The sequence below is a fragment of the Helianthus annuus genome, chromosome 4 (genome assembly GCF_002127325.2).
Source record: "Helianthus annuus cultivar XRQ/B chromosome 4, HanXRQr2.0-SUNRISE, whole genome shotgun sequence".
Taxonomy (NCBI): domain Eukaryota; kingdom Viridiplantae; phylum Streptophyta; class Magnoliopsida; order Asterales; family Asteraceae; genus Helianthus; species Helianthus annuus.
In genome coordinates this window covers 40,916,549-40,988,637 of record NC_035436.2, presented here as the reverse complement: position 1 = coordinate 40,988,637, position 72,089 = coordinate 40,916,549, and the positions used below count along the sequence as shown (strand labels likewise).

At 39.1% G+C, this 72,089-nt stretch overlaps 2 protein-coding genes, 2 long non-coding RNA genes and 1 pseudogene across 24 annotated transcripts; 1 reads left to right on the top strand and 4 right to left on the bottom strand.

The window, feature by feature from the left end:
- The first annotated feature begins 16,840 nt into the window (after window positions 1-16,840).
- Window positions 16,841-17,952, top strand: LOC110913132 (annotated as a pseudogene).
- Window positions 17,953-28,669: 10,717 nt separating this feature from the next.
- LOC110910036 lies at window positions 28,670-32,645 on the bottom strand. 14 transcript variants are annotated; one of them, XR_004891845.1, is made up of 8 exons: window positions 32,477-32,644; window positions 31,780-32,049; window positions 31,611-31,685; window positions 30,791-30,860; window positions 30,354-30,456; window positions 30,193-30,295; window positions 29,559-29,656; window positions 28,670-28,986 (listed from the first exon to the last, which is right to left on the bottom strand). XR_004891845.1 is itself a non-coding variant. In XM_035989637.1 (5 exons), exons 3-5 carry the CDS (start codon window positions 31,665-31,667, stop codon window positions 28,803-28,805), a joined length of 285 nt encoding a protein of 94 aa, XP_035845530.1. In that variant the 5' UTR covers window positions 31,668-31,685; window positions 31,780-32,049; window positions 32,477-32,645; the 3' UTR covers window positions 28,670-28,802. The 14 variants fall into 14 exon arrangements, 2 of the variants coding, with proteins under 2 accessions (XP_035845530.1, XP_022010441.1); XR_004891847.1 differs by lacking the exon at window positions 31,780-32,049 and having other exon boundaries at window positions 30,354-30,445; window positions 32,477-32,642; XR_004891848.1 differs by lacking the exon at window positions 31,780-32,049 and having other exon boundaries at window positions 30,193-30,281; window positions 30,354-30,445; window positions 30,791-30,834; window positions 32,477-32,642.
- A 1,342-nt stretch (window positions 32,646-33,987) lies between these two features.
- On the bottom strand, window positions 33,988-35,584 carry LOC110882699 (acyl-CoA-binding domain-containing protein 4-like). The gene is made up of 6 exons (XM_022130653.2): window positions 35,557-35,584; window positions 35,335-35,466; window positions 35,079-35,243; window positions 34,885-34,923; window positions 34,546-34,688; window positions 33,988-34,179 (listed from the first exon to the last, which is right to left on the bottom strand). Exons 1-6 carry the CDS (start codon window positions 35,582-35,584, stop codon window positions 33,988-33,990), a joined length of 699 nt encoding a protein of 232 aa, XP_021986345.2.
- Window positions 35,585-41,177: 5,593 nt separating this feature from the next.
- On the bottom strand, window positions 41,178-44,632 carry LOC110885791. 8 transcript variants are annotated; one of them, XR_004891838.1, is made up of 8 exons: window positions 44,603-44,632; window positions 44,204-44,355; window positions 44,000-44,024; window positions 43,036-43,838; window positions 42,458-42,902; window positions 42,237-42,369; window positions 41,416-41,502; window positions 41,178-41,306 (listed from the first exon to the last, which is right to left on the bottom strand). It is a non-coding gene; the product is annotated as an uncharacterized LOC110885791 (long non-coding RNA). The 8 variants fall into 8 exon arrangements; XR_004891842.1 differs by having other exon boundaries at window positions 41,178-41,502; window positions 42,458-42,529; window positions 42,740-42,902; XR_004891841.1 differs by having other exon boundaries at window positions 41,178-41,502; window positions 42,458-42,529; window positions 42,755-42,902.
- Window positions 44,633-61,565: 16,933 nt separating this feature from the next.
- On the bottom strand, window positions 61,566-62,866 carry LOC110885790. Its single transcript, XR_002562401.2, has 6 exons — window positions 62,399-62,866; window positions 62,181-62,252; window positions 62,022-62,093; window positions 61,822-61,934; window positions 61,670-61,734; window positions 61,566-61,582 (listed from the first exon to the last, which is right to left on the bottom strand). It is a non-coding gene; the product is annotated as an uncharacterized LOC110885790 (long non-coding RNA).
- Window positions 62,867-72,089: the final 9,223 nt, after the last annotated feature.

Sequence of the window (72,089 nt, the reverse complement as noted above, 5' to 3'; positions counted from 1 at the left end):
AAGGCAACGCATGGAACAAAAGGAAGACGGTGCTTACTATGTAACGGGGCGTATTTGGGTCCCACTCTATGGCGGATTACGTCAACTGGTAATGGATGAAGCTCACAAGTCTCGCTATTCGGTACATCCAGGGTCGGATAAAATGTACCACGACATCAGCACTACTTATTGGTGGCCTAGTATGAAGGCTCACATCGCTACGTACGTTGGAAAATGCTTAACCTGTGCGAGAGTCAAGGTTGAATATCAGAAACCAGCAGGCCTACTGCAGCAGCCCAAGATACCGCAGTGGAAATGGGAAGAAATTTCCATGGATTTCGTTACGGGCTTACCTAGATCCCAGCGTGGGAATGACACTATTTGGGTAATTGTTGATCGACTCACAAAGTCTGCTCACTTCTTGGCTATCAAAGAAACGGATAAGTTTTCTACCCTAGCAGACGTTTACCTTAAAGAAGTTGTTTCGAGGCACGGAGTGCCCACTTCTATTATTTCGGATCGCGATGCACGATTCACGTCAGAGCTTTGGCAAGCGATGCACAAATCCTTCGGCTCACGATTAGACATGAGCACAGCATATCATCCTCAGACGGATGGGCAGTCTGAGCGAACTATTCAAACTCTAGAAGACATGCTTCGAGCGTGTGTTATCGATTTCGGCAGCGGCTGGGAAAAGCACCTCCCTTTGGTGGAGTTCTCGTACAATAACAGTTACCATACCAGCATTCAAGCCGCTCCATTCGAGGCATTGTACGGACGTAAATGCCGGTCACCTCTCTGTTGGGCAGAGGTGGGGGATAGTCAGATTACGGGTCCAGATATTGTTGTGGACGCCACGGAAAAGATAGCACAGATACGACAACGCATGGCGGCAGCGCGTGACCGTCAGAAAGCCTACGCGGACAAGCGTAGAAAGCCATTGGAATTTGAGGTCGGGGACCGGGTTTTATTGAAAGTTTCACCTTGGAAGGGTGTGGTTCGATTTGGTAAACGAGGCAAACTGAATCCGCGGTACGTCGGACCATTCGAAATCTTAGAAAAGATTGGCAAGGTAGCCTACAGATTAAACCTACCTCCTGAACTCGGTGCAGTTCACAATGTATTTCACGTGTCGAATCTGAAGAAATGCCTATCAGATGAGACCCTTATAGTTCCTTTTAAGGAACTCACTATCGACGAGCGGTTACAGTTCGTCGAGGAACCAGTTGAAATCACGGACCGGGATGTTAAGGTCCTCAAACACAAGAGAATCCCTCTTGTTCGAGTTCGTTGGAACTCCCAGCGTGGTCCAGAGTATACCTGGGAACGCGAAGATCAGATGCAAGAAAAGTATCCCCAGTTATTCGAAACCAATGCATCCACTTCTGAGGCTGAAGCTACTACTACTGAATTTCGGGACGAAATTCCAAATCAACGGGGGGATGATGTGACACCCCAGGAAAACCAGTGAACGATACCTAGCTTCCTCAGTAAGTGCGTACTAAATTTCGGGACGAAATTTCTTTTAAGTTGGGGATAATGTGACAACTCGAGTGTTTGACTTTCACTTTCGCATTTATTGCGCGTTGACTTTGACTTTGACTGTTTAGTTGTTGGATTGTGGACTTGAATTATACGAGTTGTGTGTTAATAGAGTATATTGTCGTTTTGCCTATATGTTACTATTTGTGGTGATAGAAAATAATATTAGAATTGTTATTATTATAATATTAACCTTAACCTAGCCCTCGAAGGATAACATGTAGTTCGAAGGATTCGAAGGACCACGAAGGATAACCTTCGACCCCGAAACATATCCTTCGACATTATTCGAGCACGAAACATATTCTTCGACCTTGTTCGGCCCGAAGGATCACGAAACATATCTTTCGATATGTTTCGGCCCAGTCTTTCAATTTGGGCCTTGGCCCACTGCCGATTTAATATAAATTGATTAGAGACTTTACGTGATAACATTTTTGATCGGCAAACCCTAGAACATTTTCACTTGTGACGGCAACCACAAACTTACGGAAATTCTGCTGATCAATTCCTTGTTTGCTACCCGATCGGTTAGTGTTAATTGCTAATTGTGACCTATTGATTTAATGATGATATTGTTGCATGTTTTGGATTATAAGATCGTATGCTTTGAATAATTCTGTGAGTAGTTAATCGGAATTATTGCTTATGACATGTTGAATATGTGCGATTCCATGATTCGATTTACGTTATGATAATTAGGACGATTGATTATGATTGTTAGATGATTTTATGATAGTAGGGTTCATAGCATGTTAATCGGTCACCAAGTCCTACGTTCGGATTGTTTGTACGATAACCGGTTATGTAATGTTGTGTTTGGCTTGCTTGCATGATAAAGCGGATTGTTGTAACCGAATTGCTAACTTGGTTAACTGGGTTGCGAATGGCTTAGGTTGCCGATAGCCGGATTAGTGTTCATGTAATTAAATTAGGGTTCTTGAGTGAAACCTTGTGATTATGCTTGTTTGATCCTGTTGACAATAACTGATTGGTGAAATTGTGTTAATGGATAAAACGTAACTGCCATGACCGAAAGATACCAATGGCTCGAACCATGGTAGTTTGACCGAACCATAATCTGATCGAACCATAGTTGACCGAAGGATACTGGTTGACCGACAGATAGTTGGACCGAAGGATAGTTTGGACCGAAAGATGTCATGGTCCGAAACATGACATTCGGTCCGAAGGATCTTTGTGACACTTGTTTTCGAAAGATGATAGTATGAGTCGAAGGATACTAGGGTTTTGAATAATGTTTGAACAGTGGAACATATGTTGATTTAATTGACATGCCATGCTTAGTGATGAACGTGCAATACTACGTGCCGTGCTGATATGCAAACTGACTGCTATGTGAACAATTAATTGCATGCGTATCATTTCGAACATGAACTGATTTGTTATACGTGCATACACTAGGACGTGATTAATTACTTGTGAGTGCATAACTTAGCATACCGAGCAAACCAAGGTGAGTTCACACTCCTACTAAGGCATGGGATTCCCGGGTTGTGGGAATGGGTTAAAGGTTATTATTGAAAGGAACGTACATATGCTTTACTAGACTGTCACCTATCATGTCCTCGGATGTCAGGACGGTTACGTAGGTTGGGATAACACCTACGGGTTCACATGCCATTCTATCCTCGGTTACGAAGGATACGCACGTAAAACCTACGTGTACGCATTACTTACTTCTATCCTCAGGTTACGAAGGATACGTGCGTAAAACCTACGCACACTTTATACACACTTCTGTTCTCGGACGAAGAACAGGGATAATAATACGAACAGTCTAGTGGTCACTTAACATGGGAAGCCCCCACCAGCACAACTTACTATCGGCCCTGTAGAGCCATCTGTTACTTACTGTTACACATTTACTTACTGTGAACTCGCTCAACTAGTTTGTTGATCATACTGTTACATGCCTTGCAGATCGTTAGGTACTGGGAGCTTGCATTGGAGAAGCGGGTCGTTGTGGACGAGGATCGTGTTTCTTATGTTGAACCGTTACAACGCTTAAACTATTTACTACTGTTGGTTTCTTTACTATGCTTCCGCTACACTTTAAAACGTTGATATGTTTTGAACACCTTTTGTATTGAATGGATGGCTTTCTTTTATCTTACTTAATATTAAATGCATGTTCAATATGATTGGTGGCTTGATCCTGGTCAGTCACGCTCCCAAGCGGTGATACTCCGCAGGTGGATTTTGGGGGTGTGACACTCCTCTAGCAACTAAGGCATCCCACAATGCTTTCGTGGTCTTGCAATATGAGAACTGATGGTAGATGTCTTTGTTGAGTGCTTGAGTAAGTGTGGCAAAGGCCTTTTTCTCCAATTCATAAGCCTTCTTGTCATTTTCAAGCATATTGGCATATCCCTCTGAAGTTGACGCAGCAGTTTCAAGATTAGTATTGAACGCATTGATGAAACACGTCCAAAGATCAGTGCTTTGCCCTTGAACATATGTGTGAAAACGGTTTTTCCATGATGGAAAATCGTTCATATGGTTCAACTTAGGTGGACGATTGTTGCTGCCAGTTTCACTCTCACTAATCAGAAGGTTCTGAAGACTTTGACTTTGATTGGATACCAAAGCCCATTGACTTGGACTGATTGATGGCTGTGGAATCATACTCTTTGCCCAATCTGCAGCAGTGACTAATTCTTGATTGGTTCATGAGTCCAAACTCCAATCCCATGGACTTGTACAGCTCATTTTGATCTAATATTAATTGAGAATCTACACAAGCACAGACTGTTAAGTGTAAACAAATAAGAATTGAAAGGTACAATCTGTTCGAAAGATCACGACCTGTTCGAAGGATCAACAATGTTAGTAAGATCACTGTTGAGTTTCGAACAATCACTTCGAAAGATTGACTGTATGAAGGATCCTTATCTTTCGAAAGAAGATTTCGAAAGATTCTCCTTATCTTTCGAAGATTGAAAGATCCTTATCTTTCGAACAAAGGTCTCGAAAGATTCACAACGAAGGATCCTGATCTTTCGTACAAAGATCTCGACAGATTCACACTTGAAAGATACTGATCTTTCGAACACTAATACGAAAGATTCTCCTACACGAAGGATCCTTATCTTTCGAAATGAACAGTAACTCGAAGGATGATCTTTCGAAAAGATTCCTTGACTCGAAGGATAACACACTGACTTCGAAGGATGTTCGAAGGATGGCTATCTTTCGAATCTCCTTGATCGAAGGATGATCTATCGAGCTCGAAAGGTATCTTTCGAGGTCTGACACACTGACAAAAAGTACGACAGGTTGGTGAAAAGTTGATGTGGTTGGTGAGCCAACTTTCGGCAGAAAGGATGGTTCTGCCAACAACTTTTTCACCAGCTATTTGACTTTCAAAAACAATACCAAAAATGGCAACCTTATCAACAAGATCTGGTCACCGGAAACACACCGGAGATATGGCCGGAAAAATCAAAGTCACTTAAAAACAAGTTTTCAAGTTACCCAACCCAACCTTGAACACTCCCGAAGGTTTAGAAACCGTTTTTCAGTTTAAACAAGCAGGAAAACCACCAAAAACGGGTGCTAAACCAAGTGTTCAAACACACCAAGAACTCGAACAAACCGGTTTTAAACAAGGTAAAGAGCCAAGCTCTGATACCACTTGTAGGTCCCTTTTCGCGGAGGATAACGAACCTAAACCTTGTTATACAAACCTACTAGCGAGTGCGGAATCCAAGCTAGTAAGCAAACCGGGATGAAGCAAGTAGAGAAACAAACACACAAGAATTCACCGATTAACACCACTGTATTAATACGTATGAAGGTTCCAGTTACAAGCACAATGTTTACAATCAGTTTGCAAACTCTCAAAGTGTGTGTGTGAATGTTTCGGGCAGAATGCTCTCAACTCTTGTCTGTCTCTCTAAGTGTGCATCTGTCTTCTACACTACACTGCATGGGTATATATATACCCAGCCCATGATGTCTGGTCGAAGGATCCGATAGATGGTCCGAAGGATCATCTTTCGGATATGATGCTTTCGAAGGATCAGCAAGGACCTCGAAAGATCACCTTTCGAGGTCTATCGTTCGAAGCCTATCTTTCGATCACCTCGAAGGATCAACAGTATCCTTCGAGGCTATCCTTCGATGCAGACAAACATATTACAACTTATTGGCCAAGTCAAACTAGGAGGATAGTTGACTTGGTCAACTTACAGACTAACTTAGGACATCGTTTACATACAGACCGAATACAGACAAAGTACAGACACAAGTGCACCAACAGGAAGGGTATTCGCCTAGGAAACCAAATGAGGAACAAGTAAAAAAGGCAGTCAATATAAAGTTAGAGTCCGAGATAACCGATGAATTTCCAGACAATATTGATATTACATTAGTAGCGTCTGACACAGATCATAGTCTGAGTTAATAAAAAAGATGGTCGATCAGGTGTTGGATAAGGATGAGGAGTCAGAGTCACAATCTGAGTCCGGAAGTTCGAGTTCGTCAGTCAAGAGTTCAAAGAAATCAAGATAAAAGCTAATTCCGCTTGAGATGGTCTAATTCCGCTTGAAGGGTCATCGAGTAATTCCGCACGGAATTAGAGTGTAATTCCGTGTGAGGTGTTAATTCCGCTTTAGTGCTTAATTTTGTTTCTATGTAATTCCGTTTGAGCCTGTTCAAACAGAATTAGGTGAGTCTATAAATAGAGGTTGATCCGTTTCATTTGGAACGGAATTAGGAAGGGTGTTTCCGACGGCGAAGCTCTGTCGAAGTGTCTACAGACTTGTAATTGTTACCAGATCAATAGAAAGACAGTTTTGTGACACCTGTGTCACCACGAACACCAAACAAATGCCAAACCTATGAAACATTGTGTTTCATACCTGGGATTTGTATAAATATGTGTATCCTTTGCACATATCAATTCTTGTTCAATTCCGAGCTTTAAATCGCTTTCTGGAAAGTTATACGCGCACTGGTGCGTAAACGTAATCAGTTTAGCGCGACAAACACTCCGGAATAGTGAAATAGGCTTAACATACTTTAAATGACCTTTACATAACTTAGAAATAAGTTTTGGAAGGTTTGGTATGGCAAAAACAAGTTTATTCGATCGCAGGGACTATTTGCGTCAAACTGCGAAACTATACCGATTCGTAAGGTAACGAATAGTCCGGAACTTGATCATAAGCTAAACATACCATATATAACCTAAACATAGCTTAGAAATAAGCTTTGATAGGTTCGGTGTGCCAAAACATGCTTATATGATCTTACAGGGACTAAAAGTGTCAAAAATGGCATAAGTTTGCATTTTCGCGCATATCTTACGTTATGGACACATCTGGACATCCAAAATTTTTGTACACACTAAAATATTTTTATTTTAGTGATCGGCATGCAAAAATTCCATTCGTCGCTTAATTTGGATCGATTTTGCGTTCGTTACGACTTCCGTCGTAATTAACCGAACAACGCGATTGTACGATCAAACGAACCGACATCCGAGATATTTTTGAGCATGTTTTGAGTCCCCTATACTTTAACTTCATTTTAGAGCCTTGAAATGAGGTTAAAGGGGTTTAAACGCATCGAAAAAGGCTTTAAACACGTGCAGGGACCATTTCTGCCAAACTTTGAAAGTTCAGCCTACACCGTCGCGTAGCGCGACGACCATAAGGCTTTATGGTCGCGCTACGCGACCATCACATCTGGGCAGAAACATTGTTTTCAGCATCAGTTTGATAATTCAGGGACCTTTCTTGCAATTCCTTTGTGTGGTGACCAAGTTAGCACCTCTCCAAGCAAAGTATAGCTGTCAATTACACTTGTATGGTTGTGATTCATTGCTTAATGGCTAAACAAACCACTTGTCATGATCTTGTTGATCACCAACAAGTATAAATAGGCCACTCCATTCACTTGTTCATTGCTCATTCCTTCTTTCTCTCCTTCACATCTGCTTTGGAGCTCTCCTAAGCTGAATTGGGACTTTGTCTTCTTGTTGAAAAGATAGCAAGGACCCTTAGTGAGCTTCTTTCATTCTTTTATTGGCTTTTTCCTTAATTTGTGCAGAAAGTCAAACGTTTGGCCGACAGTTTGACTTTCGGTTTTGACCATCAATTGGTCAAGTCAAAGTTCAATTGAACTTTGAAACGTGATTGTAATCACGATAGTTATAATCCTTCGTGATTATAGCCGCTGATTACCACGTTAACTAGTTGTAGTGTCGAGTCAAAGTTTTGGTCAAAATGCGTTTTAACACGCATTTTGCAACGGAACTACTTTAGGGTATCAAAACGCTTTGTTTTGATACCAAATCAGTAGGTTAGACATGTTTTGACATGTTTAACTCGACACTATTAGTTTAGTGCTTGTTTAGGGTCGCAAGGTAAGCGGTCTAAACAACCGCTTAGCCTTTCGAACCCGACCCATTTGGTCGATCTTTAAGATCCGACCAAGCTTAGTTAGTGATCATAGTTGCATAGGGAATAACCACTGAGGTTATACCTTATGATCACATAGGATTGGTTAGTCGTATGCTAGTTAGCTTGTATGCCCATAGGAAATGACCAAAATGCCCTTTTGAAGCTAAAATCCATATTTTGATTATGTGAACATATTTTTGACATATAATCTGAATTAGTAACATGTTTACGGATAATTGGGCATGTAAGACTTGACATAGCACATAGTTAACCATCCGAACATAAGTTTTACGCAAACGACGCATTATAGTGGCTTATACTACCATAATGGGTCGAAACGGGTCAAAAGCACTTAGGTAAACTTCCAAATCAGAATGTTAGGTCTATTAAATCATGCCATATGAGTTGCAATACTCATTTGATTTATAGAACTTCATTCTATCCTATCTTCCGTTTTAGGATCCGATTGTTTAACATAGTGATCCATACTAGGTGCCACTTGATTCCTTGATTTCCCGAGCTTTGTTAGGACACTTAATCAAGGATACTTGCAATCTCAAGTGAGTACATAGTCCCCTCTTTTACTGTTTTCAATTGTTTTGGGGTGAAACATATATGCCTATCTGTTATTTTCCTGATTTTAAACTATATGATTAAACATGCTTAATACATATTCTTTTGACAAATTAAACAATTACCTATGGTTTAAACACTGATTTTCCAAAACTTAATAAACAAATTGTTGGATTATACCATTTTTATACATTCACCCAGCCGATTGGTAGTATGATATAGCGCTATAGGACTAGACACCCCATTCCTGTTGTATGGAATGTCAGAAACCCAATTTTAACCAAATAGAAATTGCCTTTGTGGTGTTTCTATAGTCTCCAAAGTGTAGTTTGATACACTAAGGCATGATTGAATACCAAATCACACTATGTTTGTATATGTTGATATACTACAAAAGTACAGTTTGATGTACTCTCAAATGTGATCTACCAAAGTATATTTTGATATACTAAGTACAAAATCCAACATGTGTTTTAATATACTACTTTTACCAAAGCATAGTTTGATATGCTACTGTTTTCCAAAGTATAGTTTGATATACTACCGACTTTATTATTTCATAAACCAAAGTATAATCTGATATACTACCAAAGCATAGTGGATATGCTATTTTTAAACCAAAGCATAATTGATATGCTATATTCAAACCAAAGTATAAATTGATATACTACCGATGCTTTTATCCTTAAACCAAAGTATATTTGAGATATACTACCAAAGCTATTATTTTATTTACTAAAGCATATTTTGATATACTATCCATTTAACTATTTAAAACTAAAGTATACTTTATTATACTATTTGTACATACTTTTCAAAACCAAAGTTTATTTTTGTCTATACTATAAACCCTTTTCCAAAACGACACGTTTTCAGAAACAAAACTTTTTGCATTGGATTCATGGCTATTTTGAAAAACATAAAACCTTTTCTCATATTATCTAAAGCCATGAATCTAATACACAAAATCCTATGTTACTCACAGGCATTTTTATGCTGACGTACCATATTTTCATATATGTTTCAGGTACTGTTATGTGATGATTGTTGATGCACGCTACATATAGGATGGACTTGTGCCTTAGCGACTTAAAACTGAGAAACAATTATTTGTTTTATTATAAATTGTACCAAAACATTGAATTCAATAATTCAATAAAACAAAACTATTTAATCCATGGTTGTGAAACAATGATTCTGTTACAACACTCCCCGACGTTTCCGCCACGTTTTGTTGTTTTACGTGGTCGGGGTGTGACAGAAAAGTTGGTATCAGAGCCAATGGTTATAGGGAATTAGGTTATTAGTAATGCTTTGACCTAGACTATAACCTTCCTAGGACCCTAACACAAGTATCTTGTGTTTAGTCTTAAAACAATACACTTCACCTATCCTTAGGTGATTAACAAAAAGAAAACACAATTCGTTCTCTCGAGTCAAAATTTTTCAAAACATCACAAGAAGTCATCTATCCTTAGATGATTTGTTTTTAGGCTTTTAAGCCTTTGGTGTTTTTTAAAATCTCGTCAAAGTTTGGGTCTAAATAATGTGAACACGTGCAAACTGGAAGGGTGAATGCCTGTACCCTGAGTTTTCTGTCTAAGGCTAGAGTGTTCGTACAAATCCGCAGTATCGGACCAGTCACTCTTACCTGGGAACTCTTGGGGTGAGTATTCACTTATAGGAGAGCATGTCTTCAGTGATACATTATATTGATCCATTTACTTTGATTTGTCACGGTGTCGTTTGTTTGTTTTAAGTAACGAACAAATGGTCACAATCCTTATGCTTTGTCGATATTCTTAACATCTAGTTTTGAATATCCAATGACATCTCACTCATTTTTCACTCATGTTTCTTTGCCCTTTTATATGCCTCCTCGACGTGATCAAGCTCAGGATGCCGCCTTGGCAGCCTTAATCGCTCAGCAATTCGCTGTTGTACTCCCGAACCTTATCACCCAGATAAATCAGGCAAACAATAACAATGTTCAGTGCACCTTTAAGACATTCAACTCAGCTAAGCCACTCACATTTACTGGGTCTGAAGGGGCCACGAGACTCCTACAGTGGTTTGAGAGTCTTGAAAGCACATTTCGTCATGTGCAATGCCCAAACGAGCGAAAAGTTGAGTTTGCGTCGAGTGTATTCCAAAAAAGAGCACTCACATGGTGGAATGGCATGATGAGGGATCGAGGTGCCGATGTAGCAATGGCACAAACCTGGGAAGAGCTTCGGGCTCTAATGATGAAGGAATTCTATCCTCGTCGTGAGCTTAGGGCTTTGGAACGGGAATTTGATGATCTCAAACAAGACACCGGTGAACATCGAGCATACACTGATCGTTACGAGGAATTGAGTCTGTTATGTCCTACCATGGTTACGCCTTTGGATAAGGCAATTGAAAGATACATCGATGGCCTTCCTGATCCAGTTCAGGATATTGTTACTGGTAGCAACCCTACTACCGTCAGACAAGCCATTGAACTATCTGCCACCCTGACTGAATCTCTAATCAGGAAGGGTAAGCTTTTCCGAATAGGCGATCCGAGACCATCTGACAAGACAGCACAAGATAAACCAAAGGATAAACAGACCGAGTCCTCTAAGAAGTCGAAGAAGCGTAAGGCTTTACAAAACTTCGCAGTGATCGCTCAGAATGATCAGGTTGCACTAAATCAGCCAGCACAGCCTCGTGCTAGGAAGAACTATATTGGTACTGCACCCTTGTGCAACAAATGCAACCGTCATCATGTGAATCAAACACCGTGTCTCAAGTGTACCCACTGTGGGCGATTGGGACATTTGGTCGAAACCTGCCGTCATGTTATCCAAAACCAAAATACTGCAAATCCTGCTGTTGTTCGAGCACAGTTTCCACCTGGATCGTGCTATAACTGTGGTGATCTTACTCACTACCGTAACAATTGCCCAAGACTTGCTAATGCAAATCCAGCACGTGGACAAGTATTTAACATAAACGAGGCAAACGTGAACGACAATGCAGCAGTGAACAATTAGTCTTCTGTATTTCCTTTGTTTGTTATCTTTTGACATTTGAGACAATTCAGTTATTATAAATAAAATGGTTGTTCCAATTTTATTTCCAAAACTGATACGATTGTGTGTATGTGTCGACATACCCCTACAATATCGACACCAAAGAACCATGTTCTTTTCAGAACAAACTTCTCGTGTGATTCCTTTATTCTATGATCATTTGTGATCTCCCCAAAAATCCTAAGTACTAGTTTCTTTTAAGAAACAAAGTACAGGTGCAATTCTTAATCAGATACTTGAAGTACCATTTCAAATCTTTGATTTGATAAAGGTACTGTCGTAAGTCCTTGATTGGATTCTTTATGTGTCCTAATATGAATGCTATAACACGACAGAAACAAATTCCAAATCCTTATAAGATCTTCCTATCTTCATGGTTAGAATCTTGAGGATATTTTAAAGTACTAATTGAAGTCCGTGATTGGATTTCTAGTGTACTTCAAATTCACAAACGAGCTAATAATTAAATTAACGAATACATAATTTGGTGATTTTGTGTTTATGTGTAACTCCAAAGCTCGTTATCAAAGTCCTGGTGGAATCTTCCGTATTTTCATATGTTAGATTCTCAGAAGGATACTCAAAGTATTGTCTTAAATCCTTAAGGGGCTTCTATGCAAATAGTAAGAACCTTGGATTCCAAAGTGCTGATTCAAAACGATTATTTGGTTCCGAGTTATAAAGATCCCTTAAATGGTCTATTTAAAAAGATCATACGACGATCTAGATAAGGAGATCATGTGTTGATCTAGTTAAAAAGATCGTTCGTCGATTTAGTTAAAAAGATCCCTTGGTGATCTAGTCAAGTCATTTCATGTTTGTTTGATTTTACCCTACACATTATGAGATGAACTGTGCGGACTGTGCAAGGAATTACGTAATTATGGATGCATACGTAATTATGGAATTCAGTGCACAGAGACCCCAGCAAGTTTTGTCATGTGTTAAGACCTATAGTGATGAGAATAACCAGACGGGAGCAATGTAAAAGGGCATGGTGGATACGCCGCTGGTACTTCCTATATATAAGTGTTTCTTATTACATTACGAAAGTAGCGTTATTTAAATTACTAGAAGTCCTGGACCTTGACCAATGCCATTCTATTTTGCAATCTCCGACTCTGATTTCGAGCACACACAAGTTTCCTATAATAGTCTTCATAGGAAACATTCTCCTATCCGTTGCTCAAAACCCCATGTTTTCGTTACTACAACAACGACATTTTGGCAGTTAACAGATTCGCTAAGAATCAAAACGTGACCTAGAGTTTTACTTGGGAAACGGAGGATTCATTCGAAAGCGAAACGATCACAGTTGTCTTCACAAGTTTCCTCTAGAATTAAATTTCGGGACGAAATTTCCTAAAGTAGGGGAGACTGTGACACCTGTGTCACCACGAATACCAAACAAATGCCAAACCTATGAAACATTGTGTTTCATACCTGGGATTTGTATAAATATGTGTATCCTTTGCACATATCAATTCTTGTTCAATTCCGAGCTTTAAATCGCTTTCTGGAAAGTTATACGCGCACTGGTGCGTAAACGTAATCAGTTTAGCGCGACAAACACTCCGGAATAGTGAAATAGGCTTAACATTCTTTAAATGACCTTTACATAACTTAGAAATAAGTTTTGGAAGGTTTGGTATGGCAAAAACAAGTTTATTCGATCGCAGGGACTATTTGCGTCAAACTGCGAAACTATACCGATTCGTAAGGTAACGAATAGTCCGGAACTTGATCATAAGCTAAACATACCATATATAACCTAAACATAGCTTAGAAATAAGCTTTGATAGGTTCGGTGTGCCAAAACATGCTTATATGATCTTACAGGGACTAAAAGTGTCAAAAATGGCATAAGTTTGCATTTTCGCGCATATCTTACGTTCTGGACACATCTGGACATCCAAAATTTTTGTACACACTAAAATATTTTTATTTTAGTGATCGGCATGCAAAAATTCCATTCGTCGCTTAATTTGGATCGATTTTGCGTTCGTTACGACTTCCGTCGTAATTAACCGAACAACGCGATTGTACGATCAAACGAACCGACATCCGAGATATTTTTGAGCATGTTTTGAGTCCCTTATACTTTAACTTCATTTTAGAGCCTTGAAATGAGGTTAAAGGGGTTTAAACGCATCGAAAAAGGCTTTAAACACGTGCAGGGACCATTTCTGCCAAACTTTGAAAGTTCAGCCTACACCGTCGCGTAGCGCGACGACCATAAGGCTTTATGGTCGCGCTACGCGACCATCACATCTAGGCAGAAACATTGTTTTCAGCATCAGTTTGATAATTCAGGGACCTTTCTTGCAATTCCTTTGTGTGGTGACCAAGTTAGCACCTCTCCAAGCAAAGTATAGCTGTCAATTACACTTGTATGGTTGTGATTCATTGCTTAATGGCTAAACAAACCACTTGTCATGATCTTGTTGATCACCAACAAGTATAAATAGGCCACTCCATTCACTTGTTCATTGCTCATTCCTTCTTTCTCTCCTTCACATCTGCTTTGGAGCTCTCCTAAGCTGAATTGGGACTTTGTCTTCTTGTTGAAAAGATAGCAAGGACCCTTAGTGAGCTTCTTTCATTCTTTTATTGGCTTTTTCCTTAATTTGTGCAGAAAGTCAAACGTTTGGCCGACAGTTTGACTTTCGGTTTTGACCATCAGTTGGTCAAGTCAAAGTCCAATTGAACTTTGAAACGTGATTGTAATCACGATAGTTATAATCCTTCGTGATTATAGCCGCTGATTACCACGTTAACTAGTTGTAGTGTCGAGTCAAAGTTTCGGTCAAAATGCGTTTTAACACGCATTTTGCAACGGAACTACTTTAGGGTATCAAAACGCTTTGTTTTGATACCAAATCAGTAGGTTAGACATGTTTTGACATGTTTAACTCGACACTATTAGTTTAGTGCTTGTTTTGGGTCGCAAGGTAAGCGGTCTAAACAACCGCTTAGCCTTTCGAACCCGACCCATTTGGTCGATCTTTAAGATCCGACCAAGCTTAGTTAGTGATCATAGTTGCATAGGGAATAACCACTGAGGTTATACCTTATGATCACATAGGATTGGTTAGTCGTATGCTAGTTAGCTTGTATGCCCATAGGAAATGACCAAAATGCCCTTTTGAAGCTAAAATCCATATTTTGATTATGTGAACATATTTTTGACATATAATCTGAATTAGTAACATGTTTACGGATAATTGGGCATGTAAGACTTGACATAGCACATAGTTAACCATCCGAACATAAGTTTTACGCAAACGACGCATTATAGTGGCTTATACTACCATAATGGGTCGAAACGGGTCAAAAGCACTTAGGTAAACTTCCAAATCAGAATGTTAGGTCTATTAAATCATGCCATATGAGTTGCAATACTCATTTGATTTATAGAACTTCATTCTATCCTATCTTCCGATTTAGGATCCGATTGTTTAACATAGTGATCCATACTAGGTGCCTCTTGATTCCTTGATTTCCCGAGCTTTGTTAGGACACTTAATCAAGGATACTTGCAATCTCAAGTGAGTACATAGTCCCCTCTTTTACTGTTTTCAATTGTTTTGGGGTGAAACATATATGCCTATCTGTTATTTTCCTGATTTTAAACTATATGATTACACATGCTTAATACATATTCTTTTGACAAATTAAACAATTACCTATGGTTTAAACACTGATTTTCCAAAACTTAATAAACAAATTGTTGGATTATACCATTTTTATACATTCACCCAGCCGATTTGTAGTATGATATAGCGCTATAGGACTAGACACCCCATTCCTGTTGTATGGAATGTCAGAAACCCAATTTTAACCAAATAGAAATTGCCTTTGTGGTGTTTCTATAGTCTCCAAAGTGTAGTTTGATACACTAAGGCATGATTGAATACCAAATCACACTCTGTTTGTATATGTTGATATACTACGAAAGTACAGCTTGATGTACTCTCAAATGTGATCTACCAAAGTATATTTTGATATACTAAGTACAAAATCCAACATGTGTTTTAATATACTACTTTTACCAAAGCATAGTTTGATATGCTACTGTTTTCCAAAGTATAGTTTGATATACTACCGACTTTATTATTTCATAAACCAAAGTATAATCTGATATACTACCAAAGCATAGTTGATATGCTATTTTTAAACCAAAGCATAATTGATATGCTATATTCAAACCAAAGTATAAATTGATATACTACCGATGCTTTTATCCTTAAACCAAAGTATATTTGAGATATACTACCAAAGCTATTATTTTATTTACTAAAGTATATTTTGATATACTATCCATTTAACTATTTAAAACTAAGGTATACTTTATTATACTATTTGTACATACTTTTCAAAACCAAAGTTTATTTTTGTCTATACTATAAACCCTTTTCCAAAACGACACGTTTTCAGAAACAAAACTTTTTGCATTGGATTCATGGCTATTTTGAAAAACATAAAACCTTTTCTCATATTATCTAAAGCCATGAATCTAATACACAAAATCCTATGTTACTCACAGGCATTTTTATGCTGACGTACCATATTTTCATATATGTTTCAGGTACTGCTATGTGATGATTGTTGATGCACGCTACATATAGGATGGACTTGTGCCTTAGCGACTTAAAACTGAGAAACAATTATTTGTTTTATTATAAATTGTACCAAAACATTGAATTCAATAATTCAATAAAACAAAACTATTTAATCCATGGTTGTGAAACAATGATTCTGTTACAACACTCCCCGACGTTTCCGCCACGTTTTGTTGTTTTACGTGGTCGGGGTGTGACAAGTTTAAAGTGATATTCCAGCTGAATCACACACAATATGTCCGTTTCCGCCTTTCATATTGTGTAGAACACCTCTGATCGACTCATTTCGGGTCTGCACACGATCCTACACTAGCAACCTTTTTTTCTTATTTTTGTAGGTCATGTGCTTCAGATTTCGTTAGTTCTAGAAACTGATGTTGAAAATTTGTAATTTTGAGGATTGTATTTCTGATTTCAATAGTTTAGAAACTAGTGGCGTGTTTGTGCTGGTTCCACAAAGCCAGAAAGCGGAGGCGACGGCTAGGGTTTCGATTAGTGATCTCGGTCCGATGTTCTTCACGATAGAGATCCACTTGAGATGGTAAAGATGGAATTCCAGCATTGCTTGGGGTTACAGGTGTGCTTGATTTGGTGGGGTTGAAGTTGAACGTTTACTTGAGTCCTTTGTGTATTTTTCATTATTATTGTTAATCTCATGTGTGCATTATGCAATCTACTACCTGATGTTCTTGATTCTTAACTGTTTGGTCTGTTCATGTCTTGATTTGCTGACATTACTTGCATGTGTTGAAAAATATGGTTGCAGGGGATATACCAGCAGCAGCTACCGCGGAGGATATTGATATTGCTGTGAAAGCAGCACGCAGAGCTCTTAAACATGATGAAGGAAAAGAATGGGCATCAGCTTCTGGGGCTCATCGTGCAAAGTATCTTCGTGCTATTGCTGCAAAGGTAAGGATTTTCTGGATGATATTCTAAATTTGGGTTCGGTTTGTTTTCTATCGTTAATATGCTAAAGCTTTCAATTATGCATAGGTTACTGAGAAAAAGGATAAGTTCGCTAAGCTTGAAGCCATTGATTATGGAAAACCACTTGATGAAGTAGCATGGGATATGGTATGCCCATTGCATATAATCATTTTGCTATATTTTCTTAACTAAGCATACAACCAGCTAATGTATATGTTATTACTCAGGATGACATTGCTGGAATTTTTAAAAATAATGTTGATCTTGCAGAAGCTTTGGATGCAAAACGAAACGCACCTTTAAATGTATATGTTAATCTTCCAATGGATACCTTTAAATTCCATATCATCAGGATTCAGGGAACCAATTGGTGTTGTTGGGCTGATTACTCCTTGGTACTCTCTACCTCTACTGTAATAATGATTTGTATTTTCTAATAATATTTTTCTTATAGTCTGTTTTATTTGTTTTCTATAGGAATTATCCTTTGCTAATGGCTATTTGGAAAGCTGCATCTGCACTGGCTGCTGGGTGTGCTGCAGTACTTAAGCCATAGGCGTCTGTGTAAGTCCTATCTTATCATTTTCTGTTTCTTTTTTTTTGCATTAAGGTGTATGATATTCTTATATATATCATTTATTAATATATTTCCAGCACATGCCTGTAATTAGGCGAAGTATGCAGGGAGGTGGGGCTGCCCCCTGGTATTCTCAATATTGTGACAGGATTGGGTCCTGAAGCAGGTGCTCCTTTGGCTGCTCACCCTGATGTTGATAAGGTTGTGTAAAATTTCTTTTTTAGTTTAACATGTTTCGTGCTTTTATAATCTGCTAAATAGTACGGAGAGGTCTCAAGGATTTATATGTTGGTCCAGGCCCAAGAACACACACAATACACACTCAATTTAACGTACTCTTTCTGTTGTATTGAAAAGTGATTACAAGAGCCCTTTAAATAAACAAACCTATCTACTACTTGCATAAAAGAAGGAAAAGATAAACAGAAACAATCCCACGTAACTCTTGCATATTCCTCCATGATTCTCCAATATACCCGGTCAACAGTTGACTAATTCACAAAACCAAACTTGCTCCAAAAGGCTACTACAATTTCACGTGCAAATTGATGGTCAAAGACCATTTTACCCCTAGATCCTTTAGTCACTTGACCCGTGACCCGCAAAACTAACCCGCGATGGATGAATCCGTATCCGTGAACCAGCGACCCGATAACGTGTCGACCTATGTGACCCGCAAACAAACCGAATAACCCAACAATCACCCCCTTAATCGGTTTGTTCACACCACTCGTACGCGACACCCGAATCACCGTCTCCTCTCGAACCATCTCGACTTCTACCGGACACCGACCTCAACCACGGTCACGCCCAAAGCCTTCCAATAACTCGACCTATCCTGGACACCCCAGTCTTCACCTCGACCACGTCCAAAGTCGTTCACCCCTGATCGTGATTTCACTATTCTGTCAAGCTCTTCCTTGATAAGCACCACTTGCGTATCAACCACCAACTAAACGCCAGCCACCCGCTGCACCGTCTTCGAGACGCTAAACGAATATCTCAGCCACCCCGCTGTTTCGTTTCTACCGCGCTACACCCGTTGGTTTTTCTACTGTAAGAATTCTACACCTTCTTGCGATTCTTCTCCTCAGCGAGAAAGAGTATCCGACAAATAAAAGACACGATCCCTTCTTCGTTCTTCGATCAACAAGCTGGGTTGACAAGCCCGCTGATTTGGCCTGAATCTCGACTCGTCTCCGCTACCCTCTTGATCCGCTAGAACGATAACCCTCGAAACCACCGACCTGCGATCACCTAGTTCTCTCCGATCACTGCTGATCTGTCACCTCCGATCACTGCACACCGGTAACCTCTGATCGCTACAGCCTTTTCTTCCACTTTAATCACAACTAACAGCCACGAGACACACTGATGTTCACCCGTCACCCCCGTCATCCAAACCGGTACTCTCCGCACGACAACGATTGACACGAACCACCTCCTGGTCTCCGTCTTCTGCTGTTACTAGCCTCCCGTGATTTGCGTGTCGCAACACCCCCTAGTTGTGACCCGAACCGGCAGCTAAACACGCTGCGATTGTCGACCCCCCTACGGTTCCGCTGCGATGGCAGCCCGCACCCGAAGGCTTCTCCCTACCGAATGGTCGACTCTCAAAACGGCCCTCGTTTAACCTTCGCTCTGATACCAAATGTTGGTCCAGGCCCAAGAACACACACAATACACACTCAATTTAACGTACTCTTTCTGTTGTATTGAAAAGTGATTACAAGAGCCCTTTAAATAAACAAACCTATCTACTACTTGCATAAAAGAAGGAAAAGATAAACAGAAACAATCCCACGTAACTCTTGCATATTCCTCCATGATTCTCCAATATACCCGGTCAACAGTTGACTAATTCACAAAACCAAACTTGCTCCAAAAGGCTACTACAATTTCACGTGCAAATTGATGGTCAAAGACCATTTTACCCCTAGATCCTTTAGTCACTTGACCCGTGACCCGCAAAACTAACCCGCGATGGATGAATCCGTATCCGTGAACCAGCGACCCGATAACGTGTCGACCTATGTGACCCGCAAACAAACCGAATAACCCAACATTATATTCCTAAAGATTACGAGTCTGGCAGTCTTAAAGGGTATGGTTTGTTTTATACTGAATCTGTTGTTTGATAATCTAATTTGAAACAAAAAGGAGTTTAATTTCTATCTTCTGATGGGTGGATTTGATGACCATGTTGGAATAATTGGAGATTGGATGGCTGGGAGTTGTTTAGAGTGGTTGGGCTCAGACCCTTTGTGGCTGTCGAAGGCCCAATATTAGGGTGGGTTTGGTTGTTGGACGCTACTGCCAAAGGCCCAGTTATGGGCTCTATAGAGTCTCACTGGGCTTGATAACTGGTCTGAAGTTAAGCTCCTGATATCCGTTCGCTGGTTAAAATGGGCTGCCTTAGTGAACATAATAAGTGGGCTTTGTAGCGGCTATTTTGGTCCGGGACATATGGGGATGTTATATGCTCAGTTCGGGTTGGATTTATTGAGGAAAAATGGGATGAAAGCTAAGGGTAATGGGTTCAAAAAATGGCGTTGGTGTTAATATGGATTCTCCTGTTTGGTTGGCTATCGCGGTACACCTTGCTATAGGTTGTTGAATGAATTCAAAGCACGTGTTTTTTTAGTCTGGAACGTGGGTTTAAAGAAGTGAAGTTATGGAGCTGAAGTCGTGAGTCATTAAGTTTTTTATCTAGTCTTTATTTATTGTTTACGTGGTCATGTTCTGCCTAGTAAGTAGGAAGTCAGTTTTTTTTTTATTTCAGTTATTATGTTCCCTATTTAAACTCTTGTTTTGGTATTGAATTATATTATCGAGTCTTCAAATTATCTGTGAGGTTTTTGTGTGTTTGTGATAAAGCCTGATTAAACCAACATAGGTCGCTATGCTTTAATAGACATTTTTGTAAAGGTTCTTACCAATGTTGGTTTGTTTTCATTGATAGCGTCATGTTTAGTAACGCTAGGTTCTTTTGTACGCCAAAGCGTGGTTGGATGATGTTGCTGTATACCAATACCCATGGGCCATGTCTGGATTATCTCTCATGCTACATTCATCTAAGTTAAGAGGTTAGTTAGTTAATAATTATACTTGTTAGGATGTCGAATTATCTGTGAGGTTTTTGTGTGTTTGTGATAAAGCCTGATTAAACCAACATCTGGTATCAGAGCTACGCTCAAGATTCATCGTCATCATGGCTGGTGCTTCATCTGATTCAACTCAACAACCTGTCACTCCTGTCTTCAAGGGTGAAGGCTATGAGTTCTGGAGCATTCGCATGAAGACACTTCTTCGATCAAAAGATCTCTGGGAGTTTGTGAGTCGGGGTTTTTCTGCTGAAGACAACGATCAGACTAAGTTGAAGAAAAACAGGAAGGAAGATGCGAGAGCACTGGCTCTCATCCAGCAGGGGGTTCACGATAGTGTGTTTTTTCGAATTCATGCTGCAACAACCGCAAAACAGACCTGGACTCTTCTTCAAACGGAGTTTCAGGGAGATTCAAAGGTTCTCACTGTGAAGTTACAAGGGTTGCGTAGAGAATTTGAAACACTGCAGATGAAAGACAACGAGGCAATTTCTGATTTTCTGTCTAGGGTTATGCAGATCGTGAACAACAAACGTGCTTATGGTGAGGAAGTAACTGATCAAGTGATAGTTGAAAAGGTGCTGCGAAGTCTGCCATCCAAATGGGACCATGTCGTTACAGCAATTGAAGAATCAAAGGACCTGGCAACTCTTTCTTTTGATCAACTCATGAGGCTAGGGTTAACAGGTCCAATGATGTTGTTAAAGAGGAACAGACGTTTCCGGCTGAGGCCGATGAAACGCATATGCCAATCCGGGGTAGAGGAAGAGGAACCTTTCGAGGTCGTGGACGTGGACGTGGCAGATCGTTCGGTAGAGGCAGAAGTAGTATTCAATGCTACAATTGTAACCGTTACGGGCATGTGAAGGCTGATTGCTGGGCCGAGCCGCAGGCTCTTGCAGTTCTGAATAATGAAAGTGTGGAGGAAGAAGAGAATCAGCTCTTCATGGTAATGAAAGATGATGAGAGTTTGGATGATGGGGATAGCAAAGTCTTGATGGCTGAAGGAGGAGGTAGAAGCCAAGTAAGCAAAGTGTGGTATCTAGACAGTGGGTGTTCCAATCATATGACTGGGCAGCAGGAGTTGTTTCAGAGACTAGATGAAACAAAGAAGGTTTCAGTTAAGATAGTTAAGATGGGCAATGGGAAAAGCATTCAAGTGGAAGGAGAAGGGAGTGTTAAACTTGAGGTGTCACCTGGGGTTACCAAATCTTTGTCTGATGTTCAATTCGCTCCTGCCCTAGGGTATAACTTGTTAAGTGTTGGTCAGATGATGAGGGCAGGTTATAGGCTTGTGTTTGATGGAGATGCATGTACTGTAACAAACAAAAGAAGAGGTGAACGGATGTGCAAAGTTATGATGAGTGCTAATAATGTTTTTCCTTTCAATGTCACTCAACCCCATGCAACATCCTTGGCTGCAATCATACCAGATGACCCGTCTCTTTGGCACCAAAGATATGGTCATCTGAATGAGAACAGCCTTCGAACACTGAGTGACAAGGATCTTGTAGCAGGGCTGCCTCGCATTAGGTCTCTTGCATTATGTGAAGGATGTATTTATGGGAAACAAGTTAGGCGATCTTTTCCAACTCATGCATGGAGATCAAGTCAGCCGCTCCAACTCATCCATACAGACTTGTGTGGGCCAATGCCTACTCCATCACTTGGAGGTAACCGCTACTTTTTTCTGCTAATTGACAATTATACTCGCATGAGCTGGGTGTATTTCTTAAAAAAGAAATCAGAAAGTTTTGAAAAATTTAAGTTTTTTAAGGCAAGGGTTGAAAGGGAATCTGGGAAATTACTTAAAACTCTCCGCACGAATCGGGGAGGGGAATTTTGTTCTAGTGAATTTACTGTCTTCTGTGAACAACAAGGTATATATCGTGAACTCACTGCACCTTACACCCCGGAGCAAAATGGGGTGGCCGAAAGGAAGAATAGGACTATTGTTGAGATGGCTCGCTGTATGTTGAAAGCAAAGGGTCTGAGTAATCAGTTCTGGGGAGAAGCCGTAGCTACAGCTGTGTATTTACTCAATCTATCTCCTACTAAGGCAGTTGAAGGCAAGGTACCATTCGAAGCATGGCATGGCTACAAGCCGTCCGTGAGCCATTTGCGGGTGTTTGGATGTGTCGTGTACGGACTAAAACCATCTCAGCAAAGGAAGAAACTTGACACAAAATCCAACAAGTGCATTTTTGTTGGCTATTGTGCTCACTCTAAAGCGTATAGATTGTATAATCCAGAGAAGAACATCATCACAACATGCCGAGATGTGGTGTTTGATGAACACGCAACTTGGAATAGTGATGTTCCTAACAGTGAGCAATCTGTTGTCCTTCAAGATGGTGATAACCATGAAGAGGAACCAGCTAACAATGGCTTAGAAGCTGCTGAAAATCAGCAGAAGTCAACTCACAATTCTAATGGCAGTTCTAGTGAGGAAATTGGGTCAAGTAGTTCAGAAGAAGGTTCGCCTAAGATGCGATCTATTGCTGATCTTTATGATTGTACTTCTCCAATACTTGATGATGTTGAAACCTGTCAGCTTGCATTATTGCTGGTTGAACCGGAGTCGTTTACAGAAGCAGTTAAGTATACTGAATGGTTAAATGCAATGAAAGAAGAACTGATGGCATTGGAGCGACACCATACCTGGTCTCTCACAAAACTTCCAAGTGATAAAAACGTGATTGGTCTTAAGTGGGTGTATAGGACCAAAGTGGGGCCTGATGGAAAGATAAACCGGTATAAGGCAAGACTCGTTGCCAAGGGGTATACTCAAGAGCATGGGATCGACTTCGAAGAAACGTTTTCTCCAGTCGCCCGGTTCGAAACAATCAGGTTAGTGTTCTCTTTAGCTGCACAACAGGGGTGGAAATTGCACCAATTTGATGTCAAGTCAGCTTTTTTGAATGGGCCTCTTCATGAAGACGTTTATGTATCTCAACCTCCTGGTTTTGAGATTCAGGGAGAAGAAGACAAAGTTTTTAAACTGCATAAAGCCTTGTACGGGCTGAAGCAAGCCCCTAGGGCTTGGTACAGTAGAATTGATGCATACTTTCAAGATCATGGTTACAAAAGATCCAAAAATGAACCCACTCTTTACATAAAGAAGACTCAAGGTAATGATCTTATAATTATCTGTCTGTATGTTGACGATATAGTTTTTACAAGTTCATTTCTGGAGTTAATAAGTGAATTCAAGGCAAAGATGATCAGCGAGTTTGAGATGACTGATGTGGGGGAGTTACAATACTTTCTTGGTTTAGAAGTTGAGAAGAAAAAAGATGGGCTGTTTATATGTCAAAAGAAGTATGCAAAAAGTTTGCTTGAAAAGTTTGGAATGAGCAAGTGCAAAAGGGTTCCGACTCCAATGAACGTAAATGACAAGTTTCGAGTTGAAGATGGCAGCAAGCTGGTGAATGAAAAACAATTTAGAAGTCTTGTGGGTGGGCTCATTTATCTCACCCACACTAGACCTGATATCTTGTTTTCTGTGAGTCTCATTTCTCGGTTCATGCAGAAGCCAACAGCAATTCATCTTGGTGCAGCAAAAAGAATTTTGAGGTATATTGCAGGTACTGTTGGTCATGGTCTCTGGTATGGAAGAACTGAAACTGTTAACCTTGAAGGTTTTACTGATAGCGACTGGGCAAGCTCATATGAAGACCGAAAGGGTGTATCAGCCTACATGTTTTTTTCAATTGGGTCAAGTGCAATCTCCTGGAGCTCAAAGAAACAGCCTGTCGTAGCCTTGTCTACATGTGAAGCTGAATATATTGCTGCTAATTCAGCTGCTTGTCAAGGAATGTGGTTAAGAAAGCTTTTATTGGAGTTGGGATACGATCAGAAGGGACCTACTGTAATATGGTGTGACAGTAAGTCAGCGATTTTCTTAACAAAAAATCAGGGTTATCACAGTCGGAGTAAGCATATCGACATAAGGTTTCACTACATCAGGAACCTTGTTGAAGACGAGCAAGTGGAGCTTAGATTCTGCACTACTGAAGAACAGGTTGCTGACATGTTTACCAAGGCTTTGGGAAAGGAACAGTTTAGCTACTTGAGGGCTAGACTTGGAGTTATGGAGCTTTGAATCCAGGGAGGGTGTTGAATGAATTCAAAGCACGTGTTTTTTAGTCTGGAACGTGGGTTTAAAGAAGTGAAGTTATGGAGCTGAAGTCGTGAGTCATTAAGTTTTTTATCTAGTCTTTATTTATTGTTTACGTGGTCATGTTCTGCCTAGTAAGTAGGAAGTCAGTTTTTTTTTTTATTTCAGTTATTATGTTCCCTATTTAAACTCTTGTTTTGGTATTGAATTATATTATCGAGTCTTCAAATTATCTGTGAGGTTTTTGTGTGTTTGTGATAAAGCCTGATTAAACCAACATAGGTCGCTATGCTTTAATAGACATTTTTGTAAAGGTTCTTACCAATGTTGGTTTGTTTTCATTGATAGCGTCATGTTTAGTAACGCTAGGTTCTTTTGTACGCCAAAGCGTGGTTGGATGATGTTACTGTATACCAATACCCATGGGCCATGTCTGGATTATCTCTCATGCTACATTCATCTAAGTTAAGAGGTTAGTTAGTTAATAATTATACTTGTTAGGATGTCGAACTTCAAGACTTTTGTTCTCCAAATATATGTTTTCTGTTTGTTTCTGAGACGTATTCATGGGGTTGGGTCTATAGTATATATAAATTGAAACAATAGTTTTTCAAAGTTCAAATTGTTAGTCAAGTATAATAACTAGAAGCAACTGACTAACCTGACAGGCAAGTCAATTTTAATATTGGGTTTAAAAAAAGTCAATTTTATTTTTGGAGCAGGGCTCATCAACCATCATCTCATGTAATTTATTTGTATATTATTAATTACAGATCAGATCAATTTACAACAATAGACAGTTGAAATTAAAGTTAATCTGAAATCATTAAATCTATAATAGCAATGGATCAAAAACTGTATAATTATTGAACTGATTTTAATTCACTTTTTATCCGAAATTAATGATCTGTAATAGCTATTGATCAAAACCAAAACCTGAACAATTTTTGAACTAACATTTGATGGATGATTTGTAGACGGTGATGAGTAATCTGAGAGACGAAACGAGTGTGGGCGAGATGGATATGTATGGACCGTCGGATGCAGGGATCGACGAGCCGATGAGCAGGATGGACGATCCGGATTGGGACATGTGGGAAGAGTGGATGGGTTGGGAAGGTGCTGGGATTAGAGATTACACTTTACATATTGATACCTACATCTGAAGTGTTTTAAGATCTGTGGTGTTTGAGATTGATTAATGTTGATCCAAATGCTTGTTTCTGTATATAAAAATGTTGTGTTTGTGGAGATGATGGTATTAATGTTCATCTCTGATTGTATATACGTCTGATTTTATGATTAATTGTGCTTAGTTGCTGTTTGGGAATAAAGATTTCATTTGTGTTTTGTCTGTTTTTGATCTACTTTTATAGTGGATTAGTGGTGGTTGATTTGTTTTTATTTTTGTGTTTGAAAATAGTTTATTATATCAACTTTCAAATTTCTTGGTTTTATTTTCACGGACGTACATACATACTTTTCCAAATCCTTCTAAGTACATACATGGTTCTATTTCTTCATTCGGATTATTCTTCTATGCGTTTGACTTTTGCTCTAGCTTTTTAAATCGAGGGCCAATGTCTGATTTGTTTTTTTTAACAACGATGCTCCGATACCATGACAAATTTAGAGTTTTTCCATATTGATCAACCATGAGTCACCTATTCAGTTATGTAGGTGTAACCGAATTACAAGATAATAAAATAAGGTTAAGAAAGAAACGTACCAAGTAATATCCCACTCATTATGTATAGTATGGAAGGGTGAGATGGGAGCGAACATAGAGTGATTGATTCTAACGAGGCCCTCATCAGTTTATTTTAGGTAGTCTTTATTTCATATTGCTTATTCAATAAATGCATTAATATTTGAACAAAATATATTTACTGTATTGGGCTTAATATATATAGGTTATGAAGAAAATATGTCAAAATGAAAACTTGAAATGATATAACTAAAGCCTATGAAGACTAATACATAACAAACATGATAAATACATAAGAAACATGGGCTACCACAATTTTATCTAATAACAGCCTCTTATGAAGAATAATGGCCTTCATCTTTTTTCTTTTATTGCTATTGTCTTATATTGGTTTCTTTTTTTTCCCTTCATTCTTTTTGCCTTACGGTAAGTTTGTATATGTTTAGTTTGCCGTATAAGTTTCTATTTGCCTATGCTTTATAGATTACGTGTCAGCATAAATTCGCGTTTTTATTTTACAATTGTTCTTAGTTTTAGTCGTCCTTTGCGGTTTACAGGCGATGTCCGCGGTCATACCACAGGAAATGTCATGCACACCTTTAAAATTACTAACAAGTGTTGTGTTTTCCGTTGCATCACGAATTTGGTTTTGGTTATGGCTCAAAACTGAACCGCCCCGTACATAGTCCTAAACTCACCAACCTAAGTAATATGTTTCCCGCCGCATCGCGCGGGTAAACGACGAGTATATATATATATATATATATATATATATATATATATATATATATATATATATATATATATATATATATATATATATATATATATATATATATATAGGTAGAGGATCCTGTAAAAAGTGCTCAAAGTGTGAGAAGTGTATTATAACATTATATATAATACTATATAACACCATATAAACATCGTATAACAATATGTAACACCATATAATGCCATATAACACTTTGTAACACTATATATCATTATATAACAAATATAACACTATAGGTTGTCTGATAGCATGTCTATGATAGATGTATAGTGTTATATTTGTTATATAATGATATATAGTGTTACATAGTGTTTTATGGTATTATATGGTGTTACATATTGTTATACGGTGTTTATATGGTGTTATATAGTATTATATATAGTGTTATAATACACTTCTCACAATTTAGGCTCTTTTTACACTATCCTTACCCTATATATATATATATATATATATATAGGAATGTTCAAATGAAAACACTAGTTAACGCAAAAACTAACTAAAAAAGCCCAAAAAACATACCATTTTTTTTTATCAATTTTCGCTATTTTATGTATATAAAAAAACTTTTTTTCAATTTTTTTTTGTAGTGCACTTGTGTAATAGTACACATGTGTATGTGTACTACACATGTGTATTATTACATGTACACTTGTGCACTACAATTTTTTTTTTTTTTTGAATTTTTTTTTTGTATACAAAAACTAGCGATTTTTAATAAAAAAATTGTAAAAAAAATTGGTGTGTTTTTTAGGCTTTTTTAGTTAGTTTTCGAGTTTCCGTGTTAAAAGTGATTTTTATTTGAACCATCCCCTATATGGGTAGGGATCCTAAGTGAACCTACCCTAATATGAGAACAAAATGAACCATTATGGACCCTTGATTTTGTAGATGATTGATTTTATAATTTGTGACCGCTCATTGTTCACCACATGACCGGGACTTTTTGCTACCAAGTTGCTACGGTTTTTTCAATGGTTTTGGTATCATTTAGCCACCAATATTGCTACCATTTAGCCACCATTTTCATAAAAAATTGCTACCATTTAGCCGTGGTATTGAACATTTGCTACCAATTAGCTACCGTTTGCATTGACTATTTGTTACCATTTAGCGACCATATTGAATATTTGCTACCATTCCTATTTTTTCCCTGCTTTTTTCATCACAATTATATTATAATTCAATAAAATTGCAAATTATACAAATACTCCAATCAAATTACAAAAACCCAAAACTAAATAAAACATTTCTGTCATAGTTTTTCCTGTTTCAAAATCATATAAAGTATTCTTATAAAAAAATACCAACTAAAATATCAAATAACCGAAATTATCCTAATATGATAAACCTAGAAACATTAAAAACCAAGTGTTTATAGCCTATCTTAGAACAATAGCTGTTAACAAAGCTTCAATTTGTGACATTCTATTGAGCATCGTATGTTTATCCACGTTATCTTTTTCTTTTTCAGCCAATAGCCCCGTAATAATTCCACATAACCTTTCATTTTCTTCATCCTTTTCCTTAACGAGCTCTCCTTGATAACCAAGTTTACATTTCAATCTACAAAACAACCACTAAATAGAATCAAGAGTCAGAATTAAAAAAAATAAAACTGATAACGAGTCAGGTAGGTTGTTGGTTGAGGAAGAACACAATCCAGTCATAGTTATACACTTCTCGCTCAGAGTCTGTATAACTGGTTTATCAAATTAAACTACTTACTCCTACAGGGAATAAAGAATAAAGAGAAGTACAAAGTATTTATTTTATTTATTTTAAGTCAACTCAACAACCCATATAACATACCCTATTGATCACCTACTATATTTTTCTATCATTTAGCATGCGAGAAACTGAGTAGCACATATTGAAATAAAAAATTCTGTCTTTTCTTCCACAACAAAGAAACTAACATACCCATTATTATAGTTATAACGAATGTTTTTGTCCTAAATATAATTAACTAGATGGAAACTACTAAACAAACATACATGTTATTTTAGTTATAACTAACTAGATGGAAACTTTGACATACCAATTATCTTCTTGTAATCTACAAAAGCATTAAAAAAATTCAACATTACCATTTGCAATGGTTTTTTAAGTTTGTCTCAAAGCAATAAAAAACTTACTATTGACCTATGGATCGACTACGAGGCTGCTCGCAGCACCACTGCTATCCACCATTGCAGCCATCGCAGCATGTTGCCATCCACCATCCCATCTTTAGCTGTAAAAGTAATAAATAACTCAACATTATCATTCGCTAATTATATCGACTATGTGGCTGCTCGGGCATGGCTGCTTCTTTTGCTTGACCAACAAAACTGCTCATCCATTTATCTATTTTTATATATAGTTAATTAACTAGAGTGTTCCAATAGCTTTCGAGAGACCCCAATGATAAGAACTCAGTGACTTGATCAAACATGCAAAAACAATAATATTAGTTTATTACTATGAATATTTGAATGAATGCTTTTAGAAGATCGTAATAATAAGATTATATTTTGAAAAAACTAACATGTTTGACCTGTCCTTGTTTAGTTAATTTTTACATTTCACCTAAATTTGAGATAAACACATCCATCCCAATTGACCTATTTGGAACTAAGTGAACCCCAGACTACCGCTACTGCTGGTGTATGATTAGAAGATGTAATATTTAATCCAAATTTGTTGGTTGATATCTAAGATAGCTTAGCTTGAATAAACGACATCATCAAAAGAAGAGTGGTAACATTAAAATAAAGCCTAAAAACTTACATGGAAACTTAAGTTTAGAAAAATAAAAGTTGAGGAAATCCCCAGTGCTCATGACTCCAAATGCACCAAATTGCAATCCAAAAAAGCCCCTAATTTTGACGAGCTGGGTGTAGAAAAGATTAGATGCAAGTGATGAAAGTAGAAATTATTAAGTAATTTACCTGATGACCAAAGGAAAATATAGAGCCCTTTTTTGTTCAACGAATCCAATTTATTCAACGATCTGGTACAAACATTTTATCGAACACCTGAGCTGCACATGCACTGCAAATATAGTAGCTTTAAACTCAAATATTTAATTGCTATTTATATTAAAAAAAACAAAAAAAAAATCGCTATTATCGCTACAACCCTGATAGCGAGCCTAGACCTATACGTTATGTAGCGCGCTATAGCGATCGCTACGCTCGCTATTGACAACTATGGTTTATCTAGGTTATTTTCTCATATTTAGAAATACCTATCAAACTTATAATTTCCTATTAGGATTATCTCTTATGTTATACTTTCGCTCAGCGTCATAGATGCTATCAGTCTATTAGTCAAAGAAAATATAGCTGCAAATTATATAACATGAATAATAGAACCAATACCGTACCTGCAAGCAAATGGCAATGATATGTTCTGTGCTTCAGCTATGTCCTGCAAAATTTACCAATAAACAAGACCTTCAAAAAACAAAAAAAACTTCTACCTCCATACAATAATAATATAAAAACCTTAATTTTACACAATCATAACCAAAACAATTGACAGATCAAAAACAATATTCTCTGTCCAAATTTACATAAACAAAAGTAACTGTTTCAATAATTTCTAATATCAAATTTAGGGATGAGACTGGTACAGGTACCAAACCGTTACCATACCGCATAGTACCAATACCAAAATTTAGCTAAAACCAAAACCGAATGGTATGGTACCGATAAAAGTCTCAAATCGTACCATACGGCGTAGCTCTGCCACCAAAATTGAGCTAAATTAAAAAACTGAATAACGTATCGTATGTTAAGGTCGGTTCTAGTATGGTAAAATACCCTTTAAAAGTCCAAAACCTGCGCCATACTGCATAGTGATATTACCAAAATTGAAGTAAATTCAAAATCTAATACCATACCCATTATGTTTGTTAGGCTATGGTACCGTACCGTCAAAAGTACCGGTACCGTACCGTTAAAAGTACCGATACTGTACTGCATAGCGCAGACAACCACCGAAATTAAGCTAAAGTCAAAACCAAACATGGGTATCTTTAGTGGGTATGGTACCATTAAAAGTACCAATACCATTAAAAGAACATATAACACTGTTTTTCTAAAAAAATGTTGAATATTTAATCTGAAAACCAATTTTGAATGTAAGATAGATATATAAAAAGGAAATATGATTGATTAAAATATAATGTGTTAAGTATATACCTCTTGCTCCTTTGAGGGCATGGGAATGCCATCGTATGTTTCAGATATTTGTTCCATACCATGTTTGACTAAAACCTATAAAAAACACAATGCATTTAGCATCTATTAATACATAGAGAAACATTTGAAACATGAAAGAATCCTTGATTCCATGTTTGTAAACAATCACCGGTTGCAAATATAGATTAGCACGGTACCCGTTCGGTACCGAACCGGTACCGAAAGTACCGGTACCAAAAAGTGGGGAAAATTGATACCGGTACCGAATATACCAGTTCGTTACTGGTACCTATAAAGTACCGGTATTTACTTTACCCGTAAATATCGGTACCGGTATTGAAAAACGGGGAAAATAGGAACCGGTACCGGTACTGAATATACCCGGTACCGGCACCCGGTACCAAATGCTCATCCCTAGTTTCAAAGATCGATTCCAATCCTACAAACATCAAAATCCATATCAGATTCTTTCAATCACTCATCAAAACTGATCGTACCAAGATCAGATTCCCAATTCCAATATATAAACCTACCCATAATCTTGTATAAATGTAAACCTATAAAATCAAGATATGACCTAAATAAACTTGAATATTTTAGTAAAATCAAACACCCTCCAAAAAACAATCGCATAATAATTCAGAAGTTGGAGTCTTTAAGTGGATTGAGTCGCCATTAATCATAATCGCATAATAATTCCAATATCTAGGGTTTATCTAAGTAGCAATTATAAATCCACACAAGAAATCTTGAAAAGAGCAAGATTTAATTCATTTGATTAACTGTTAATTGAAGTGTACGTCATTTGAAATTAAATTTTTGAAAAGGAATAGGATAAAAAAAGTCATGGAAATCAAGAATCATACCATGGAATGGTGAAGTAACAAAACCCTAATATATGGAGCAGACAAGGTCGATGGTTGTGCTCTTGGATTTAGACCTGGAATGGTGTATAGGGAGATTAATATCTTTCTTCAAGTAAAATTGGATTGAAACCCTAATTTGGGGAGAGGTCGGTTATGTGAAACGTGGATAATGTATGATGGCGCGCCGGATAAAAAATTAAAAATAACCCGCTCAAATTTCACCGGTGGCAAATACGGTGGCAATTCAGCCGCATCGTTTTTTTTCAGATGATTTGGCGACATTATTTTATAAATTATCATTTTTCACACAAATTTGCAACCGAAAATAAATGGTCACAGAATTTTTGACCACTTAGCCACCATGCCATGTCAAATACGCTTAATTTACTTCGTCGTGGGAAATTGGTGGCTAAATTTACTACGGTTTTTTTTTGTGGCAAATTTTGGTAACAATTACCCAATTTTGTAGTAGTGAGATTAATGGCAAAATTGTAATTAAGGATATAATAAGTTTAATATTAATATTAATGTAAAGGGTAGAAATGGAAATTTCATATTAAATGTATGTGGTTTGAAAACTGTAATCCCATAAATCTCTTTATCAGTTTCCAAGATACACACCATAATCAAGAAATTCTTTATACTTTAATAAAAAAAAACTGACGTACATATCTTCAACCGATCCTCTCTCTCTCTCTCGTATCTTCTTTTCATCCAATACTAATGGTAGTATACACATGTGTATTGTTTGCCATTTCAGTTGTTGATATAAGAAGACATGTGTAATCGTGAATTGTGAAATATAGAAACTGTACATATGTGTACATGCATTGAAGCTGGAATACTATGTCGTGTAACTAACAATGTTCATGTTTTTTTCTGGTTCAGTACTAATCGCAGTATACACATGTGTATTGTCTCCCATTTCACTTCTTTGATATAAGAATACATATGTGTAATCTTGAATTGTGAAATATGTCACTACTAGAAAACTAGGTTTTTCCGACCGCAATTTTGGTCGCAAACCAGTCGCAATTGCCCTGTTGCGACCGTTTTCCAACCGGAACTGCGATTGGAAAAACACCCGTCGCAATTGCTCTATTCCGACTAAGTTGCGACTGCTATTATCTTTTGCGACCTGGGTTTTGCGACTTTAATAATGGTCACAAATATTGCGACTGTTCCTGGTTTTGTGGGACTTCGGTTGTGACGGTCTTGATGCGACCGTATTCCGACCGCATGCCTTTTACAAACTGCGACCGCTTTGCAACCACTTGCCTTTTGAAAAATTGCGACCGCTATTGCGGTCGCAATTTTTATTTATTTTTTATTAATTAATTTCAGCCATTTTCTATTTTAACCTCTATATAATGTCAATTTTAAAATTTACATATTATCAAACTTTCAAATTTATATAAAACATTTCACTTGAAACATCAAATACCAAAGTTACCGTAACAAAATACATATTCAAAACAAAGTGTTTAAACGTTTGAAACCTAAGTCGATGATTATACGTTTTGAAACCTAGCCTTTAGCATTGCTTCAATGTTTGCCATTCTTTCATTCATAGCCTCTTTCTCCGCCTTATGTTTCTCTTTTTCCACCACCAATCCTGCAATAATATCATTCAACCTTTCTTTTTCTTTTTCTTCTTCTTTTTCTTTCGCTATATCTTGGATAATCACGTTTAACCTTTCGATCTAATAAAACCAATGAAAAGTGAAATATTAATGGCCAGCATAATCACAATTTATGAAACTAATCAGTTAACTATATGCTCAAGAAGGAACAAATTACCACTTGAACTGAGAGCATTATCTGTTGTGGAGATCATGTGCATGCCCATAAAATATATATCCATCTGAATCAACAAAGAATAGCAAAATAAACAACGTTAAGGCCCTTTATAATAAACAAAACAAAAAAAAAACAAAGCTTCAACCGTTTAAAATTTTACGACTAATTAAAACATGTACGAAATTATCTTCTAGATTGAGCAGAATCTATAATGTGAGTCGAGGTAGTAAAAAAATAAAACTTACGAATAAATAATCAATCACTTGTACCCATTCATGGCACCAGGATGCCATTTGAACTTCACAACTTACAGAGGCTTCCATTTGATGACCATAAAGTAACGAACTAATTTTTATCAAGATACACAAACTTAAAGTGGAAAAACTTAAGGAAACTTCAAAGGTATGATCACCTGTTCAGCAATGATGCCAACATTAGCATATGATTCACGGCTCTTAGAAGTTAGACCCGTAAGCGTATACGCATATAAACCACAAGGACCATCCATGTACCTTACTCTTATTTAAAAGACAAGATTATCATAGTAGTAATATAGTATAACAGTATATTTAAAACATTGATTATCTAAAAAAACTCAATAAGTTTACCTGTGCCTTGAAAGCTTAGGCATGTCCAACTGAAGCAGTCTGAAAGATATATTATAAAGGAAAACTTAGGCATGTCCAACCGAAGCAGACTGAAAGAGCAATCCAGGTTTCAATGGCCTATGTTGACACTTAACGAATTACATGACTTGGGCAACCAACATGACTTTGACCCGTAATCACAATGTTAATAAAACCTGCGTGTAGGTAGAACATGTCATCAAGTGCCTCGAGACTCTTATTGCAGCCTCCCATGAATATAAGAACGCCTCCATGCTGTGGATGCAAAGTGCTTCCTGCCATAGAAAATCTGGCAGATGGGCCCACTCCTAAAGTAATAACCTTGGTCCATCTAAACGTTTCTGCACAATAATTGAAAAGATTAAGATTGAACACATAAAGGTAGTGCTTTTAATATCATGTTAAACTAAATACAAATATTCAGTAGATTACCAAGATCAAACATATATAAGTCATCATAAAGATCTCCAGCGTCAGTAAAACCTCCAAATACAACGGTTGTATGACCAGCTCTAGGTGGCAATAGCTCGACATCGGTTATGAACTTTGTCCAGGTAAGCGTATCTACAAAAAGGAAGATGAAGAAGAAAGTTGATATTATTAGGTAACTTCAGGTCAATTATAAGTCTTGGTCAACAAAGTCAAACTTGAGACCTGTATCAAGCATCTGAACATCGGACATATAATAGTTCTTTCAGTCAAACTTGAGACCTGTTGTAATGAAAACAGTCAAACACCTACCTGCAACTGGAGGCTGCACAAGGTCAGGAGGTCCAACTGCACAAGGCTAGGAGGTCCAGCGAACGTAGAGAAGGTAAAATTCAATGTCATTTGTAATCGTAATCTACGTAATAAAATTACAGTAATGATATTACCTGCAAGCATCCACCATCAGAAACAACAAGCTCATCCACCATTAGAAACCCGTCTTGAAAAGGAGGAACACAAATAACTATCAAATGAATATAACGTAAGCGGGTCAGAAGCTACCAATAACTGGTCTAACCAGCAAATGTTTACATAAATTATACGCGTATGATATGAATGTATAATGATAGCTTGTAGATGTTAGGTGATAGAATATTTCACGGAGATATTTACACTCAGCCCAGGCTCGGTCAACACAATATTGAATGCACCAGGGGTTGCATCAGCAACCGCAATACCAATGTCGGCCCGTTTTAGTGTGGGTGCATCGTTCTTACCGTCTCATGTCATTCCACGTATATGGTTTCTCTCGTAATTTCCTGACAGTTTCATATTTGGGATTTCGTCATCAGGAATGGGTCTTGAACTTCGAGTGGTTGAGTCCTTTCCTCTATGGTATAAAGGGACTAACTTTCCTTCTTCAATTTGGGCTTTACAAACAGGGCATTCTTGAGAATGTGAATGTAGGTGAAGCCATTTGTAAAGTCAAAGCATATGTTGCACTCGAAATCGCCAGCGTCGCTACTGTTGGTAGATGGGTCTTGGGTTGGCCCGCTCGCCACTTCTCCAAACCTATCAGACATCTCGCTTGGAACAAATGCTCAATGGCCCAAAAAATTTATTATATTTTTTTTTTTTTTTGCATATTTATCCTCCAAAATTACAAATTTACAACAAAAAAACATATAAAATGTCATTTAGACTATAAAATCAAACCACCACAAGTGGCCTAGTGGTGGAGTGACTTGGGTTCTCCAATGGAGACCCAAGTTCAATTCCCATTAGTGCCACTTTGGTGGCCACCAACACCCGCTTTAAAGCCGGACGGAGGACACTCGAGGTCTCGGGTTCGAAACATGTTTCTTACCCCTCTTTGATGGCTATGGGTATTTGCCGCCAGGGATCCTTGTCGGGTGGTGAACTGGGAAGGGAGATCCCTTCCGCGGTCAGGGGTACCGTGCAACTACCCTTTTTTTTAGACTATAAAATCAGATACTTCTTTCTCTTTTATCCTTCTAATTTTGGCACAAAACATTCAATCAGATTAAGTGTTGATGTAAAACATATTGAAACCAAACGGGTCAACCTAAACGACCCTCAAGTAAACTTGTGACCCGTTTAGACTAAACTCAAACCAAGGAATTGTGTGAAAAATTCACTCATCTAGTTCAAGTATGATTCAATTAGATCATAGATGGTAGATAGCTAGCCCTAATTCACCACTTAAACATGAAAGCTCAAACCTAATAAAACATGAAAGATCAAAGACAATTAAAATAATTTCAAGTCTTAATAAATAATTCAAATCATATATATACTTTTAACACAATCAATCACTATGATCAATCACCAAATCATATAAACAAATAGCAGCAAATAAGCAATAACAACCACAAACAACTAAAAACATCATGAAACGAGACAGAGATTACTCACCGTCGGAAAAATACAGAAATAGACTTCCGGCAGTTATATAAATACTCCTTGATTAACAACCACAACCAGGAATCAAACTTTTCTTAAATATTTTGTTGACTTTTAACATCATTGAAACTTGACGGATTCCCACTCATGAAATTCTTGGAAGAATTGCTTTCTGCAAAAGAAAATTCAACGTGGGCCCATCAAGTTTGGGCTTCAAAGATTGGTTTCAGTTTCTTTGGGCTTTTCCCAACTGGTTCAGTTAATGGCCTGGCTCAAATGGTTTAAGAGTTTTTTGTTAAGATCATAACTCAAATTAGAGGTGCACAACCAAACAGGATCCGGATCCGAATTTGAAACCGGATACTAAACCAATAAACTGATCTGAAGCTTGTTCGAATCCGGTCTGATCCTCAGGTTTGAGCATGTATACATTGAATACAGTTTTGAAACCGGTTTGGGATAACCCGTAGTTAAATAATACATTGAACCCAGATTTCAAACTGATTCAATTCTGTATGGTTTGCCTTTCGAAACAGGTTTGGGTCAACAGAAATAAGAGCAAAAGAAACTAACTTCAAGAGAAAAGATTAGATAGCCCAGACAACATCAGTGACATATCTCTTTTGAGCAATAAAGTGCTAATTACATAGTTTAACCAAGATAACTTCTGTGTTAATAAATTTTCAGCAATTGAAGGTATCTCATGATGAAACTATCTATTGAAAGGATGTTTTCAATGAACACGTCTTCTTTATTAAAACTAGATCATAATATTTTTTTTAATACTACAGTTATCATGGTTCCATATCTAATGACCTAATTATCATACTTATTTTCTAATCACAACAGTAATCATCCACAAAAATGAAGAAAAAATCAAAATATCACTAAACAATCAACCTAATTTAAAACAATCGCATATACTCACAGATTCACACCAAAGTTAAAGAAAAATTAGCGTTTAGAAAGTAACATGAGACAATTCATCACAATACACATGCGAAACCCTTCGTAAACCTCAGATTTCGTTCATCTAGCATCCGTCAAACTCTGCGGAAAACAAAGCATGATAGAATGTTCATTGTTCACTTTCAAACAGGTTTCAATCGTCTTCTTCCTCAAAGCCTTCACATTCTCAAATAAACTTTTTTTCTAAGTGATTAACAACAGAGGCATCAGCATTCATAAAACGACTTTCATGACACAAATTAGGGGAATTGGCATGTAATAATCCCACCTAGACCTTATTGGCCATTAATAATCCCACCTCAGAATATTCCCCACACCAGTCCCACATTTCACTTATTTTTCCTACAATGGTCCCCCGTTAAAAAAACTTAACGGAGTTAAGCTTTTTTTCCAAACTACAAACAGATTTTTTAGGGCTTTTGATCAGAACGATGATACGAGTCCATTGATGTAAAACTTACTTCGAAATGGTGCTCCAAGTGACTTGATTTTGGTTAATTGGAAATTTAAACACCCGAATTGAAGCGTCGTTTTCATCGTTTGGAGCACCGTTTCGAGGCAAGTTTTACATCAATGGACTCGTATCGTCGTTCTAATCAAAAGCCCTAAAAAATATGTTTGTAATTTGGAAAAAAGCTTAACTCCGTTAAGTTTTTTTAACGGGGGACCATTGTAGGAAAAATATGTGAAAGGTGGGACTGGTGGGGGGAATATTCTGAGGTGGGATTATTAATGGCCAATAAGGTCTAGGTGAGATTATTACAGGCCAATTTCCCCACAAATTAAAACTAGAACTAATATTATAGTGTTCACTACTATTGGCTGATTTCGATCTAATTTTACCATAAACCGAAACCTCTAACTGATCCGGTGAGTCATACTTACCAAATTTGACATCTGCCGGAGCAACCGCACACGGCGTTCATCCACGGAGGACGGCTCCAAACATCGTAACTGTTCAAAACGCCCATCTGAAACCTAGATAAAGGTGATAAACATCCAAAACTATTATAATCACAAACACTACTGCAATTCGGATCGATTAACATGACTTTATCATCTCCGTCATCATTTCCGACGAAGACGAGGAAGTTGAGGACAGTAATCGATCATTCTCATCGTAGAATGAAAACGCTCGGCCGGAATCGGATCCTGAGGTGTAATCGGAGCGAAATTGAAGCAATTGGTGGATCCAGTGGTGTGAATTGTATGAGAGAGAGAGATATCAGAAGAAATTGAGAGGATTTGTGGTGGTAAAATTGTGGATCAGATGAAAAAATGAAACCCTAGGTGGTGGAAGAGATGCAGTGAAGAAGAGTGCAACGGACGGAGGAGTTTGACAAAAGTAACTTTTGTTTTTTATATATTTCTGTGCAACTTATACTTTTTTATTTTTAGATATTCTCGTATTTGCGACCAATTTAGATAGTCGCAACTTTTGTTTTTTATATATTTCTTGTATTTGCGACCGTTTTAGGCGGTCACAACTTTTGCTTTTTTTATTTTTCTCGTATTTGCGACTGTTTTCCGACCACCATTCAACTATTTGCGACCGGAAAATTGTGGTTGCAAAATTTGAGACCGTTTTGCTACCGAATGTGGGTTGGTCTTTGATTTTGCGATTGTTTTGATGTTGGTCGCAAACTGGTCGCTAATTTTGCCACCGCCTTATGTAGGTCACAAATTTTGGTTGCAATTGCCTAGTTTTCTAGTAGTGTGTAGACTGTATATACACATGATCTTCTTCTGGCTGTTAATCGATGAAGTTTGTGAAACGATAGATTTGATCCCGTGTGTCAGGCATAATATTACTTTTTATGGAAATAACTCCAAGGATGATGGAAAAAGTGGACTGAATGAAAACAATAAGATGTTCGAATTGGTTGAAAATGATGAACAGCACAAATGCAATGCAATACAAATCAACATGGTTTTTATTGGGTGAAATCTGAAATCAAACTTACGCACAGATGTTTGGATCGCAAGATTATAGGGGTAGTTACATGTATTTTGTAACTGATCATGATAAAAGAAAACCGAATATGTCTTAAATTTAATTAAAAAATTATGTTTAAATGTATAATGACAATCATACCATTATATTTTTAAAACTAGATCAATGGCCAAGATGAGTTGGTTTTGTTCACAATTAGGGTAAAGTTCATAAATGAACCTAACCCTCCCCTATATATATATATATATATATATATATATATATATATATATATATATATATATACTAGTCGTTTACCCGCACGATGCGGCGGGAAACATATCACTTAGGTTGATGAGCTTAGGGCTATGTACAGGGCGGTTCAGTTTTGAGCCATAACCAAACCAAATTCGCGATACAACGGAAAACACAACACTTGTTAATAATTCTAAAGGCGTGTATGAGAAGGTTCAGTTCAGTTGGGTCATAACTAAAATCTAAATTTTCGGTTAAGGGAAGGTCTGAATAGCGTTGTCCTGCCAATGTGCATCCATGGCATATCATTTAAAAAATTAAACAAATGTGAATGCTCTAAACAAACTGTGTGGAATGTTCATATTTTACCCCATAGAATCAAGTTCTCATCCACCATTTTGTGAAAATCAAGTTCTTATAAACCTTGGAAGCGATCAGGAGTTTTCCCCCAAGGGCTTTCTTCTGTGGGGTACCAGGTTCGACCTTCACTATGTGTGTCGGCCCAGCAAACCGTACGCACCGATGGGAAGGAGATTCGAACTTGGGCGGTTCCGAACTTTAGTAGGGCTGTAGGGGATCTTTTACCAGTCGATCTATACCGTTAAAAAAAAACCTTGTGAAGTTCTAGTTAATAAATTGTGCTTATTAATCCGGTGTGAGAATCTAATTTTCAAGGCTTCTACCACGTCAACAAATGGTATAACTGTTAAACCATGTATTACAACTACACACATCATCACATTACCGTCTAACACAAAATGCCAAATCATCACAAAGTCAACTTTATAAGATTTCATATATGTACAAGGCTATACAGTATAATTATACAAAAGAGAAAAAAAAACTTAGTTTCAAATTGATTTCAAAGGACCCAGTCTTGTCATGTTGGTTGATCCTATAATTACACATGACCCCTAATTAGTGTTCTTGAAGAGCATAATGTATATTTCAGTTCTAACAAAAGCAATAGTTAACGGAATAGGCAAAGACCAAAGAAGGTATACTCTCTCCTGCGCCTGCGCCTGCGCCTCTTTCTCCTTTCTTCTCGTCCTCTGATTCTTAGTATGCCTTGCTTCGATAAGTTTGGCTCGCTTCACGGATCAAAGAGTAAAGAACTATTATATTAATTAAAATTTTAAAAATAGCATGCACGAAAACAATGTGGGAAGGAAGTTTGTAACTATTGTTTTAACACAAACTTTTGGTTTCCTCGCATACATAATACATTTCTTAAAGCACCATTTGGGGATCTCTTGACGTAATATTTTTCATATAATAAACGATCTGGACTAATAAAAGAGACATACCCCAAATAATTCACTTTTCTTCTAAAAAAACACAAAGAAGTTAAACTCGAACAACGTTTCTAACCCCAGGGAAGCTAACAATCTATCCACAATTAGTTACACCGGTATAATCCAATATTACACCCCACCTCATAATTTACCAAAATTAAAATTAAATAAAGCCATAAAGGTATATCTATGGATTTAGTTTAAAAAAATAAAAACAAACCTATAGTGATGATTTAACCACAATCAAAATAATAAGCTTATAACTTTTCATATATGAAAGAGAACATTAGCATCGAACGCTATAAAAAGCAAAACTAAACTGGAATAGCAAGCCATATTTTTCATAGGCTGTACACGTGTGTGCATTAAGAATAATGCTTTAGGACACCTTCAATTTATATGTCTTGCTTCCTTTTTCGCTATATTTTTTCATTTACCAATTTGACCCATCAAAGTTAAGACGATATATGCTGATAAATAAAACAATTTATGCATCAGGTATTCAAGGCAAGATTTAGATAGAAGCAAACCAGCTGCAGCAAGCTGTCTTGAGCTCCAATGGTCATAATATTCTTCTTGTGACAACTGAAACAGTTGATGTTCCAGGTTCCAATCCATCAAAGAGCATATAGACCACGTTCATGAGTTCATCTACAGCTGTCCCTTTGTAATGACAACAAAAAAGATCAGATTAAGTTTATTTTTTGTTTAATTCATCCATGTTGTTTCTGATCAATAACATAATACTCACCTTTGATCATCAAGGAGTCTAAGTGCCTGTGTATCTTTAGACTTAGAGGGAACACAAAAACAGATCAAAAACCTACTTGAAATTGGGAATAATGCTATATTTAAAATGAATTGAGCAATGAAATCACGAAATTCATAGTTCTCCAACAAGAAATGATGAAATCAAAATGAAAGAGTTGAAATTTCCCCAAAATTGCAGAAAAATGAATTAAAGGCCCCATATAATAAAGACATGGATTGAGAATACCACTTCAAATGACAATGAATCTTTAAATATAAAGACCTGGATGAAGAATACCAGGAGTGAGGTGGCATAGACGGAAAAGCAAGAACCATCAGCAACGACGCAGAGTTACCGTGGGGAGAAACAATCAGCAATCGATTAGGGTTTTTCGTTTCGTTTTCCCTCCCCAATCTCGATCCAGGCCTACTCACAGCCCCAAATTCTGTATTTCAAAACATTAAAAAATATCAATTCATAAGACAAAATCCAAATCCAAACACCCCTTGAATAGAAAAAAAAAGAGACCACTACGGAACTATAATTGTTAAAACATAAAATTTACATCAAAACTATACCTCGTTGAATCCCCGCACAAGATATCACTTCATCACCTATTAATGTCTTTAGTACCTACAAACAAACATCAAATAAGAAACTGATAATCAAATATCCAACATCATTTGATAGTATAGATATGCATTATATATATAGTATAGATATAGGTGTTTTTTCTAATAACAGCAATCTTACCTAACTCGAGTGGTCATGGCTACATGTATCATCATGATTGAAATGATCTATTTTTTTTAATAAATCAATAAATAAAAAATAACTCCCTCTTAGGCGTTATTTTCTTACTTTTTAGTATGATCCTGTAACTTAACCTACATAACTTACTGCAAATAAAAACAAGATGATAGGCAGTTATAGAACAATGATCCCTTAAGGGTAGCTATAGGGGCCAACCGAAGCTTACACCAAGTGTGACATCCAAGGTCTTAAGCTCCCTTAATTTAAGGCAAACACTACCCAAATAAAAAAAAGACAATATAATGGTATAAACAGAATGCACCTAAAAGTTCAGTTTAATTAGCAATGTAATCTTTTGCACGTCCAATTTCTTTCTTGGTGGCTCTGTTGGCAACCGAACAGATTTCTATTTGAACACTGGTTCAAGACAATGAAAATCCAGTTCATATAAACAGAGACCAGTAAGCATCCGATTAAACTAATGTGGATTGTTTATACCCTTTACAGTGCGTGGCTTGTCTTCTTGACGGCAAGCGGTGTAAAGACAGGCCGCCTATATGGCGTCTTGGTTTCTTCCCCTACTTGACTTCTGGTCTTTGACCTTCTTAAATATCTCATTAGCACGCTCCTAGAAAGTCAAAAGACAAGACCAACAACAACACACAAATGAATATATGTCATGGGGGGATAAGCGACAACATTAAATGAATGACTTTAAATGGAAAATAAAACAAGACACCGCCACTGATTATTATTTCCATTTATATGATACTGCCAATAAAGGCATACCTTTATTGTTGCAACAAGGCCCAACCTGTATTGACACATTAAATGCATCAGAACAAACTCAAACTCCAAAAAGCATTGATGTGAGTTTGTGTGAGAATGCAGAAGCAAAGAATGGGTCTATGTTATAATAATATTCTTGAATCAAAGAATAAACTGGACAAATATCGCGTTAACCGGGATGAAGAAAATCATACGGCGGAATACCTGAGCAAGACTGTGAGTAACCTTTTGAAGACGGAGACCGGTCTGCGTAAAATATCACGTTACCATCCAGACCACGCTTCGGGCCACATTTTCGGTTTGGAATCACTGTTAGGAGGGAAGTAGTCACAGTAAAAACAATTGCCAGTGTTGATCTGTGAGTAACAAAAGCAATATTTACTTTCTTGTAAATATGAATTGCAAAAAACTTCAGTGAATATTATAAAGAACATCCGATGTAACTTAAAAGCGTAAAACGTGATTTACCCTTATAAATTTTATAAAAGGGACATCAAATTATGGGAATGCTCACGTGACCCGTTTGACTACTTGCACAGTTTATTCATGTTGCTACCACTTATTAATGCTACAAAAACATAGTAAATAAGTGATTATGACTACCTGAGATAAAATAATCGGACCGCTCTAATTTGTCACACCCCCAAAAACCACTTGCGGAACACCACCGCTTGGAGGCGTGACCGACCAGGATCCAGCCACCAATTATACTGAGCATTGATTTATAGTAGAAATATTTGCTACCCAAAGTAGTTAGCAACATCGTAGTTTAAGTTCGATAATTAGTTTAACAAAACAGCGGAAGCATAAACCAATTAGTTTTAAGGATAGTTCTTAGTTCAAGATAATTAAACCCAACACACGGGTTTTGACGAACACTACACATCCCCAAGCAGCAGCTCCTCAGTCACAGGTTACCTGCAAAGCATGCAGTAAGGGGTCAACAATAATGCTGAGTGAGTTAACTAGTTGTCCAGTTTTAGTTTACCAAAAACATAAGTTGTTTAGATAAAGCATTTATAATCACGTTGTGGGGAGCTACCCCATCTGTAAGCTCACTAAACTGTAGATACCGAAACTGTTGACGGAAAGTTGTTGTGCCCCGAGTCAATGTCTATCGTCATTGACCATGTTGCAAGGTCTACTAGTTCACGCCCGATCTCCCCCGGTCACGGTGTGAGGTTGTCAAACCTAATAGCGCTATCAACTAATAACCCGTTCGCCCCCGGCGATTAATCGGTACTGTAAGCAGGGACTTAAAGTGATAGAGTTTCGTTTAGCATGGCTAGTTGTGATTCATAAATAATATCCAAACGTATCTCCCCCGGAGATAGTAATTACCCATTCTGTTTTCCCCCGGAAGTAATGGTTCAAAAGTGTTTTCCCAAAGTTGGTAGTTGGTCCGTGTCCCTCCACGGGACGCATGCTTTTAGTGTGTGAACTCACCTTGGGTTGCTCGGCAGATTAGGTTACTTGTCAAACACGCTGGTCACCACGTCCTAACATGGTTACCGGTATAGGTCAGGTTTGGTGTACGAGCAATCACGTATAATCTACTCATAACTAACACGTAACATGCATACAACATACAGTGGGTTATTGGGCCGGCCCTAACATGCACACATTCAAACTGAACTTCAGCAACACATAGTCCAGTTAACAGGTAGCCCATATTAACACATTCTGGCCCAATAACCAAAGTGGACAGCCCAGTCGCAACAAGGTGGTCTCGAGTCGCAACCAGGAGGTCTCGGCTTGTCACGCTGTGGTTGCGAGTCGCAACCGTTGCGGTCTCGAGTTGTCACACTGTGGTTACGAGTCGCAACCGTCGTAGTCTCGAGTCGCAACCGTTTCGGTTTCGAGTTGTCATGCTGTGGTTACGAGTCGCAACTGTGTGGTCTCGAGTCGCAATGCTGTCCTTTTCTTGTTCACGTGTTGATTCAGACTTAGTCAGGCTAAATTGTACCAAGCATCAGGCCCAAATCAGGAAACAACCAATAAGGTTTCAACTAACAATTTTCCTAATCTGACCATTAGTAAACATGGATCAAACATTGCCCTTTTTAAATCTTCAAGTCACATTCAACAAGTTCATCACAAGTTCATCATTCTAGGGTTTTCATATTCAAAGCAACCATAAACCAAATAGTTCATGAATTACACATAATCCTTGGTTCATCATCTATAAACAACATTTTTCATACAAGAATATGTTTTGTCATAAAAATCCCTCATTCATCTCCAAATTACCTACCATTTAGTTTAAACATTCAACTAGTCATTTTGAACATTTTAACAAGCATCCTAACATGGTTTACACATATGGTGAAACTCACAAATCATTCGAAAAATCATGTATAACACTACTAACTAGACACTTTCTAGTCCATTCAACACACATAAATCCTTTACACATACAATAACACTAACCGGTTAAGAAGAAGGCGCCGAGACAAGGAAGAAACCGAGAAAGTAGAGTGTCCGAATGATGATGAGCTTGACCGAGATTCCTTGTGAGATCCGATTTGCTCCAAGCTTGAACCGAGATTAAGGAGAGAAAGTGGTGTTGTTGAGGGTTTTCTAGTGAGAGAGAGAGAGGAGTGTTTGTGTGTTTGTGTAAAATGAAGGAAGTGGGGAAAGGTTGGGATTTATATACAAGGGATCTCGAGTTGGGCTTGGGGGTTTCGGCCCAAACCGGTTACGGCTCAAGAGGCCCACTCGAAACCGAGTGGCCCACTCGAGACCAAGGGGTCTCGAGTCGTGGTCTCGACTCACTAGTATATACGTATATAGTATATAAATATAATACATACATACAACACATATCATGCAAAGAGTCACGTTTCCATTTAATAACATATATGTACACAAAGATATTACAAGATGTTCGTTCGGAAAAACCCAGAGTGTCACATTATCCCCAAGTTTTAAGAACTTTCGTCCCGAAAGTTAAGGCAGCCACTGCCAAGCTAGCGTGTTTCAACGGGGTGTCACATCATCCCCCGTTAGTTTGGAATTTCGTCCCGAAATTCGGTTGTAGCTTCAGTGCTGGGGGTTTCGTTTGGGAACAACTGGGGATACTTGCACTTCATCTGGTCTTCCCGCTCCCAGGTAAACTCTGGGCCACGTCGTGAGTTCCAACGAACTCGCACGAGAGGTATTTGGCTACGTTTGAGGGTTTTGATCTCTCGATCCGTGATCTCAATCGGTTCCTCAGTGAAGTGTAGCTGTTCATCAATAGTGAGTTCCTTGAAGGGAATTATGAGTGTTTCATCCGACAGACACTTCTTCAGATTAGACACGTGAAAAACATTGTGCACTTCACTCAGCTCTGCAGGCAGGTTCAATCTATAAGCAACCTTACCGATTTTCTCGGTAATTTCGAATGGTCCAACATATCGCGGATTCAGCTTGCCCCGTTTACCGAAACGAACCACACCCTTCCAGGGTGAGACTTTAAGTAGAACCCGGTCCCCGACCTGGAATTCTAGCGGTTTCCTACGCTTATCAGCGTAGCTTTTCTGACGGTCACGAGCTGCCGCCATGCGTTGTCTGATCTGGGCAATCTTTTCCGTCGTATCTACCACCAGTTCTGGGCCTGTGATTTGACTGTCACCGACTTCCGCCCAACAAAGAGGTGATCGGCATTTACGACCGTACAATGCCTCAAAAGGTGCCGCCTGAATGCTAGTGTGGTAGCTGTTATTGTAGGAGAATTCCACCAGCGGTAGATGCTTCTCCCAGTTCTTGCCAAAATCGATCACACATGCTCTAAGCATGTCTTCCAGGGTTTGGATGGTGCGTTCAGACTGCCCATCCGTTTGTGGGTGATAAGCGGTGCTCATGTCCAAGCGTGAGCCAAAGGATTTGTGCATAGCTTGCCACAACTCGGAAGTAAAACGAGCGTCTCGGTCGGAAATAATAGAAGTTGGCACCCCGTGTCTCGAGACTACTTCCTTTAAATAGATTTCTGCCAAGGTAGAAAACTTGTCTGTTTCCTTAATGGCCAGAAAGTGTGCAGACTTAGTCAATCGATCTACTATTACCCAAATAGTGTCATTCCCGTGTTGGGATCTAGGTAGCCCCGTAACAAAATCCATGGAAATTTGTTCCCATTTCCACTTCGGGATTTCGGGTTGCTGGAGTAGTCCTGCTGGTTTCTGATACTCAGTCTTGACTCTTGCGCAGGTTAAACATTTGCTAACGTAAGCTGCTATGTGGGCTTTCATGCCAGGCCACCAGTAAGTGGTCCTTAAGTCGTGGTACATCTTGTCTGAACCAGGATGTACTGAATAACGGGACTTATGGGCTTCGTCCATCACAAGCTCACGTAGATCTCCGTAGAGTGGGACCCAAATACGCCCTGCCACATAGTAGGCGCCGTCTTCTTTTTGCTCTAGTCGTTGTCTCGATCCTCGCAGGGACTCAGCCCTGATGTTTTCCGGTTTCAGAGCTTCAGCCTGAGCATTTCGAATCTGGGTAGGGAGATTAGACTGGATAGTAAGTTGTAACGCTCGCACGCGCTTGGGCGTAGTGTCTTTTCGGCTGAGGGCGTCTGCCACGACATTGGCCTTGCCCGGATGGTACTTGATGGCGCATTCATAATCATTCAGGAGTTCGACCCATCGACGTTGTCGCATGTTTAATTCCTTTTGCTTGAAGATATGCTCGAGACTCCTGTGATCGGTGTAAATGGCACTTGGTACCGTACAGGTAATGTCTCCATATCTTAAGCGCAAAGATCACTGCTCCTAGTTCCAAGTCGTGCGTTGTGTAGTGCCTTTCGTGCGTCTTAAGTTGTCGAGAGGCGTAGGCAATAACTTTGTCGCGTTGCATTAACACACAACCGAGCCCATGGATGGACGCATCGCAGTAAACCACAAAGTCGTCAGTGCCTTCAGGCAACGAGAGGATAGGAGCACTACAGAGATTATCCTTTAGTTTCTGAAATGCGGTTTCCTGAGCTTCACCCCATTTATAAACCATACCCTTCTGAGTAAGAGCCGTGAGAGGCTGAGCGATCTTTGAGAATCCCATGATAAATCTTCGATAGTACCCTGCTAGTCCCAAGAATTGGCGGACTTCGGTCGGAGTCTTAGTGGTAGGCCAATTCTTTATAGAGTCGATCTTTGCAGGGTCGACGTGAATTCCATCCTTGTTAACCACGTGCCCAAGGAAATGGACTTCTCGAAGCCAGAAGTCGCATTTCGAGAACTTGGCATACAGTTGCTCATTGCGAAGGAGTTCGAGGATAAGGCGCAGGTGCTGTTCATGCTCTTCTTGACTTTTCGAGTAGATCAGGATGCCGTCTATAAACACGATCACAAATTTGTCGAGGTAAGGTTTGCACACTCGGTTCATGAGATCCATAAATACCGCGGGCGCGTTGGTCATTCCAAAGGGCATAACAAGGAATTCATAGTGACCATAACGAGTCCTGAATGCAGTTTTGGAGATGTCTTCATTACGGACCCTTAGCTGATGATAGCCCGATCGTAAGTCGATCTTAGAGTAGTAGCTCGATCCTTGCAACTGATCGAATAGGTCGTCGATTCGCGGGAGAGGGTAACGATTCTTGATGGTAACCTTGTTCAGCTCACGATAGTCAATGCACATTCGGAACGTGCCATCCTTCTTCTTAACAAAGAGTACCGGTGCTCCCCAGGGTGATGAACTAGGGCGAATAAACCCTTTATCCAATAGTTCCTGTAGTTGAGTAGAGAGTTCCTTCAATTCTGCGGGGGCTAGTCGATAAGGCGCACGAGCTATGGGCGCTGCTCCGGGAGCTAGCTCGATTTGGAATTCGACCTGACGGTGGGGAGGGAGTCCAGGTAATTCTTCAGGAAATACCTCGGGGTAGTCACGCACTACTGGAAAATCTTCAATCCTCTTTTCCTTTTCCTGCGTGTTGGTGACAAGTGCTAAGATAGCGGTGTGCCCCTTTCGTAAACACTTCTGGGCCTTCAAGAATGAGATAACGCCGGAGATTTCTCCGCCTTTGCCACCTTGTACAATGAGGGGTTTGCCAGAACGGCGGGGAATACGAACTGCTTTCTCTTGACAGAGGATCTCAGCGCGATGCTTGGATAACCAATCCATACCGATGACGACGTCGAAGCTTCCAAGTGTAACAGGGAAAAGATCGATGCTAAACGTCTGACCAGACAGTTCTAGTTTGCAGCCTTTGATAACATGTGAGGCCTCGATGTTTCTACCATTAGCTAACTCGACGATATGATGAGAACTTAGTAACGAAAGCGGACGCTTAAGCTTCTTACTAACACGTAAGGACACATAACTAGCATCGGCTCCAGAATCAAATAATACAGAAACATAACGATCATCGAGTAGGAACTTACCCGCCACGACATTGGGGTCATTCCTCGCTTCTCCAGCTCCAATCACAAAAGCCCTTCCTCTAGCACCATTCCCAGCGTTGTTGTTCTGATCGTTGTTTCCAGCTCCCTGATTGTTGTTGCGGTTCTGGTTCAGTTCAGGGCAATTCTTCTTATAGTGCCCCTCAGATCCACACTGGAAACAACCCTTGGCGTTCCCATGATGCTGCTGCTGCTGGTTCTGCCCCACGGGACGTGGACTCCTACAGTCCTTGGCCTCATGCCCCATCTTGTTACATCGCTGACACTGACTTTTCCCACAAGGCCCACTGTGATGTCGATTGCACTTGTTGCACTTGGGGTGGTTACCGCGATAGCCACCCTGCTGTTGAGTGCCCTTGTTGTTTTCAGTTTTCCTTTGCTGTGCTGGGGCCTGAGTGGGGTTAGCATCCTTGCTTTGATTTCCTTCCCACTTACGCTTGTTGTCACTAGAAGTTCCGACAGTAGCACTGATCCTTTTGGGCAACCTGCCCTCCTCTACGGCCTGATCAGTGAGTTTGTGAGCAAGTCGAACGATCGGCTGAATGGTAGTGAGGTTGGCTGAAGTCACATGGCTTCGAATTTCTGGGGCCAAACCCTTGACGTACAACTCGATTCTTCGATACATAGGTCGAGACATGTTTGGGCAAAGGGCAGCAAAGTCATTGGACAGCTTGGTGTAGGTTTCAATCTCTGACCCAACCATCTTAAGCGCGTAGTACTCGTTCTCAAGTTTGTGGATGTCATCCCGGTGACAGTACTCCTCCTTAATCATGTCCTTGAAATCCTCCCACGCAGTAGCATTAGCAGTTTCCAAACCAAACATCTGAATTTGCGCCTTCCACCAGGAAAGCGCGTTTCCTTCAAGTGTTGCAGTAGCAAACTTCACCCAATTCGCAGGGGGACACTCACAGACAGCAAAGACAGCTTCAACTTTCTCAATCCAGTGCAGAAGACCTATGGCACCCTCAGTGCCGTTGAAAGGGAGAGGCTTGCAATCCATGAAAGTATTGAAAGTACACATGGGTGGTTGCGCAGGTGCATGCTGACCTGTTCGTGAGAAGCGAAGCGTATAGATTTATGGATAAAAGGCGTTGTGGCGGTAGGATCTAAACATCCTAGGATATCGAGTTTACCTCCAGGGTGAGCTGCGAAAGCTGCAGCCACCGTGTTAAGCAGGTTAGTGAATTGAGCCTGAGTCATGTTGATGTTTCCTCTTCCACGTCCACTCATTGTCTTCATAATCAGAAAACATAGTATGAGTGTGATGTCGTAATGTAGCGAGAATGAGATAGAAGAGAGAGGTGTATCTATCTAATTAGGCACACTAGTACGTATAGCAAAACAGAAAACATAAGGTAAGCAAACAAGTAAACACTAGTCCGAGCTATGAGGTCTATTGTGTTGAGCCTTGCACTTGGAGTGTAGTGTCGTCGCGAGTCACAGGTTATAGTCTGGTTTTTCCCAAAAAGATTTTCCCCCTTTTTAAAACCAAGTTCACTATAACCAATGGCTCTGATACCAATCTGTCACACCCCCAAAAACCACTTGCGGAACACCACCGCTTGGAGGCGTGACCGACCAGGATCCAGCCACCAATTATACTGAGCATTGATTTATAGTAGAAATATTTGCTACCCAAAGTAGTTAGCAACATCGTAGTTTAAGTTCGATAATTAGTTTAACAAAACAGCGGAAGCATAAACCAAATAGTTTTAAGGATAGTTCTTAGTTCAAGATAATTAAACCCAACACACGGGTTTTGACGAACACTACACATCCCCAAGCAGCAGCTCCTCAGTCACAGGTTACCTGCAAAGCATGCAGTAAGGGGTCAACAATAATGCTGAGTGAGTTCACTAGTTGTCCAGTTTTAGTTTACCAAAAACATAAGTTGTTTAGATAAAGCATTTATAATCACGTTGTGGGGAGCTACCCCATCTATAAGCTCACTAAACTGTAGATACCGAAACTGTTGACGGAAAGTTGTTGTGCCCCAAGTCAATGTCTATCGTCATTGACCATGTTGCAAGGTCTACTAGTTCACGCCCGATCTCCCCCGGTCACGGTGTGAGGTTGTCAAACCTAATAGCGCTATCAACTAATAACCCGTTCGCCCCCGGCGATTAATCGGTACTGTAAGCAGGGACTTAAAGTGATAGAGTTTCGTTTAGCATGGCTAGTTGTGATTCATAAATAATATCCAAACGTATCTCCCCCGGAGATAGTAATTACCCATTCTGTTTTCCCCCGGAAGTAATGGTTCAAAAGTGTTTTCCCAAAGTTGGTAGTTGGTCCGTGTCCCTCCACGGGACGCATGCTTTTAGTGTGTGAACTCACCTTGGGTTGCTCGGCAGATTAGGTTACTTGTCAAACACGCTGGTCACCACGTCCTAACATGGTTACCGGTATAGGTCAGGTTTGGTGTACGAGCAATCACGTATAATCTACTCATAACTAACACGTAACATGCATACAACATACAGTGGGTTATTGGGCCGGCCCTAACATGCACAAATTCAAACAGAACTTCAGCAACACATAGTCCAGTTAACAGGTAGCCCATATTAACACATTCTGGCCCAATAACCAAAGTGGACAGCCCAGTCGCAACAAGGTGGTCTCGAGTCGCAACCAGGAGGTCTCGGCTTGTCACGCTGTGGTTGCGAGTCGCAACCGTTGCGGTCTCGAGTTGTCACGCTGTGGTTACGAGTCGCAACCGTCGTAGTCTCGAGTCGCAACCGTTGCGGTTTCGAGTTGTCATGCTGTGGTTACGAGTCGCAACTGTGTGGTCTCGAGTCGCAATGCTGTCCTTTTCTTGTTCACGTGTTGATTCAGACTTAGTCAGGCTAAATTGTACCAAGCATCAGGCCCAAATCAGGAAACAACCAATAAGGTTTCAACTAACAATTTTCCTAATCTGACCATTAGTAAACATGGATCAAACATTGCCCTTTTTAAATCTTCAAGTCACATTCAACAAGTTCATCACAAGTTCATCATTCTAGGGTTTTCATATTCAAAGCAAACATAAACCAAATAGTTCATGAATTACACATAATCCTTGGTTCATCATCTATAAACAACATTTTTCATACAAGAATATGTTTTGTCATAAAAATCCCTCATTCATCTCCAAATTACCTACCATTTAGTTTAAACATTCAACTAGTCATTTTGAACATTTTAACAAGCATCCTAACATGGTTTACACATATGGTGAAACTCACAATCATGCATAACACTACTAACTAGACACTTTCTAGTCCATTCAACACACATAAATCCTTTACACATACAATAACACTAACCGGTTAAGAAGAAGGCGCCGAAACAAGGAAGAAACCGAGAAAGTAGAGTGTCCGAATGATGATGAGCTTCACCGAGATTCCTTGTGAGATCTGATTTGCTCCAAGCTTGAACCGAGATTAAGGAGAGAAAGTGGTGTTGTTGAGGGTTTTCTAGTGAGAGAGAGAGGAGTGTTTGTGTGTTTGTGTAAAATGAAGGAAGTGGGGAAAGGTTGGGATTTATATACAAGGGATCTCGAGTTGGGCTTGGGGGTTTCGGCCCAAACCGGTTACGGCTCAAGAGGCCCACTCGAAACCAAGTGGCCCACTCGAGACCAAGGGGTCTCGAGTCGTGGTCTCGACTCACTAGTATATACGTATATAGTATATATATATAATACATACATACAACACATATCATGCAAAAAGTCACGTTTCCATTTAATAACATATATGTACACAAAGATATTACAAGATGTTCGTTCGGAAAAACCCAGAGTGTCACATTATCCCCAAGTTTTAAGAACTTTCGTCCCGAAAGTTAAGGCAGCCACTGCCAAGCTAGCGTGTTTCAACGGGGTGTCACATCATCCCCCCGTTAGTTTGGAATTTCGTCCCGAAATTCGGTTGTAGCTTCAGTGCTGGGGGTTTCGTTTGGGAACAACTGGGGATACTTGCACTTCATCTGGTCTTCCCGCTCCCAGGTAAACTCTGGGCCACGTCGTGAGTTCCAACGAACTCGCACGAGAGGTATTTGGCTACGTTTGAGGGTTTTGATCTCTCGATCCGTGATCTCAATCGGTTCCTCAGTGAAGTGTAGCTGTTCATCAATAGTGAGTTCCTTGAAGGGAATTATGAGTGTTTCATCCGACAGACACTTCTTCAGATTAGACACGTGAAAAACATTGTGCACTTCACTCAGCTCTGCAGGCAGGTTCAATCTATAAGCAACCTTACCGATTTTCTCGGTAATTTCGAATGGTCCAACATATCGCGGATTCAGCTTGCCCCGTTTACCGAAACGAACCACACCCTTCCAGGGTGAGACTTTAAGTAGAACCCGGTCCCCGACCTGGAATTCTAGCGGTTTCCTACGCTTATCAGCGTAGCTTTTCTGACGGTCACGAGCTGCCGCCATGCGTTGTCTGATCTGGGCAATCTTTTCCGTCGTATCTACCACCAGTTCTGGGCCTGTGATTTGACTGTCACCGACTTCCGCCCAGCAAAGAGGTGATCGGCATTTACGACCGTACAATGCCTCAAAAGGTGCCGCCTGAATGCTAGTGTGGTAGCTGTTATTGTAGGAGAATTCCACCAGCGGTAGATGCTTCTCCCAGTTCTTGCCAAAATCGATCACACATGCTCTAAGCATGTCTTCCAGGGTTTGGATGGTGCGTTCAGACTGCCCATCCGTTTGTGGGTGATAAGCGGTGCTCATGTCCAAGCGTGAGCCAAAGGATTTGTGCATAGCTTGCCACAACTCGGAAGTAAAACGAGCGTCTCGGTCGGAAATAATAGAAGTTGGCACCCCGTGTCTCGAGACTACTTCCTTTAAATAGATTTCTGCCAAGGTAGAAAACTTGTCTGTTTCCTTAATGGCCAGAAAGTGTGCAGACTTAGTCAATCGATCTACTATTACCCAAATAGTGTCATTCCCGCGTTGGGATCTAGGTAGCCCCGTAACAAAATCCATGGAAATTTGTTCCCATTTCCACTTCGGGATTTCGGGTTGCTGGAGTAGTCCTGCTGGTTTCTGATACTCAGTCTTGACTCTTGCGCAGGTTAAACATTTGCTAACGTAAGCTGCTATGTGGGCTTTCATGCCAGGCCACCAGTAAGTGGTCCTTAAGTCGTGGTACATCTTGTCTGAACCAGGATGTACTGAATAACGGGACTTATGGGCTTCGTCCATCACAAGCTCACGTAGATCTCCGTAGAGTGGGACCCAAATGCGCCCTGCCACATAGTAGGCGCCGTCTTCTTTTTGCTCTAGTCGTTGTCTCGATCCTCGCAGGGACTCAGCCCTGATGTTTCCCGGTTTCAGAGCTTCAGCCTGAGCATTTCGAATCTGGGTAGGGAGATTAGACTGGATAGTAAGTTGTAACGCTCGCACGCGCTTGGGCGTAGTGTCTTTTCGGCTGAGGGCGTCTGCCACGACATTGGCCTTGCCCGGATGGTACTTGATGGCGCATTCATAATCATTCAGGAGTTCGACCCATCGACGTTGTCGCATGTTTAATTCCTTTTGCTTGAAGATATGCTCGAGACTCCTGTGATCGGTGTAAATGGCACTTGGTACCGTACAGGTAATGTCTCCATATCTTAAGCGCAAAGATCACTGCTCCTAGTTCCAAGTCGTGCGTTGTGTAGTTCCTTTCGTGCGTCTTAAGTTGTCGAGAGGCGTAGGCAATAACTTTGTCGCGTTGCATTAACACACAACCGAGCCCATGGATGGACGCATCGCAGTAAACCACAAAGTCGTCAGTGCCTTCAGGCAACGAGAGGATAGGAGCACTACAGAGATTATCCTTTAGTTTCTGAAATGCGGTTTCCTGAGCTTCACCCCATTTATAAACCATACCCTTCTGAGTAAGAGCCGTGAGAGGCTGAGCGATCTTTGAGAATCCCATGATAAATCTTCGATAGTACCCTGCTAGTCCCAAGAATTGGCGGACTTCGGTCGGAGTCTTAGTGGTAGGCCAATTCTTTATAGAGTCGATCTTTGCAGGGTCGACGTGAATTCCATCCTTGTTAACCACGTGCCCAAGGAAATGGACTTCTCGAAGCCAGAAGTCGCATTTCGAGAACTTGGCATACAGTTGCTCATTGCGAAGGAGTTCGAGGATAAGGCGCAGGTGCTGTTCATGCTCTTCTTGACTTTTCGAGTAGATCAGGATGTCGTCTATAAACACGATCACAAATTTGTCGAGGTAAGGTTTGCACACTCGGTTCATGAGATCCATAAATACCGCGGGCGCGTTGGTCATTCCAAAGGGCATAACAAGGAATTCATAGTGACCATAACGAGTCCTGAATGCAGTTTTGGAGATGTCTTCATTACGGACCCTTAGCTGATGATAGCCCGATCGTAAGTCGATCTTAGAGTAGTAGCTCGATCCTTGCAACGGATCGAATAGGTCGTCGATTCGCGGGAGAGGGTAACGATTCTTGATGGTAACCTTGTTCAGCTCACGATAGTCAATGCACATTCGGAACGTGCCATCCTTCTTCTTAACAAAGAGTACCGGTGCTCCCCAGGGTGATGAACTAGGGCGAATAAACCCTTTATCCAATAGTTCTTGTAGTTGAGTAGAGAGTTCCTTCAATTCTGCGGGGGCTAGTCGATAAGGCGCACGAGCTATGGGCGCTGCTCCGGGAGCTAGCTCGATTTGGAATTCGACCTGACGGTGGGGAGGGAGTCCAGGTAATTCTTCAGGAAATACCTCGGGGTAGTCACGCACTACTGGAAAATCTTCAATCCTCTTTTCCTTTTCCTGCGTGTTGGTGAAAAGTGCTAAGATAGCGGTGTGCCCCTTTCGTAAACACTTCTGGGCCTTCAAGAATGAGATAACGCCGGAGATTTCTCCGCCTTTGCCACCTTGTACAATGAGGGGTTTGCCAGAACGGCGGGGAATACGAACTGCTTTCTCTTGACAGAGGATCTCAGCGCGATGCTTGGATAACCAATCCATACCGATGACGACGTCGAAGCTTCCAAGTGTAACAGGGAAAAGATCGATGCTAAACGTCTGACCAGACAGTTCTAGTTTGCAGCCTTTGATAACATGTGAGGCCTCGATGTTTCTACCATTAGCTAACTCGACGATATGATGAGAACTTAGTAACGAAAGCGGACGCTTAAGCTTCTTACTAACACGTAAGGACACATAACTAGCATCGGCTCCAGAATCAAATAATACAGAAACATAACGATCATCGAGTAGGAACTTACCCGCCACGACATTGGGGTCATTCCTCGCTTCTCCAGCTCCAATCACAAAAGCCCTTCCTCTAGCACCATTCCCAGCGTTGTTGTTCTGATCGTTGTTTCCAGCTCCCTGATTGTTGTTGCGGTTCTGGTTCAGTTCACGGCAATTCTTCTTATAGTGCCCCTCAGCTCCACACTGGAAACAACCCTTGGCGTTCCCGTGATGCTGCTGCTGCTGGTTCTGCCCCACGGGACGTGGACTCCTACAGTCCTTGGCCTCATGCCCCATCTTGTTACATCGCTGACACTGACTTTTCCCACAAGGCCCACTGTGATGTCGATTGCACTTGTTGCACTTGGGGTGGTTACCGCGATAGCCACCCTGCTGTTGAGTGCCCTTGTTGTTTTCAGTTTTCCTTTGCTGTGCTGGGGCCTGAGTGGGGTTAGCATCCTTGCTTTGATTTCCTTCCCACTTACGCTTGTTGTCACTAGAAGTTCCGACAGTAGCACTGATCCTTTTGGGCAACCTGCCCTCCTCTACGGCCTGATCAGTGAGTTTGTGAGCAAGTCGAACGATCGGCTGAATGGTAGTGAGGTTGGCTGAAGTCACATGGCTTCGAATTTCTGGGGCCAAACCCTTGACGTACAACTCGATTCTTCGATACATAGGTCGAGACATGTTTGGGCAAAGGGCAGCATAGTCATTGGACAGCTTGGTGTAGGTTTCAATCTCTGACCCAACCATCTTAAGCGCGTAGTACTCGTTCTCAAGTTTGTGGATGTCATCCCGGTGACAGTACTCCTCCTTAATCATGTCCTTGAAATCCTCCCACGCAGTAGCATTAGCAGTTTCCAAACCAAACATCTGAATTTGCGCCTTCCACCAGGAAAGCGCGTTTCCTTCAAGTGTTGCAGTAGCAAACTTCACCCAATTCGCAGGGGGACACTCACAGACAGCAAAGACAGCTTCAACTTTCTCAATCCAGTGCAGAAGACCTATGGCACCCTCAGTGCCGTTGAAAGGGAGAGGCTTGCAATCCATGAAAGTATTGAAAGTACACATGGGTGGTTGCGCAGGTGCATGCTGACCTGTTCGTGAGAAGCGAAGCGTATAGATTTAGGGATAAAAGGCGTTGTGGCGGTAGGATCTAAACATCCTAGGATATCGAGTTTACCTCCAGGGTGAGCTGCGAAAGCTGCAGCCACCGTGTTAAGCAGGTTAGTGAATTGAGCCTGAGTCATGTTGATGTTTCCTCTTCCACGTCCACTCATTGTCTTCATAATCAGAAAACATAGTATGAGTGTGATATCGTAATGTAGCGAGAATGAGATAGAAGAGAGAGGTGTATCTATCTAATTAGGCACACTAGTACGTATAGCAAAACAGAAAACATAAGGTAAGCAAACAAGTAAACACTAGTCCGAGCTATGAGGTCTATTATGTTGAGCCTTGCACTTGGAGTGTAGTGTCGTCGCGAGTCACAGGTTATAGTCTGGTTTTTCCCAAAAAGATTTTCCCCCTTTTTAAAACCAAGTTCACTATAACCAATGGCTCTGATACCAATCTGTCAGACCCCCAAAAACCACTTGCGGAACACCACCGCTTGGAGGCGTGACCGACCAGGATCCAGCCACCAATTATACTGAGCATTGATTTATAGTAGAAATATTTGCTACCCAAAGTAGTTAGCAACATCGTAGTTTAAGTTCGATAATTAGTTTAACAAAACAGCGGAAGCATAAACCAAATAGTTTTAAGGATAGTTCTTAGTTCAAGATAATTAAACCCAACACACGGGTTTTGACGAACACTACACATCCCCAAGCAGCAGCTCCTCAGTCACAGGTTACCTGCAAAGCATGCAGTAAGGGATCAACAATAATGCTGAGTGAGTTCACTAGTTGTCCAGTTTTAGTTTACCAAAAACATAAGTTGTTTAGATAAAGCATTTATAATCACGTTGTGGGGAGCTACCCCATCTGTAAGCTCACTAAACTGTAGATACCGAAACTGTTGACGGAAAGTTGTTGTGCCCCGAGTCAATGTCTATCGTCATTGACCATGTTGCAAGGTCTACTAGTTCACGCCCGATCTCCCCCGGTCATGGTGTGAGGTTGTCAAACCTAATAGCGCTATCAACTAATAACCCGTTCGCCCCCGGCGATTAATCGGTACTGTAAGCAGGGACTTAAAGTGATAGAGTTTCGTTTAGGCATGGCTAGTTGTGATTCATAAATAATATCCAAACGTATCTCCCCCGGAGATAGTAATTACCCATTCTGTTTTCCCCCGGAAGTAATGGTTCAAAAGTGTTTTCCCAAAGTTGGTAGTTGGTCCGTGTCCCTCCACGGGACGCATGCTTTTAGTGTGTGAACTCACCTTGGGTTGCTCGGCAGATTAGGTTACTTGTCAAACACGCTGGTCACCACGTCCTAACATGGTTACCGGTATAGGTCAGGTTTGGTGTACGAGCAATCACGTATAATCTACTCATAACTAACACGTAACATGCATACAACATACAGTGGGTTATTGGGCCGGCCCTAACATGCACACATTCAAACAGAACTTCAGCAACACATAGTCCAGTTAACAGGTAGCCCATATTAACACATTCTGGCCCAATAACCAAAGTGGACAGCCCAGTCGCAACAAGGTGGTCTCGAGTCGCAACCAGGAGGTCTCGGCTTGTCACGCTGTGGTTGCGAGTCGCAACCGTTGCGGTCTCGAGTTGTCACGCTGTGGTTACGAGTCGCAACCGTCGTAGTCTCGAGTCGCAACCGTTGCGGTTTCGAGTTGTCATGCTGTGGTTACGAGTCGCAACTGTGTGGTCTCGAGTCGCAATGCTGTCCTTTTCTTGTTCACGTGTTGATTCAGACTTAGTCAGGCTAAATTGTACCAAGCATCAGGCCCAAATCAGGAAACAACCAATAAGGTTTCAACTAACAATTTTCCTAATCTGACCATTAGTAAACATGGATCAAACATTGCCCTTTTTAAATCTTCAAGTCACATTCAACAAGTTCATCACAAGTTCATCATTCTAGGGTTTTCATATTCAAAGCAAACAAAACCAAATAGTTCATGAATTACACACAATCCTTGGTTCATCATCTATAAACAACATTTTTCATACAAGAATATGTTTTGTCATAAAAATCCCTCATTCATCTCCAAATTACCTACCATTTAGTTTAAACATTCAACTAGTCATTTTGAACATTTTAACAAGCATCCTAACATGGTTTACACATATGGTGAAACTCACAAATCATTCGAAAAATCATGCATAACACTACTAACTAGACACTTTCTAGTCCATTCAACACACATAAATCCTTTACACATACAATAACACTAACCGGTTAAGAAGAAGGCGCCGAAACAAGGAAGAAACCGAGAAAGTAGAGTGTCCGAATGATGATGAGCTTGACCGAGATTCCTTGTGAGATCTGATTTGCTCCAAGCTTGAACCGAGATTAAGGAGAGAAAGTGGTGTTGTTGAGGGTTTTCTAGTGAGAGAGAGAGGAGTGTTTGTGTGTTTGTGTAAAATGAAGGAAGTGGGGAAAGGTTGGGATTTATATACAAGGGATCTCGAGTTGGGCTTGGGGGTTTCGGCCCAAACCGGTTACGGCTCAAGAGGCCCACTCGAAACCGAGTGGCCCACTCGAGACCAAGGGGTCTCGAGTCGTGGTCTCGACTCACTAGTATATACGTATATAGTATATATATATAATACATACATACAACACATATCATGCAAAAAGTCACGTTTCCATTTAATAACATATATGTACACAAAGATATTACAAGATGTTCGTTCGGAAAAACCCAGAGTGTCACATTATCCCCAAGTTTTAAGAACTTTCGTCCCGAAAGTTATGGCAGCCACTGCCAAGCTAGCGTGTTTCAACGGGGTGTCACATAATTCTCATACAAGCGTTCTGATTTCATCATATTCACTATGTGCCTTGTAAATTTTTCCATTGCAGCCTAAAATGCATAAACTAAATCAACATAACATATAATTTGGAAAAACATAAACAATTTTATATTTTTGTTGCAATTTGAGAATGAGACGTTGAAAGGAGCATTCTGTTCTAAAACTTATTCCTGGCATATATTTCAACCACACAAGAAATACCCTGTAAACACAATGGCAAAAATGGTAATTTAGGGTCTGTTTTAATAAATAAATCTGCAAAGAATTCATGAAGTTCTATGAATAATACCCAAAGTTCCATTCAGCACAAGCATATGGGCCTATTCTGAGATGAACACATAGTCCAGCTTCCTTAATTAGGTTAATGAACTTAACCAGATCATACCTGTCTTCAAAATAATACTGAAAAAAAACATGAAAGTTAATAAACAAAAAATAACTACTTTCCTTTAAAGAAACACACTTTAAAAAAAATAAAAAATTACTTACTTTACCAGGTTGTGGTTCATGCCCATTCCAGAAAACATAAGTCTGAATAACATCCAGACCCTAATTTGTAACCTGCGTAAAAATCCCCAAAAAACAGATAATCAATTAAGTAAGGCTATACTATCAGACATTGATATCCGAACACAAAATTAAACTAACCCTTCCTTGATGATTCTTGTGTTTCCAACCGGGTGATTGAGAAGTGTTTAACCACCCGAACATCTTTAGTACCTAAATTGTTTAGAAAAAAAAAATCAAGAACCTGATGTAAAATAATATACACCATAACACACCAAAATCCATGTAGATCTAAGACAAATAATCAAAATTCATGTAGATCTGAGACAAAGGAATTTGAGAGAGAGAATGAAGCCTACCAACTACCAAAAACCGCCTCCAAGTTGTAGATCTGCAACGCTCTCGGCTCGGAGTTTTTGGTTCCATGGAAGTGTCGAACCGAACTGTGAAAGCCAGATCTGGTATCGCATGTAGAAACCCTAGATCTCGTTTGAGAGAGAAAGCAGTGAAAGCAAAATCTTGAATCACATGTAGAAACCCTAGATCTCATTTGAGAGAGAAAGCAGGGAGATGGGAATCTGAATGAATGAGTAGGGTTTCGAGAAAAAAAGGTCATATTCGATCCGGAAGAGAAGAAAATGGGTCAACATTATCCAGTCAACCTCTGGTCGAATCGACTGATCTTGAAGCGTACTCGACCACTTTTACAGACCACACCATTGTTGGATCTGGTGAGATCTCATACCACAGATCTCGTGAAACCCTAAATTGAAAATCACCAGAGAGAGAAAGAAGGAGGAGCGGCTGTGGATGAAATGAATTTAGGGTTTAGAAAGGAGTGAAAGAAAGTTTATATTGGATCCATAAAAGTAAAACGGGTCAAAGAGATCCGGTTAGGATCCATACCGCGTGTTAAATAAATTTTCAACACATTTATGCTTAAATGGTTGTACAATGGGCTTGAAATGGTTGTACAATGGCAAATGACCATTCTTGCCCTTCCTATATGCTTATTAAAGTAGTATATATATATATATATATATATATATATAGGGAAAGGTTCATTTGAGAACCATCCTTATTGCGAGAACCGCGAGAACCAATGTGAACACAAAAAAAACCTAAAAATATCCAAAAACCCACAATTTTTTTTTAAATTTTTCTAATAAAAATCACTATATTTTGTTACCAAAAAAAAAAGAAAAACGTTTTTTTTCGAGTAATAGTTTTGGATGCACATGTGCATATGTATCATTTCTTGGACAAATTCCATAATATATTACCAGTAGTAGAAAAATGCACTTTCATTTACACTACCATATGTAATACACTACTTTTTACATTAACAATATTAGAAATGCAAATGTGCATCTATATGTATCAACATGAAATAAGATGTTTTGATATAAAAAGTTTGGGATTTTAAATGATGAAGTAGGCCCATATACTTGTGTTTTGGTTAGTTATATCTAGTGGTTGATGGTTTGATTATATTTGTCACTTTATGATGTAATATGTCGTTTGGATGGTATAAAGGGTGTTGATGTACATATAATAAAGTGAAATATTGGTAATAGTATTGTAATATGGATAGTAAAAAGCAATGGTATTGTATTACGGATGGTTGGAGGTAACGGTAGTGTAGTATGGATGGTATGATAGATGAAAGGGAATGTGTATTCAAAGTGGTGTACTAAAACACGTTATAATATGTTTATATATATAGATGCACATGTGCATTTCTAGTGTTGTTAATGTTATAACAAGTTCATACATATAGATGCACATGTGCATTTCTGTTATTGTTAATATAAAAAGTAGTGTATTATCAATGGTAGTGTAAATGAAAGTGCAATTGTCTAATATTTGTAATGAATTACGGAATTTGTCAAAGAAATGATACAAATGCAAATGTGCATGGATAACTGTTACTCGCAATTTTTTTTTTACTTTTTTTATTAGGGACGAAATATAGCGATTTTTCCAAAAAAAATAATAAAAAAATTGGGTGTTTTCACATTGGATCTCGCGGTTCTCGCAATAAAGGGCGGTTCCTAATGGATCCTTCTCCTATACATATATATATATATATATATATATAGGAACGGATCAGGAGAAAACGCTCAAAAGTTTGAGAACGGATCCTGGCCAACATGTGGCGCGTGATATAATTAGGGCGTATGGGCTTTTTTGTCATTTTATCTTCTGCTTTTCCAGTTCCGCTTTTCACAATATTGTTTTATTTTTGGGGTTTAAGATTTTTGGCGTTAACCAAATTCAATAACTAATGGCGTTTAATGGTTTTATTGTGTTAACATTTTGACGTTTTGGCGTTTTTCAAATCGTATGCCATTGGAACCCAGGGGGTCAGGAAATCTAGGAAATCTATCTAAATGACGTTTTTCAAGGCGTTTTAAACAAGATTGCCCATTGTTCTATTATTTTTTATATACATTTTGGCGTTTGTGGTATCTTGGCGTTTTACAGTTGTAAAATTATATTACAACCACAGGGAAAAAAATAGAAGCGAAGAAAATAAATTAAAAATCCTAATCGGATCTCTCTTCACAATCTTCACTGTCATCAGTCTCTCTCTTCTTTAATAGTACAAGAACTGTCACCAAATATATGACGTTTTATGTAAAACTTAACAAACCCATCAGTTTGATTTTTTTGCCTGCTTGCTCGTGTGTTGAAGTGGCATTTTGTGGATGTTTAGGGACATAGATCTATGACGTGTGGGTGGGTTTTTCATTTTTTCTTCATCTTGATCTTTATCTTTATAATCATCCCACTCTTCAGTGTCGTTGATCTCTTCTCGTCATCCAAGCCTTATTCAAGAACAAAGAACACAAAATGACATTCGATTGTCATCAGTATCTTTTTTCTTGAAGATTTGTCCATCTCATGCAGCAAAATCTTACTGAGTTACTCCCCTTACCTAACAATCTATTCAGTGAAACTTCACGAAGAACAATACTGAATATCCAAGAAAGCATATTAGCTATCTTTAATTTTTTTAATTTTTTGGCGTTTTACAGTGAGTGGTATTTAGTAGTATTGGCGTTTGCTTTTTGGTTTGATTAAATGGAAGTTGTTGAGAGGTATTATTTTATAGGATTTCTTTTGGCGGCGTAGGTTAGGCAGTGCATTATTATAATAAACTATTCGTCGTTTCGGTTACTGTTTGTAATTATTGTTTTTGATAAGCTTTTATCTCTGAAGTCTGTAACACGTCCCGTCTTTCAACTTTGGCGTTTTAGATTCTAATACAATAAATTTTCCGTTTCTTCATTTTTACTGTTTTGTTGTTACTGTTTCTAACTACATTTTCAAGTTTGGTTTTTATTTTTTTTTATTTTTTGGGTTTTTTATAATACTTTTCCAAAGTAATTTTATTATAGTTTGGGAGTTTTTGGGGCATTTTACGGCATGATAGCATTCTAACAAGCATTTGGCTATCTGGCGTTTTTATTATATACGGTGTTTTTATTATATAACAATCAACTAAAAAAGAAAATTAAAAAAAGAATATATAAACAATTGATCTTCCAAATCTTCTGTAACACCTCGAAAATTCATGTCCAATACGTGTCATGGACTTTAAGCGTGTAAAAGATTATTTATGAGGGACGAAAGTTGACAAACGAAGAATCTACAAGTGTAAAAGGATTCAAAGTGTAAACAATGGATAAATATACTTTTCAATAACCCCACACGATGTTTATACCCTTAAACGAATGAATTATGGATCATACGAAGCCAATTGTGGAAGAAAGTGAGAGATTACAAACTACAGGGGTAAAATGTGTCAACATGTTTAATTTATACCTCTGAGTGACCTTTTAACAAACCTGAAGCTTTGTAACAATTAATTATGCTCACTAGAATAAGGGATAAAATTTTCACAAGGTTTCGATAAAGTATGAGAAAGTTATGATAACATTCATATATGAGGGGTTAAAAGCGTCAACGTTGAAATCTAAGGCTTTTCGGGTGAACATAAAGTTAACCAAGGACTTAACAAAGTTTGGTTAAGTCTTAAGGTCCTTAAAAATCAAGTTAGAAGGTTAAAAGTGCAAAATGGGAAGTTAAAACCACTTTTAAAAGGACCAGTGGCTGAAATGCAATTTATGAAACTTGTTTAACTTGTTCTGGGCACTCATACCGGCCGCGTAAGACCTGTGTGGTCACTTACGCGGCCCGCCTAAGCATGACAGCGACAGAAAAATTGGCAGATGCCTGTAAAACCTGTTCCACCGCCTTTTAATGCCTGATTTCGATTCCAGGGGATGCTCCAATGGTTTTTTCATGCAATAGGGGAACTTGTTTAACTCCTATAGACTTCTTTGGCACCATCTTGTTGCATTAAAACTCCTATATAAGAAATCCGAAGATGCAACATTTTGTCATTCACTTGTAAACTTCCACAACTTCAATTCTGAAGATTTCTGGAGCTCAAGACCACTTCCTAGAAGTCATTAGTCATGCATAGGACCTCAGTAAGTGTCCTTAACCTTTCTTAATTCAGTTTTATTTAGTTTAATGGCCTAAAGTCAAACCGTCGTAATTAAGGTTTGACTTAGTGATTAATCACTAATGGTCCAGTCAATTCTCGAATTAAGAGTAGCTTTGAGTTGGTAATTATGTGGGTAATAAACCCTTAAAAGGGTACTTTCTGATTCCCACTCTAATTAGGTCAATTGTCGGGTCAAAGTTAATTATAAAAAGTCAACAGAAAGCTAATTTTCAATTAAACACATAATTAACAATGTAGAAGCCATGCAACCTGTTTTATCACTCATATAACTTGGTAATTAATGTAAGAACATGTCTAAACATGTTCAACCCAACAATTTTCAGTTTAAGCTCGGTTCGGAACCGAAAGTCGCATAAGTGGACTTCTACTTTGACTTTCAGTTCTCACCCATTAGAGCATAAGTTTAGAAATGCCTTAGAGCTTTATTAGGACCAGGTTACATGTTAGTATAACCCTCTGTGATTATACAACTTGGTTCATTAGTTATCCGATTCATTTGCATGTTTCCGTTATATGCTTAATTGTTCACCGTTATGCCCTTTTGACCTTAAAATGATATTTTTGAAAATGTGAAAATATAGAAACCATTATTACTGAAATATAAACATGTCCCTAAATTTTCACATCAGTTTGAGGTCTAGATTAGGAGTTATGCTCAATAGCGTAATTAGAAAGCTTTTTACTAATTAAACGGCGTAATTAGCATAAAGCCTATCTAAGCCCAATTTTTGATACCAAACTTTTTATCCACTGATGTAAAATAATATTTTGATATTTTTGAAGATTTTTATTTATTTTTAGGCTGAGCATAACATAGGGTTATATCTTTAATTCGGTAATTGTCGGTTTTGCCCTTTTGGCCTATATAATGAGTTTTACATAACACTTTGACACCAAACCTTCTGCTACTGATTTTATATGATAAATAAAACATTTTAAGCTTTCTGGAATGATAAAAATATCAGCTTTTTTTATAAAACCCGGAAATCGCTTAAAATCGCCTTTTTACGCGTTTTTAACGCGTAGTATAAGTTAAAACTATTTTTAACACATAAGGTTTGATACCTACTGATGTTTTAAGTAAATTTTCATAATTAAATAGTAGGCAAAAGTTTTAAACTCATAATTCTAATTTTGACCTTTAAAGCTTATGTGAAATTACCAAAATGCCCCTTCGGTGCATAGTTTGGTTATAATTAATAAATTTCACATATATGCATTACCATACTGATATAACTTATTAAAGTAAGTATTTTTACTGATTATATCAGACCTGAAACTCAGATTTATATTTAAACTCTTTTAAAGCTTTAAAATGACCAAAATACCCCTACGGGGCATAATTTGAGTTTAAATTCATTTTGGGCATAACGGAAGGTATCCTACTTATATCACAAAATGTTTAAGGCATATTAACTTAGGAAACCTGTTCATGATTCAATTGGTTACCCGTTACGCACTTTTCGCGTTCGGTGCGGTTTATGTAACTAGTTTACATAAACTAGCCGAAACGGGTCAAACCTTATCATTTTTACCTCAAAATCCTGAATGTGTTTTGTTTACCCATATCAAACAAGTATGTAAGCTTGTCGGGTCTAAACCACATTCTAATCCAGTCTTCGCTTAATCGTGCATTTTGAACCGTATCTTTCTTTAAAACTAACCGGTCTAAGTTTAGGCTTAATTAAAGACCCGTTAGGAATCTAGTAGGTTATTAAAAACCTTCGTTCCAGATTAGGAGCCCGGTAAAAGCTACGTACACTTGCTGTTTGTGATTTATACTTGCTTAGGCAAATACTTTTAACTTATTTTCCCTTATACGGGCTTGGGGTACGGTATATAAAATACCGCTTGGTCGGGCATTGAATTGTTAATCGTATGAAGGTTAATTCATTGAGATGACCCGTTTTATATGTTTTGTTTTCTTAAAGCCTTTAGGGGGTTAATGTATAAGTGAACACTCACCCCAAGAGTTCCCAGGTGGACCCAAGTTTACTTGGGAACGCGAGTCCCAGATATCCTTTGCATCATTCATTGAGATGGCCACGACCTTAGCATGGGGTGTAGACATACACCTGCCAGTGCATATATATATATATATATATATATATATGCACTGGCAGGTGTATATATATATATATATATATATATATATATAAAGATATAACCGCCTGATTCGAGAATAACTCGCCGCGGGACTATATCATGTGGTGTGTCTATTAATCTTTAACCTGGTATTCAGCCCAGGCTACTGAACGCATAACGAACATATAATTCTTTTACAAGTTTATATATAAATAATTTTCCCAAGTTATAAAAGAACTTTTGTGCCTTGTGCATTCAAATCAATTTTCTTAAACTCTTTTCAAAATGAGTCGGTTAATTGTATTTAAGAGTGTAAACTGACGTATTTTCCAAAAAGGCTAAGTGCAGGTAGTAGAAGAAATAGGCTGGCTACTCTTGGCATCATTAATCAAGTCTTGCAAGCTTTAGATGTTAAAGTCTGTTGAACAATTTTCCTCTTTCTTTTGATCCGCCTGTGGATCCGTTACAGTCCGTTTGTGATACTTTGATTTACTAATTAATCGATTTGTAATGTGATTCCTCTTTTGCTTCTGCTGTGCATTTAAATCGTATTGTTTGACTATGATGATATCAACTACGTCACGATACTCCCCACCGGGCCCACCGGTAATACGTGGAAATATCGGGGTGTGACAGGTTGGTATTAGAGCCAACATTGAGTGAATAATCAGTTATGTGACAAAAGTTTAGGTTACATAGGCTTAAAATCCAATTATGCATGAAAAGGGCATTTTGGTAATTTACCTAAGGCATATAAACCACCTATCATACAACTACTTAAACTCGATGACCATAAGGTATAACCTCGGAAGGTTATTCCCTATGCAACTATGGTCACTAACCATGCTTGGTCAGATCCTAAAGATCGACCAAACAGGTCGAGTTCGAAAGTCTAAGCGGTGGTTTAGACCGCTCGACTTACGACTCTTAACAAGCGCTAACTAAAAGTGACGAGCTAAACATGTCAAAACATGTTTAACCTACTGATTTGGTATCAAAACAAAGTGTTTTGATACCTAATAGTAGTTCTGTTGCAAAATGAGTGCTAAAACGCTTTTTGACCAAAACTTTGACTCGTCACTATACCTAGTTAACGTGGTAATCAGCGGGTATAGTCACTAAGGACTATAACCAATGTGATTACGCTCACGTTGCGAAGTTCAAACAAACTACTCGTTGACCAACTCGTGGTCAAAGCTGAAAGTCAAACTATATTTGACTTTCAAACTAGGAAAACAATAAAAAGAAAGAAAGAATGCTCACAATGGGTCCTTGCGATCTTTTCTACCAGAAAACCAAGTTCCCAATAAGATTAGAAAGCTCCAAACACTTGAGAGAGAGCTCCAAATCAGATGTAGAGAAGAGAAGTAGGAAATGAGCAAAGAAAACAATAAAGTGGTTGGACTATATATAGTTTTTCGCAAACCGTTAGGATCGTTTCTTGGAGAGGAGGGCATGATCCAAGCCATACAAGTGTTAAGGATTGATTGGGGGACTTGTTACCCACACAAACCAGCCCCTAGCATTGAAAACTAGAGATCAAAACCAGCAAAAAAGAGCTAAATGACCAGATTCATTGCTTCTGTCTGAGATGGACATGCGGCCCGCGTAAGATACACATCAATCCTTACGCGGCCCGTGTAAGGATGTTTGGCAGAATGTCAAAACAGGTCCCTGCACTTCAGAATCTTGGATTTCGGCCCATTTTTGACACGTTTAAGCCCTGTTACCCTCATTTCAAGGCTCTAAAATGAAGTTAAAGTATTGGGAACTCAAAACATGCTCAAAAATATCTCGGATGTCGGTTCGTTTGGTCGTACGATCGCGTTGTTCGGTTAATTACGACGGAAGTCGTAACGAACGCGAAAACGATCCAAATTAAGCGACGAATGGAATTTTTGCATGCCGATCACTAAAATAAAAATATTTTAGTGTGTAGCAAAATTTTGGGTGTCCAGATGTGGCCAGAACGTAAGATATGCGCGAAAATACAAACTTACGTCGTTTTTGACACTTTTAGTCCCTGTAAGATCATAATAGTATGTTTTCGCACACCGAACCTATCAAAGCTTATTTCTAAGCCATGTTTAGGTTATATATGGTATGTTTAACTTATGATCAAGTTCCGGACAGTTCGACACCATACGAATCGGTACAGTTTCGCAATTTGACATAAATAGTCCCTGCGATCGAATAGATTTGCTTTCAACACACCAAACCACCCAAAACTTATTTCTAAGTTATGTGAAAGTCATTTAAGGTATGTTAAGACTATTTCAATATCCCGTAGTGTTTGTCGCGTTAAACTGACTGCATTTACGCATTAGTTTGCGTATAACTTTCCAGAAAGCGATTTAGAGCTTGAAATCGAATCGGATCGAATTGTAAAATCATCAAACACATAAAACACATATAATAACACCAAAACACATTGTATTATTGATAATTAACATTTTTTTGCATTGTTCATCAATTAAAGAGCACAGTTGTCACAGTCTCCCCTACTTTAGGAAATTTCGTCCTGAAATTTTAACTAGAGGAAACTTGTGAGAACAACTGTGGATATTTCGCCTTCATTTGGTCCTCATGTTCCCAAGTAAACTCTGGGCCACGTTTGGATTCCCAACGAACTTTGACTAATTTAATCCGTTTGTTCTTCAACTGTTTGAATGTACGGTCCACTATCTCCACGGGTTTCTCGACAAAGTGCATCGTTTCATCGATTTGGATCTCGTCGAGAGGAATGTGAAGATCAGCGTTAGCTAAACACTTTCGCAAATTGGACACGTGAAAAGTCGGATGGATATTTCCAAGCTCTGGAGGTAGCTCTAGTCGATAGGCAACCTTTCCAACTCTTTCAACAATCTTAAATGGTCCAACGTATCATGGTGCAAGTTTTCCTTTATTTCCAAATCTCACCACTCCCTTCCAAGGTGACACCTTGAGTAGGACATGGTCTCCGACTTGAAATTCTAAGGGCTTGCGTCGTAAATCCGCATAACTCTTTTGACGGCTTCTAGCTGTCACAAGATTATCGTGAATTTTCTTGATTTTGTCTGCCGTTTCCAGAATGAGCTCAGGTCCAGTAAGCTGAGCTTCACCGACCTCATTCCGACAGACAGGTGAACGACATTTTCGACCATGGAGAGCTTTGAATGGTGCCATATTGATGCTAGCATGATAACTATTGTTGTAAGAGAACTCGATCAATGGTAGATGAGAATCCCAATTACCACCAAAGTCTATCACGCATACTCTAAGCATATCCTCCAAAGTTTGAATCGTCCTCTCGGATTGTCTATCTGTTTGGGGATGATAAGCAGTGCTTAGATTTAGTTGGGTTCCCATAGCAGATTGCATGGTTTTCCACAAATGAGATGAAAATCGAGCATCACGATCGGAAATGATATCCAAAGGAACACCAT

Coding starts and splice junctions, on each gene's coding strand:
- LOC110910036 (XM_022154749.2), bottom strand. Junction 30,835..31,610: donor TGCCCTCAAAGGAGCAAGAG/GTATATACTTAA, acceptor TAAATTTTGCAG/GACATAGCTGAAGCACAGAA. Junction 28,987..30,790: donor TCATTGCCATTTGCTTGCAG/GTACGGTATTGG, acceptor GTTGTTTTGTAG/ATTGAAATGTAAACTTGGTT.
- LOC110882699 (XM_022130653.2), bottom strand. CDS start 35,584: ATGTCCGATGTTCAGATGCTTGATACAG. Junction 35,467..35,556: donor TGTTCAGATGCTTGATACAG/GTCTCAAGTTTG, acceptor TCCTTTTTGTAG/ATACGCTTACCTGGACAAAG. Junction 34,180..34,545: donor CATCCTGGTGCCATGAATGG/GTACAAGTGATT, acceptor TGGTTTTATTAG/ATCGAAAGGTTAAACGTGAT.